This window comes from Cajanus cajan, chromosome 1 (assembly GCF_000230855.2).
Source record: "Cajanus cajan strain Asha chromosome 1, NIPB_CcT2T_4, whole genome shotgun sequence".
In the NCBI taxonomy this organism is placed as follows: Eukaryota; Viridiplantae; Streptophyta; class Magnoliopsida; order Fabales; family Fabaceae; genus Cajanus; species Cajanus cajan.
In genome coordinates, this window is record NC_138517.1 from 82,478,690 (window position 1) to 82,550,778 (window position 72,089).

The window sequence follows — 72,089 nt, forward strand, 5'->3', positions numbered from 1 at the left end:
CATGTAAACATAAGTTAGATGATTTAAGAAATGAAGTTTAGTGAGAAATAATTTGAGAAAGGTCATGGAAAGAGAGTTATGAGATTGGTTTGTGTGTGCGTACCAATCTCAGCCTCATTTATGGGCATTGCTCGCGGAGAGACTACAGGCACCTTGTCACAGGTCCCAGCCATGCATGGGAAACTAATTAACGCCACCAAAGGGAATTTATGTGAAACTAGGTAGGACCACAATTATATCAAATCACTAATTTTAACAACCCTTCAACTAATTCTTTTCCCCCCTACCCTCTATCGTCTATATCTATGTAGCCTCTTAATTAATTTCTTCCAAAACCTTCAATACTTTCACTTTAGCTAGCTACTCTATTAGTATTCATTTATCCTATGTTTATACGTCTAGGAATTAAGACAAAAGGTTTAATTATTTTACCTATTTACACAAAAGCTTTTTATTTTTTTATTTTTTTAAATGTCTCCAGGGCAAAATTATTTCCCAAAACGTCTTACTTTTTGAACTGGTTAAGAAATTAGTTTTAGATTAATTGGTTTCTCTATATGAACACCCACGCAAACATACATAAACTAAAATTGTATTAGGGATAAGAATTAACTTTCCGTCACATTTATCCTTTTCTCAAATCACGTTGAGAAATTAGTTTTTTCCAAAACAGACTTTTCAATGTGTTCTTTTATCCCTTTTTTTCATTTGGGGTTTTCAGAAAAATTACATCAAAATTTTAAACAGTTAATTTTGGAAAATCAACTTATTGAAACGGTTTAAAATTAAAATGTATTACAAAGTCAATTTCCACAAAATCGGTTTTTAATGCTACCATTTTATAGCAAGTTTTAGAAAATAATTTATATTTTGAGAAAAAAAAATATAGTAATGGTTATAAACAGCCACAGGAAGTTCCCAATGAGTTTCGGGTCCAAATACCCCTATGCCAGGTCCAAATAGTATGGTCTAGATCAAATCATAATAATAACTTCTTGGTGTGTGTATCCAAGAACCTGGACAAGAAAAAACATATTATGAAATCCTTTCCCACATCTTAGTGACAATAAGTAAAGAGTAATGATACATGAAGATCAGCATAAATAATTCTCACTTCTTATTTTTTTTATTATGCCATACCAGCTCTTTTATTATTATTATTTTTCTATATTACATGTATTTATTTTTGGAGACAACCTTGTTGAAATATTTAACAGAATTGTATGTTTAAGTGAGCTGAAAATCAAGTTGGACTAGACATCTAGATATATAAATAAGAGAGGTGATTTTCCTAAAATAATCGGGTTGGATTAATTTTATGGATATTTTATTTAAAATTGTGAGGAGAGAAAAGAGAAAATAAAGGAGGAAAAAATGAAGAAGCATGGGTGTGTTTTTGTACAAGGAAAGGGAAATGGTGCGTGAATGATGTATATAGTTTCATGCGAGGTTCCTTTTTATGGATTTACGCCGAAAGACTGTTTCTTTTTTAACCAACTCCACTTACAGGTATCTCTGCCTTTGAATGTGGAAGAAAGTGTTGTGACCTGTTTCATATTCACGAATCCAGGCTTTGCACATATAAAGGCTTTGAGAAACCAAACCCAATTTGCTTCCAATTTAAGTTGCATTGCTTCAATGCCAAATCAAATGCACAACACACCACACCACACACTTTGTATTTGAATTTGAAATGCAAATGCATGTGGTTGGCAGTGAGTTGAATCATAAATATAAGCTAAACTCAACATCTTGTCTCACTGACCTAGCTTGTGATAATTCAAAATATGCCTTTCTCCATTTCCTCAGAATTTAATGTGCCCACTTCCCATTCGTTGTTGGGTTGTTGGAAAATTTAATGCCACTATATTTAAGGCTCTGCATTTGTGTCTCTGCCTTGGTCCCTCCTGTCTCATCCATTAAATTTTAAGAATCTCACAGGACACCCTAGTTACTCCAACCAAACATACATGCCTCCTTCTTCACTTCCCCTCACGTTAACTTAACCCTTTCCTTCTTCTTTCTCTTCATTTGCATGTTGAAGTTACCATGTAAGCTTCTCTTCTCACATACACATATATATGTTGCATTAACCTCTGCTTCTTTTCTTTTCTTTCTTCACTAAGTGCAGGAACTTGATGCCTACCTCTATCTACAATATTGATGCTGCTTCTAATAACTTCAAACATGTAATTAAGGGCATGAGATATTGGTACGGTTCAATCAGAAGGTAGTGCTTTATGATTCTAAAGCTCTCTTGTTTGATTGAGCCGTGCCAATATCACATATGTCACTTTGATCATCGCTTGTAGCAACACGCAGCACATTCAAGGTTGTTTCGCTGCTTTTCATTTACAACTTGCCTATTTCTAGTATTCATCTCTAATCTCAATAACTTTGATAACAATCACTCATATTATTACTATATTAGGATAAGCTAACATACAGTTTCGTAAGTACGTTCTTTTAGTGTTTTCTTTGGCAATATGATTAATAAAAATTTGTATCAAAAACTAATATATATATATATAAATTAAGGTGAAAGTTGAATTCTGATTTAAAAACGATACTAAAAACACTATATGTAAGTTTTGTCCTTGATATTAAAGGTCAATACGAGGTGAAATTATAATTTTGGTTGAATAAGAATATAAAGTAGTGTGGCTAAGTTTTATTCTTTCATTTTTGTGTATGCCGTAGCTACGGTATACCAATATATACTTGAGGTTTTGCTTTTGCAGATGTGTAAGGATCTTTGTTCAGGTAGCAAGCAACCATCGTTGGAACATTATGAAAGTTATTTTCCTCATGTCCCAGAAGTGATGATCAATTTGTTGCAGATGAATTTGGTAAGGTAGCTGGAAATCAGTTTTAATTTTTATCTTTTTTGAGTGGTAGGGACTTAATTAACGTGACCAAGATAAATCTTTCACGTTTAGTTTGCTTCTATTTAAAGCTTCATCTATTTTTTGACAATCTAGAATTATAGTAGGTGTCTAGGTGACAAGATCCGACCTTTCTCTTGCTTTTATTATTAAAGCACTTTCCAGGTAATGCATATTTATGGAAATATTTCTCTATCAGAAGCCGCCTTAATTGTAATTATTGCAATTTGGTGGTCCAAACTATCTCAAGCCACTTCGATAGATCAATCTATAATTCATTTATTCATCTTCTTTCTTACTATTATAATTATTCTTCACTCATGCCTTAGTAGAACACTAATTTCAATAAAAATCGCTAACAACACTTTTCTTTAACTCTTTCCTATATAGTACTATTTTCTAGTATTAATTTAAATTCATGAGTTTTCTTGGTTTCATTTGCTTGTGGATTCGTAGAAAAAGAAACTAGACTCGCATTTAGTGAGAACCATGTAAATTTTACTCAACAAGAGTGTGTAAAGAAAAAAGTATTAGTGTGTAACTAATATTTGTTAACTTCCATATGCTAATGACCGTGTACAAATTCCTTGAGCATCTCCTTTTAACTTTTTACACACTTTAAGTGTGGTCCCACCATTATATATAACTTACTACTTTTTTTTTTTTTTTTTTTTTTTTACAACTTGAGCAATTTTTTATGGGTTAAAGATACCCCTTAATCTCATCAAACTATAATTTTTATTCGATTAAGTTATTTTTTTAATTCATCAATGCTCTCTCGCATTTCATGTAGCGAATATAACAAGAAATAAAGATAAAATTTGTAATTCTATAAAAAAGATAAAATTATTAAAAAATGATTAATGTATTTTCGATTTTATGATAACAAAAAAATGAAATAAATTTAAACTAACAATTATATTGAAAAGGATGAAGTATTATTTTAAAAATAAATAATATATATTATTGATGTAAATATTTTTTATATTGTTATCTAATCACAAAATTTTATGCACAGTAATTTTATTGAATTTTACAATAAATATCTTAAAAATTATAAAAAATGATTTTTGCTTAGTTGATAAAATAAAAACTTTTAAAATAGCAATACATGCCTATTAAATTTTTATTTTAATGTTTTTCATTGACATTTTTTGATGTTGTTAGTCAGCTCTAATTGATACAAAAAAGAAAATAATAAGGAAGCGTCATTCAATTTGAGATAACATTCTCTATACAAAATTTTAAAATTAAGAAATAAAAGTAAAATAAAGATAACACTTGTTTTATCAAACCAAACATTTCCTACCCGTCTATTTATTATGGTGTTTTTTAGGTATAAGAAATAAGATGTTCTTGTGATTGGAAATAATTCTAGGGGGCAATAGTTTAGTAGCTAGCTTAATTCCAATTCTGTTTTTTTTTCTTCTTCTTCTTTTTCTTTCCAATTATTCAGATTGAATGTGCGTTGGATATTCCTTATGTTTGTGTTCATTCATCATCTAGGAGGAGATTGCTAGCCTAAGGTTCCATCTTGGACTGTTTGTGTGATGATAAAAATGTTGATATTTTTTTATAACCTCTCTTGATTTTGTCATTAGGTCTAAATATATAGTACCCAAAAAAAAAAAAACTCTAAACGCTATTACTAAAAGGATATGTCACAAAAGGACTAGAGCTCTTTTTTGCACTGTCCTTTGAGGCTGTTCAATTAATGTGAATATCTTAGTTCCTTAAATAGGCATGCAGCAACTTGGAGAAAAGAAGAGCAATGAAGCAGAGGAAAATTTTGTGCACATTTGAGCTTTGTTTCAGACCTCATCTTCAACTATTTATTTCTTTGATGTTATTTGAGAGCATATAAATGTTCAAACCTGTCTTTCATTTCTTGCCAACGCCTTTGTGGGAGTGCTAGAGAGTTACTTGAGACTTGTAATGTAAGTATGTAACTAGCTACTGAATTCAAACACTTGTAATCTAACCGTTCTGTAAAACATCATTGTTTTGAAGTTTTATGGTATGTTTCATTATGGTGAGAATAAATTAATTAACTTTTTACCGTCAAGTTAATGTAATAAATAACTGCTTACTCCTTTTCATGATATTATCATGCTTTTGTGGTTCAGATATACTCAATTTTCACCGATATCCAAACAAATTATTATATATTGTTTAAGTCAAATGTTAACAACACATTTTTAACAGTTTTTATTATTAGTTAAAATTTATTAAATTTTGTAAGCCTTATTATTTATTTATATAATAATAAAGAGTGTGTTAAAATAACTTATTATAATGTATATCTCAACTTGCTAGCATTCCTTTTTCACTAAAATATATATTTAGTTCTTATAATATAATGGTATTTGGCTTTTAATCTTTATATTTATTTTACATGATTTTCATAAAATTCTTATTTTTCGATTTGAACCTTATTATTTCGTTTTAACCCTTTAAATTTATCTATTTTTTATATTTATTTTAGTCTAATAACATTTAAATCATTTTAAACTTTTCCTTACTAAAAAATTTGACAAGAACCAAGAGCAAATTATTCATAAAATACAAATATATATATAGAGAGAGAGAGAGGGGGGAAGGATTTACTTATTCTAAAAATAAGTTTACCTACATTTTTGTTCTATATCAAATTTAAATAATATAACCGTTGAATTAAATTTTTTAATGCAGAAATCAACTTTGTAAATTTTTCAAAAATTTAAAAACTATTTGATACTCTATTTATTAATTCAAATTAATGTAGAACATATTTTTATGATTATTTGTGTATTTAAATTAATGAAATGTAATATCAAATAATTTTTAAATTTTAAAAAAATTTAGACTTAATATATGCATTAAAAACTATTAATTTAATGGTTGAATTGTTAAAATTTGACATAAAACATGAATTATTAAGTGAAGTAAGTCTAAGCAAACTTACTCTTAAAGTAAGTAAATCCCTCTTCACACACATACAGTGGAGAAAAGATAGACACTAGAAGAGGGTTGAATAGTATGTATCAAAAACATGTACTTTTCTTAGAGAAGTAGTAATGCTAATCAGATGGAGTGCAAAGAAAATTCAAATAGAACATTAGATATTTTTATATTGGTTCATTTCAATCACCAAGATTACGTCCAATTTTCAATCCAATCAGATTGAGTTCCACTATCTTTAAATAAAGATACAAGTATTTTTTTCAACAAGTCACTTCTAGTCTAACCTTAAGTATTCTTTTACTTTCTTATTCAAATAACTACCCAAGTATTCTTTTCACAATTGTAACGATCTGACAGGTTATCGCACTACTACTAAAACAAAATCGACTTTAAGTGGAAACGAAAACATGTATAGAGAAAATGTATGGAGTAATACACAACATATGAAGTCTAATACACATTCTATATACATTAATACTAAACCCTAAAACCTAAATCCTAAACTATCAAATACCACAACCTTTCAATACTAGGTTAGGAATTTTAACTCTTGATTTCGTACTTTACTCAATGAGTCATTCAACTAAGATATAATTCAACTACTTCCATATCAAAAACATATGGACCCTAGAGGGAAAAAACTTTTAAAACAGCTTAATTCACCTTTAGCATATATGTATCTCAACTTAGACATGTATCTTAATCACATATCCACAACTTTACCACTTTATACAACATGCAACTTTACAACTTTTCACTTTCATCAAATTAATCAATAATATACAACTCAACATCAATAGTATTCATCATCAATTATTATCATTTAACATCATCAAAATATAAAAAAAATTCATTATATAACAACTTAGGACATCATCATATATTACCATATGCTACAAGAAAATTTACACATATCATTTTTAACATGTAATCATCAATTAGCATACAACGACAACTTTCACATAACGCAACGCAATTGGAGTTCCACTAATCCAATCACACTCATCTTTATCTCATATGAAAGTTAAAAAGGTTATTTACAATTCTTATTAAGACTTTAAGTTCTAATTCCATCATATACTATACTAAAAATCACAACAACAAAAAACTATAATAGTTTGCCTAAATGTTGACAGCTTGACTTTTACTTACTAAAAAGGACATAATTAGAGTTATAGACCTTCTTTTTAAGTGATTTCAAAACACTTGGAAAGTTAACATCTAAGGCTACAACTTTTATGAAGACAACAAAGTCTAATTCAGAAAGGACTAAACCGCTCAACTGTTTCAAAATCGCTCAGCGAATTCCTTCAAAAAATAAACCTGATTCTGATCTACAATTTTACTCAACCGTTTCATGATAAAGACCATATCTATTTTTCATGATTTTGGGATTTACAAACCTCTCCATTCCTTCCCAAGCTTCCTACAAGTTCCAATCTCAAATCTAAACCATAAAAACTCATCTAAACAACCAGAATACATCAATTTCCAACAACAAAACCACTCATAACAAGAATTTGGATACAAAATCAAGGTTTTCCCCCAAAACCCTCAAACACCACAAAATCTCCAAGAAACTAAGAACACCAAGTCTTCTTACTATTTAGTTTAACATTCAAACAATTATGCATCAATGAACATTCATACCACGCATGCAATATGATAATCCACACAATCATCCACCAAGATCAAGTCATAGCTTCCATTACCTCTTAGGAGAAGCAAAATCAATCAAGAAGGAAAGAGGGAAGAAGAAGCTCCACACGAATCCGAGCTCGACTACGTAACCCAGTTTGAGGAAGAACTCTCATAACTACTCACCAACTACACAAAGAAAGGGAAGAAAAATAAGATCTTAGGAATAAGGAGTAAAGAGTTAGTTTCTCTCACTCTAACTTCACCATTTCAAGAACAAGCTCATGAAATCCCCTCCCAAGCTTGAGTGTTACAATAATAAGTCTTTTTAAGCTTATCAATCAAGTATTATTTTACAGACAAGACTTTCCAAACTCAATCTTACAACAATGCTTATGAAGGTTACAAAGATATTGTTTCGTCTCACTTAGACATTATACAACCAATGCAATGTAATAAGCCTTGTACAAGAAAAAATGAAGTTTATACATACGTATAATTTACATAATGTGCCTTTTATTCTTTCTGAACTTCAAATCTTCTTATATATTAACTTTGGAGAAGATAATCGTCGCAACACTTTGAGTCTAACTCACAAGTTTGTTTCGTCTGTCTTAACATCTTTCCTTGTAATGAGAGATAATCGTTGACTTATTTAATGCAAAAAATTAAATGCATTTCACTAAATGTGACCTCTTATTTGATCAAGAAGGTTACTTATCATTTTTCATACCACACGGAGTTTGTAGAAATAATGTTAGTATAGAGCAGCAACAACAATACCTTTATGTATTTTTTCCCATGATTTTAGGGATCTTCATCCTTGGTTTTGAAGGAAAGTATGAATTTGTTCTCTTTAACAGATTTATGATTTCCAATATATCTTTCTAGTTCGATGTGTTAAGGAATAAAATATTTAAATAAAAAATTTTGTTAGTCTTAATAAATAATGAATATTTAATGTATATAAGACAAATTGTATGCTTCGTCTAATTTATATCATCTTATGGATAATTTGCATCTTACACTTCATCTGATAATTATTTTTGAAGATATTTTCTCTTGTAAAAATGTTGTTAGTTAACATTAAAATTTTAAATCTTAAGAGATTCAAGATCGTCTTTTGACTTAACACACACACACACACATATATATATATATATATTATATATATAATTACCTCATTTCACAAAAAAAAATGTTTTTATAGACTATAATACAACATTATCGATTAGAACATTTTTATTATTCTAATAATACTTGTGTGTTTTATTCCTTTAGTATTATAATTGTATAATTTTGGTCTCTACAGTTTCATCAAATAATTTTAGTTTATCAAATATTGCAAATTTTCCAATTTTGGCTCCCTAAATTTTAATTAAGTAATTTTAATTATAAATCTTATTACCTCCATTCTGTCCCTTGTTTTGAGATCCCCAAATGGCATTGCAGTTTCTGCCCACCATATTCATCTACAATAATATTATTCCTTTGATTTTGATAGGGTGTAATCCTCATCTTCTATATCTCTTCCTCTTTGTCTCTCTTTCTCTCACATTACAAATGCATAATAAAATAGTAATCATCTAAGAAAGATTGATAAGCTAGATAGTAGCTACCTTTATGTTTCAGTGGTTTATGTATGCCTCCTTCTTTGTACCTTTATTGCATTAGAATATACACTTGTTGGAATATTTATAGGCAACTTGTTCACAAATCTGCAGAAAGAAGCTAAAAGGCAAGATACTTTTGTATATAGGTGGTGATTGCTGCTTCTTGAGACCGAGGACAATAATATGTGGCATATATCAGGATCATCAATTGACTAGTGACCAAGATGTCTTGTGGGGTGCTACAATCATAGTTAGGTTCATATTTTGTCACGATCAAAATGTTGAATCAGTGACTCGTATTAATTGTGTTCTGTATCATAGCTATCATTGATATGTAAAATCCTTCTAATGCAATGTTCCAAAGAGGTCAACTCAACTCCTATACATAATAGAGTCAAGCCAAGTGGACAATAATACTTTGAGACTTTTTGATTTTTTGGCTAACTTGTGTTTAGTTAATTTTGGTTCTCATAAGAATTGATTTCAACTGTCGTATAGCAGAAGCAACTTTCGCCGTGAAGACTTATGATTAAATGATGTTTTATTTTATAAACGGCTATATATATCCAATTTTTGCATTATGGAAGAGGGGTTAACTATTTTTGTGCACCTATGTATCTTCAAGTGATAAATGTAAATTGTAACAAAAAAGAAGTTATAAATGTAAATATCTCCTTAACAATTGAAATGTAAACCTTCATCCTTTTTTTGTATCAACACCAGAAATTGGCTAATCTAGTTAAAGTTATTTTCTGCTACGATACATGTAATGGCAACAGTATAAATAGCCTTACACTCAACACATTTTTTTTATCAATAATATTCATTTTCCCTCTCAACTCATACTAGAAATTAGTTAATCTAGTTATGGTTATTCTCTCAACTCGTACTAGAAATTAGTTAATCTAGTTATGGTTATTTTCTATTTAGATACATGTAAATGTAATGATAGTGGCATACATAGCCTTGTACTCAATACATTTGATCAACAATATTCATTTTTCCTCTCGACTCATTATGGTTTTTCTCTTGCCTTTCACTTTCTCTTATCCATCATTGAAGCTTTTTCTTTTGCTCCAATGGCAGAGACTGGAATCATACTTCAGGATGAATCTCAAAATCCTTTTTATCTCAGTGAAAAATTCCAATTATTACTCACGGAGTCCTTTGATGAAACGTGCTCTTTTATCTAAAGAACAGACTCAAGTTCATTGATGGTTCTCTTGATCCAATCCAAATTTTAGTGCTTAGGAAAATTGTAATGTCATTAATTATTTCATGGATCACACGAACCCTGATTCCTCAAATTTATTGTCAATTTCTTGAACTTAAATTGGCTCAAAAAAGAGCAAAGATTTCTTAAGAAAAAATGAAAACTTTGATTTTCTTTAAGCCAATTTAAGTTCAATCGGTAAACCTAAAAAGTGAAAGCTCTTTTTTCCTATTTATAATAAGAGTTAATCACTTATACACTGTCATGTCACTGTTAAAAGTAAATGTTATAGTGACATGACACAATTAAAAAATATAATTAGTTATCAATGTAAAAAAATTTTACACTAACAGTGTATAAGTGATTAATTCTTATAATAATACTCGGATACTTAAACATGCTTAAACCCTTAAATTTAAAGAAGAATACATTTTTCTTTTCTCTCTTTTCCCATATGCAATCTCGATCATGTAATTAAATCATGAATTTTTTTAATGGAATGTCAATTGTCAGGGGAGCAATAAAAATGCCAATTTTCTTAAAGCGCGAATCTTGGTTATAAGAATATCACCAGGTTGCTTGAATTCTCACTGGACTAACTCCCTCATATTATATCTTCCATGAATAGTGGGACGGTTTTCCAATGGAGACAAATCTACATGGAAGCTAATCAATTTGCAGATATGTTATGACAAAGTTTGGCCTTTTTCGGATATTCCTCTTAGAATTTTTTTTATGTTCCTTCATTTTTTCTTTCTTTATACTTTTTAGCTGAAGCTATAGCTTTCCTTGCGGTTTTCAGTTGGGCTTAGGCCCCTTGTATCCAAGAAAAAAATCTTGAACCCGAGAATGACTTGCATGGCATTATGCTCTTTTAACTTACAGTTTATACTTCATTCCATATTGGTGGTGGCCCATGATTTTAATAAAAAAGAATGTTACACTTCATCATTTTAAAAAGAAAAACTATTGAATCTCAGTTTTGCTTATCCAAACCATTCACCACTTTGTGAAGAGTAATCTCTACCAAATAAATAAATAAAATTAGTTGATTATTCAATTATATATATATATATATATATATATATATATATATATATATTTATATAATATACTTTTTTTATCTACAAAACTTGAATATAAAATCTTGTTCAAGAAAACTAAATCCAAATACTCGACTAACTACTTGTTGGTGACAATGTATTTGAATAAAAATAAAAATATTAAAAAGGAAGGGATTATATTTGAGAAAAAAGAAAACGATTGCATGGGACCCGAATCTATCAATATAGATGATTTGATTGTGGTATGGCAAAATTTGAAGCTTATAGGATGACATGACATGGATGATGACTTGAGTGACTACTTCTCTATGAAGCCAGTTTTGGTCAAAACAGCATTCCTCACCTTGCTGAGATCTCTCCCTTTCAGTGTCCTCCCCATCCCTTCACACACAGAGAAAGATGAAATCTGGCTCCTTGCAAGCTTCCTAGCAATCCATTCATGTGGAGGAATCATTTCATCATCATCATCATCATCACCCTTGTTGCTTACACCAACATCACCCCTTGACCCCTTTTTGCAACTCTTTCCATAAATTTTTGACCAATCAGGGACATCCATAGGGGCTGAGGACCCTTTAACCAAAGGAGCAGTAGTATTAGCCCTTGGAATCTTTCTTAGAGCAACAGGTAGGTGACATGCAGAAGAAGAATCACAAGACTCCTTGAATGCCCTTGTGGTTTTTTGGCCATAATCATCTCTCCCATTGGCTACACTCCTCACATCTTCTTCATCAAAATCTTTGTTCAAAAAAACTCCTTGATCTGCCATAATTGTTTGTGAGAAGATTGAGTAATGAGCTGTGATGCTCTAAGATTTCCTATTTCAGTATATATAGACAAAGATAAGTGAGACTTTTTTCACCTAATGAGAAAAAATGGACTTTTTCCTCGTCTTGGGAATCAAAAGGCAGAAAGGTGTAAGGGAATAACATCAGGAATCTACTTGCTTTTGTTTCAATAGCCTCCAAAAGGAACTAGGACTTTTTAACAAAGAAAAACTCACAAATGGTAACTGTGATTAACCCTTGTTAAATACCAACCGGTACAAAGGAAGAAGCCTTGAAAATCCGAGTCCATGCACACAGAATTGTACGTGCTTTTATTCAAATTATTTGTAGAGACACGGGGTGGCAGAAAAAGCCAACTATGTGTACATTATGTACACATCCAAGTGTGTATTATTGTTTGGCTCAGAAAAGAACACGATGATGCTATACATATAATAAAAGATAATGATGGGTCTTGGGCGTGAATCTCAGTTGACATAAATAATAGCATCATTACATGGAAATAATCAAAGTAAGGTGGTTAATTGCAAGAGTCCAAAAGGGCACAGAGGAAGGACAAGGATGAAGTGGGCGAGGGGAAGTTCCATCATAGCATTTCCAATTAAGAAGAGAAAACAAACACAGACCTTATGCTAATAAAAGTCTCTATCTCTCTCTTTGTTTAAATTTTCAATATCCTTTCGTAAAAGCTGCATGTGTATGTCGATTTGGAGAGGTGGTAAGGGACTATTGGCTTACCAATCCTCAACCTTATCCTCAACTCTGTAACAACACTCATTCACACAGAACCAAAATCCGTATCCTGTACCAATGCCTTCTTTCTCTTCTAGGAGAGCCTGCTTACAAACATTGGGCATTAGGAGACTGGTTCATAATTCAATACCATATACTCACAATTTTATTCTATAAATTCATTTCAAAACTAATCAAATTCTTATTTTAACATTTTAAATAAAATCAATTCAAGTTTCACTTTTTTTTTATTATTTATAACATGCCAACAATGTTAAAATTTAAAATTTTGTTCATATTACTTAAACTATCTAACATTAGGTTGTCAACTTATATACACTATTGTATTGACATGAAATCTCACATATTAGTGAATTTATACTTCAAATTTTATTTTTTAGACAAATTTTAAAGTGAAAAATTAAATCCCTAAATGTAAAAAAATAAAATATAAGTTAAATTACATATTGTAATGGTGTATTTGAAAGTTGAAAAAGCAATTGAAAATCCTTCTAGTTGAATTTGCGCTCATGATGACATGATGTGCCTGTTTATGCCAATCTTCTTAGTTAACCCCACATCGATTGTTTCTACTTTCTAGTATTATGTTGCTTCAATGCCCACCCAAGTTAAGGCAACTTTGGCTGTAACGTCGTAAGTTAGGTGGAATCTGAAAAAGGAGGCATGAGCTTTTAGATACATTAAATTTGTTATTTTTAATTCTCATGAATTTTACAATTTTAAAATCATTTTTATTATTACTTATATTAATAATACGATATGGAACATGTATATCGCATTCTATTAAAATTATTTGGGTTCAAATCCCCCAAAGAAGCAGTATGATGTGCAAAAGGTGAATCGTGGAGAATATTTTGTTAGAAAAGATAATCCACTTATAAATATCACGCCTTCAAATGACCGAAAATAATCCTTGCAAGTTGCAACCATGTGTATTAAAAAAATAATTTTTTATTTAAAAATATATGTCATATTATTAATAAAAATAATTTATAATTTTTAATATTTATAAAAATTAAAAGACTAAAATTAGATAAATTATAGTTAATTTTGTTTATATTAAAATAATAGTTGATCAACAAAAATCAAGGAAAGATTAATTTTTAATTGTTTGAGACATTTCAAGGTAAGGACACATTGCACTTTATCGGTTAATGTTGTGACAAATTGCATATAAATTTCAATGGTTTCCCGTTCAATAAATAAAATCATCATCAATCTTTTTATCATCTTGGTCGAAGATGATTATAATCATTTATTCAACTTTTTAATAATAATACAATGTCCAATAATTTTTTCCATCTACCTCGGCCGAAGATCGAAGTACGGGTCACTACTAAAAGACATTAAAAAGATTGGTTGACTCTTTTTTGTATTCTTGATTTCCAATTCTGTAATGCACAAATAAGAACTTGCATATGTCAATGTATTCTGCAATGCATTTCACAACTTGTGTCTTAGCATAGCATATACTAAAACCATGTAAAGTTTACCTACATTATTGCATGCTAACAAAATAATGAACCATTTGAGTTTTGTCTCTACAAACTGATGTCACCTTGCAGTTGTTTTTCACTATGATTCGCTATATGCAACTAATTATTCTAAGACTATAGGTTGTCACTAAATCTGTATAAAAAGGAATAAATCATAATTTGTGCATCATATTCATTTTGCTTTGCGTGCTGCATGGTAAAGCTCCAAATAGTCAAGGGCAGGCCGGTTCCAAGACCAATCTTGCTCCATCACGCTTTTGCATAAAGCGTTAAACCAATCACGCCCATTATACCATGCTGATATTGCCCTGAAAAATGTCATAAAATTAAATTGATTTTTGCAATAAGACATATACTTTAGACACACAGTTACCCTTGTGTGTGTGGCAACAACATCGAAAAATGCAAGGAAAAACGGCTTCTGGTTTTTTCAGTCCGACTTTCAACCCTTTTTTCCCCATGAAAATTCCAATGTAACAAATTTAGCATTCATAGGATTTTCTATTCCAAATATACAATGCCGGTAAACTCCTAAAACTTTTTCACAATATTACAATATTAGGGAAATGAAAATACTCTTTCCACTAAATACCAATCATACCTATGCATGCAACAGATTAAGATGCCAACCCCTAAGTATGGTCTCTAAGTAGGTTGAGTTTTGACAAAAATATGATTTTTATAGGACTTTTAGCCTACTGGTCATTCTTCGAGACTTTAAATCTTCCCACGGATCACTACTAAAAATAGCTTAATTTCTGTACTCATGCTGGCTGTTACATTTTTGTTTTGCGTGGTTTTCCAAATGATCTCTTCATCTAGTCAATAAGAGAGTAATCTACCAAGTATGGTCTAGTGTCTAAAAAGAACAACTTTCTCAAGTCTCAATTGTATTTTTTCCACACAAATTTCAGGATTGAAACCAAAATCACATGGTAAAGGGATCTGAGCCACTTTCACTCAAATTGACATATTGTAAATCTGTAATATATTTTTTGGAGTTGTTATTGGCAAATTGGGTTTTCATGATATAACCACCATCAGATGGCACATAACTCACCTATTGAGTGCATAATCAACACCTCCAGTATCAGCTCCATCAAAACTAAATCCATTTGTCTCAAGACCTTGCGCTTGTGCTCTATCCTTATCATTATCAACGTCAAATACTGTATCGTAAAGTCCTGAAAAATTATGTTAAGATGAATGTCAACTGCACCAAAACAAAGTTGAATGAACAAAAGAAATTGAGAAGATAAAAAATATTCCGTATATAAGTGTAAATATGTTAATAGTCAATGTATTATACACGGTATGAATGTTTACCAGCCATTTAAATGAATTATAATGTTGACAAAATATAAAGCATGTACAGACCTCCAGTTTTTCGAACAACAGGTATTGAACCATATCTCATTGCTGTGAGTTGAGTAAGTCCACATGGCTCAAAGATTGAAGGAACTAGAATGAAATCAGCACCAGCATATATCTAGAACAAAAGAAATCTAAATGAGTCAGTAGCGCCCCATATAATAGGTAAAATGATACTACAGGTTTTTCAGTTTCATAAGTTACCAAGTGTGAAAGAGGCTCGTCATATGAAAGGCAAAGTCTAGCACGATCATTATGAGAGGAATGCAATTCATTGGCCAAATTCACAAAATCATTTTGGATACGAGGATCTGGAGCTGAACCGAGTAATACAACCTGCATATCTTTTTACAGTCAAGACTTGTCTACATGAATGCAACATTTGTAAACAAGCTCTAAATTAAACAAGAAAATCTACTAACAAAGTCAAAGGCCATACTTTGACATTACCCTTGGCTTATAATAAAAATTATTGGGACCTATATAAAAATTTCATTCAAGAAGGGTATTATAGGGTTGAAGAGGGTTCCAAGTTTAAGATATCATACATCCTGTACAGTTATTTTTGCCAAACCACTCAACTGGAAACCTGAAACTGTTAACTGGAGGCTAAAAACTGGCCACCTATCTCTAACACAAGGGTGATGAGGATTGAGATCTAACAACTTAATCAAAGAAAATTTAATACCACATCAGTTGTCAGGTAGCCACTTGGCCTAAAATCTTGAAATACGAAATATCTATCAAGTATGACCACAAAATGATTTTGTAATGATAAAAAAAAATACAGTTAAAATGATTATAATCTTACTATCTTATAATGCTATTATGCAGGCAACTATGCCATTGATGGTGCACACCTTGATGTAAAATAGAATACCTGTCCACCACGTTCAAGGGTGTGCCATATGGCATGTTTGATGAGATGGATTCCTTTTTGATGAGTCAATCGAGTAATAATTCCCACTAAAGGAAGATCAACTTTTCTTAAACCAAGCTTTTGTTGCAAGGCTTCCTTGGAAGCTTTTTTTCCTTCAACAACATTTTCTGATGTGTATGATACCTGGAATAATGTGACATAGGAACTAGTCATAATTTAATTAGTAGAAACTAAATTAAATAACTTCTACATAATAAGTACAGGCATGGTTATAAGAGGGTGGAGAGATATGCTAATGACTCATTGTAATCGCTAATGAACTCAACTGAATAAAAAAATCCATGAGTCCATTTGCATTTAAGAAGCCTTAGTCAAAACTTTTCTATGTTAAATTCAGTTGTTGGGGCAATGTATGCAGTTTTGCACTGTTGCAACTGCAACAGTCGAGCAAGAAGCAATATTCCAGTGGATACGTTTGGCATATTGATGATCCATCCCAAACACACAACGTTACAAATAAAGATGAGGCAAGTATGTTCATCTAATCAGTTGCATTGTTTTAATGGCACTGGTAAGAAACCATATAGGATGGAGCTAGTCAATACAGTTATCCAAAGGAAGTAAAAAGGTGAAGATAAACATGGTTCATCAGCATTTTTCTAGCTCAAGTTTCTAAACTTAGTTTGCAGACATAGTTTATAAGGAGACACAATGTTGGGACTTAACTTTGATAACTACATGCCATTATAGGTATGTAAGAAAAGAATAGAAAGATCTGTGTATATGTCTACTTACAGGAATGAAGTTATCATTATATGGGTCCCATATATCTGGGTCGATTCCATTTATTATACCATGAAACTTGTGAAGATGAGGAGCCACTGCAGGATTACCAGCAACCTCTCTTGAATATGTGGGGGAGACCTGCCAAATATGCATGATCAAAATGTAAAAATAACAATCAACTTCTCCATTTCAGATTACTGATTCAGTTTAACCTCCAAAATTGTATCTGATGTTACAATTTTATGAAATTCATATTATAGTGGAAATATTTAAACAGATGGACAGCGAGAGAGCCAATCAAATTCTTGCCAAGAAATACTATAAGTGCACATTCACAAATTGTTTTGCTGTCATAACATACATAAAGCTTTTTCTCTCTATTGAATCTATCTAGTAATTTTATAAGCTAAAGATTATTAAAATAAAAATAAAAAATCAGCATATAGTCCTCTCCATGATCCCAGAGGAAAGCTTATGTCCATTTGTGGCAATATAGTCAGCAAGTTCAGAGAGTGAGGTACATAAGTTTATTCAACAAGTTCTATAGTCAGAGTCCGAGAGTTGAATCCATTTGATTGGAATTGGATAGAATCCAAATTATTGACATCTTATTGGTTATAATTTACAAAAAAAACACTTATGAGTTCAGACAGAATGGCAGTGACTCTTCAACACATATTAAAGCTCATGCGCAAGAATCTAAAAATTAGGTAGATGGCTTTTACCAAGTGAGATGAAAGAAAAGACAGCAGCCAAAGATTTTATTAAGGAAGCACACAAATTACAAGGTAGAGGATGAGAAATCTGCAATCCAATTCCAAAATAGAGTGAAGTTGATCGATTATTTAGGATCTCAAAGCTATTAGAACTCTATTTTTGCCTTGTTTGATTGCACAGATTGCTAAAATTAATTGTCCAACTAAATTCCTGATAGACCCTTAATACATTTTTAGTTAAAAAAAAATTAAAAAATTTAAAAAATGACCTGGATAAGAGTGGAATTCTGAGGGTATTGTTGGAAATTACATAATTTAGGATTGACCAAGTCTTATTAAGGACTATTCTACCCATATTCTTAGTCAATCAATCTTGGGCGTGAAATTTACAAGACTAGAGATAATTGCAACCCTAACATCAAGATCAGTTTTGACTTTTGATACCAGAACAGAAATACATTGGGCCTAATTAAACTCCAAAAGCTAGCCCAAACGGGGAGGATTGCCCAAGTAGCTATATTCTTAATAAATATTGGATATCTTAACAATTTGTTTATATGTTCAATTCAAATTTCTAATTCCATTAGGTTTTTTTGCTCATTTTAGGATGATACCCTACCTCTAATTCTGTACTTTATTAGCTCTGAATGTTATTCCTCAACTATTGCAAGGTAAATGAAAAGATTTTCAAAAAGAACAAAGCAAACATTAAGACTAAATTATTTTGTTATAAGAAATTTAAAAAATCATAAAAGAAACTCAATAAGACAGAGAAAAAATAATGAAGAGAATGGAAGAATAAGAAGTCCTCAAAATTTTAAAAAAAATTATATATATATATGAATCAGAAAATTACAAAGAAAAAAAAAAAGAAAACCAATTGAGCAAAGCAGCCCAATCCTTCAACATAGACAAACTTCATTTAAAAAAGACAAGTGCTTTGTTCCAAAATATTACTAATTATTATCAACAACGAAAATTTTCACCACTAATGTTCGAGAGAGAGAGAGAGAGAAAAAAAAAACACTTGTTGAAAATCATTTACGTACTACTTTCATCTAACAACTTAGCTTTTGGAACAGTTAGTTAATGATAAATAAATTAATCAAATGCTGAGTGAAAGTTAGAGAAACTGACAAACTTAGGGCGTAATCAGCACTTACAGTTGTAGCCTTGTCTGCATATTGCATAGCTTTTCCAATGAAATGGGCTCCAAATTCAAGGTTATGAATTGTGAAGACAACTTTTGCTTTACTTAGACCATAACTTGTATAGGTGTCTTTAAATAGCCAAGCAACTGGAGCACTTGACCAATCATGGCAGTGGATTATATCCTGCCCATTGATTAGAGGAAATTAAAATACATCCTTGGTGAAAATGTTTTATGCTCCAAAAGTGTGTGATAATATACATTGTTAAACCTGAGATCACATGCTTTATATAAATGGTATGCTAGTTAAATCTGAAAGAGAAATACCTACCTAAAGTAGGAAAAAGCTAATCACTTGAAAAGGTGCTGATAATATTTTTGGTTGTTTTATGAATTATGAATAGGAACTTTGGTTACAATTACACATATGCATGCAACTACACATGTTATAGTTTCTGACCACTCTCAAATGAAAAATTGCATTCACATCATGTTTTTGGGTTTAGCAGGATGAGAAAATGTTGAGTTACCTTACCACATAGAATATTTGCATTCACATCATGATTTTCACTCTTACATCAGGGAAATAAATGTTAATTGAAAGTTATTAAACTGACATCTTTTAATAATAAATAAATAAAATGAACAGCTTGGACACAAATAAAATTATATCTTACAGGATGAAATCCACTTTGGAGTAGAAACTCAAGAGCAGCATGACAAAAAAAACCAAATCTCTCTGCATCATTCCCACGACCATATACACAGCCAACCTGAAAGAATCTGCATCATAGAATATTTGCAAAGCTTAGTTCAATTTATAAAGCATTTGAAAATTTTCAAGTCAGCTTAATGACCATTTTCATAAAGAGTAAAAATGCAGTTACCCAAAAATAAAGAAAGAAAGAAATTGCACGACTGATTAAAAAAGATACACTACAGATATGGGAAATAATGTCTGCAGATGATCAAAATGAATATATGGTTTAACATTCAATGCCAAACACAATATAGGTTAACAATTATCAATTCAAACTTTTGGGTTTACATAATTAATAAATGTAATTTATGCAACTGGAAAGATCAATTGATTGGTTTAACACACTTGACTCTTTTGTTTTGTCCAGGCTTATTTCACATATAATATTCACTTTTTTTGTAAATACAGAAACCATTTTCTGTTCTCACTTTTTTGTAGAAGTGGTGACAGATTTTATCTGATTAGCCATGATTTGAATTCATCATATACATTTCACAGAGATATAATTTTCAAATATCTGAAAGAGTACCTGCAGTTGACATTCAAATATAGTTTGGGACTTCAGGTTAATATCAAAAAGAGTAAAACATGGACTGTTTAAATTTATCCTAATATTGTACAAATTTGGGTTTAATAGTGGGTTAAGAGTCTAACTTAACACTACAAAATCAGTTTATAAGGAGAAAATTACTTCCTACTTATATACACTTTTATAGTTTTATCTGCAATCAATGTGGGATCTCCAAAAGAGCTCATAAACTTTTCTCAACCTAACCTTCATGCTGCTCAGAAATATTTTAGCCTCATATTGGTAGTGGTACTAAGTGACCAAGTGCTCCTTAAATATGTTCAAAGCATAGCCAGCAAGTTGCATATGTGCCTGACTACCACCCTTTCTACTCATTACCTAAAATGCTGGTACCTCAACCTTACTTCGGGTAATGATCAATCTATATCTACTGATAGGGTCCAGACTCCAGAGAGTAGTTTGTTAGAATAATAGCTGTTAATTTGAATAGGTCTATTGGGCATTTATTAGGATAAGGATTTACTTTAAATAGCAGAGTGTAGAAAATGGGGAGGGTTATCATTTTGGGAATCTGAGCATTAGCTTTTTAGTAGAAATGGAAACCCTCAGAAGGAGAAACTTCTACTTAGGTTCATTGTTTGTAATTCAATAAAAACTGCCAAAGCATTCTTTCTCCTTTTCTACCTATCTATTTCTCTTTTCTCTCTGGAAACTAAAGACTTTTAACATCTACACGTAGAAAAATGTGTCCAAAAGAATTTGAGCCCTAAAAATATTGCAATCAAGCAATTTTTTATTATAATATTCTTAAAGTTCAATGATGCGACTACAGCAACCATAAATTTTTGCATGTTATCTCAACATGGATTTTGCTCTAACCTAGAAAGTTGGTCTGGAAAAGACTATTTTTCAAAATAAAACATGAGGCTCAGACGTAAGAATCACTTAACTGACATACATTGGAGAAAATTACGCAGAATCAAAGCACTAACCCATTTTGAGGCTCCAAAAAGTAGACAGAGAGGCCCTCAACTTTTCCATGCCATACTTTTATTTCAGTCCCACCCCAAAAATAGTTTCTCTGACATTGCAAGTCCTTTATCTGCATTAGAAGTCATTCATTTAGAAGCTAATAATAACACTAACTAAAACACAAATAAAATATGCATTTTCCAACAAAATGTCAAGGAAAGTGCGCAACAACAGCTATTTATGTCTTCTAAGGGAGATACTGATGGAGATGCTCAACAGCCAAATGTGAAGAAATTCTCTCAACAAGCCATTTCCAAGCAGAAGCCACTCAGACAATACTTGAATCCCCCACCCCCCTCTATCGATTATTAATCAGTTTTCATATTGAATATCAAACTGTATCACTCCCAATTCACAATGATAATTACAACCCCATGTGTATTAAATAGGGAGTTGTGGACAGATCCGAAAACTTATGAATTAAGGAGTATAATTAAGATGTAATACAAGTACCAAATCAAATAGGAGAGAGAAAAAGACTTACATTGCTAAGGTTCAAACAGTCATATTTTGGAAGAATAATGTCCACATTGTGATTTAAATCCTGAACAGCCCGAGATAGACTGGTAACAACATCACCAAGGCCTCCAACCTGCCAAAAATGAATACCATCAAAAACAAAAATGGGTTAAATTAATTTACAAATATCCTTTTGATAACATAGTAACAATCTTTTTGTCAATAAAATTTGCAATAACAACTGATGAATGGAAACAATTACCCTACAGGAGCAACCTAGCTACATCAGGGAACCTTCTCCTAATGTTACTCATCTTTATCACTAATTAAAGAGGAGAAATGAATTTTTTGACTCAAGATGTTCAACAATCCTCTCTTCATCCACAAATAAAATAATACACTTATTAGGGTTATAGTTTATATTATTTCTTTATTGCACAAAGATGCAAAGGAAAACGTTATTTATCAGAGAAGCTTGATTATTAACAAGACCTCCCTATGACATTGACACTAAGAGTCTAAGACAATACAGATTACAACAATGGAAAGTCTAATGAGAGAGAAAAGAACTGACTGCCATATCAGTTAAAATGAATGAGACCATGAGAGTATGATGTAATCCAGGTACCTCTTTCTATAACCTGTAACGAGCATAAGGCTAAGGAGGGGAACCATCCCTCAAAAGCCGGCCCAAGAGGTTGGAGAACCTCCCGCCTTATAAGGCCTCCCTGGTAAGGAGACCTCCCCGATGTGGGACTTGTTACATTACCACCCCCTTCGAAAGCCAGCGTCCTCGATGGCTGCACTCCACGGTACTTCACTCATCGGCACTTCACTCGGCCCTTGCCGGTCAGAACCCTCCGATGGTCAGAACCCTCCGTGGGTAGCCCTTCTCGATTTGGCTGGCTCTCAACGAGAGCACCATTGTAACGAGCATAAGGCTAAGGAGGGGAACCATCCCTCAAAAGCCGGCCCAAGAGGTTGGAGAACCTCCCGCCTTATAAGGCCTCCCTGGTAAGGAGACCTCCCCGATGTGGGACTTGTTACATAACCCTGGTTTGAATTATATAGAACAAGAACAACAACCAGGAAGACTAGAAGAATGTTTTGTAGTATATCCCAAAAATACACTTCTTATTAAATCATAAATTTTTATTGTGTTCTCTTAAGAAATATTTCTAACATCCCATATATTTAAGGGCATGTTGAATGCTATCCTTAAACTTGCCAAAGTTCAGATAACATATAAGAGTTAAATGATAGTTTTTCCCTTCCCCGTGAAAATGAATATGCTAATTTTTTAACCCTACAAATTTTCAATTTTCATAGAAACATATTGAAAGTGTAAAAAAATTGCAACTGATCTGTTGATTTATTTTATGAAAAGACCAGCAAATGTAGCTGTCTGGTGCAACAGCTTATACCATGTTGGGAATGAATCCTCTGACTTTATCATGTGGAAATTGTGTGTATCTCTTTCATCATAAATATCCACAAATATTGATAAGATTTGACCTATCACAAAATTTCCATGACAGTCATGTGAGGACTTGTTCGAGCCATAAATAACACACCACATGACAAATAGTAAAATTTCTTCGTTGTAATTTCCTACAATTTAAGCCATGGTAATAAAACAAGTTTGCACAGAGACATGTCAATGAACTTAAAGATAAGATATATGCAATAGGCTATCTCACTTTTGCAATTGGGGCCATCTCCACAGCAATATGGATGATATGCAAAGGTGGTTCCTTTACAATACCTCCAAAAACCGGTATGTGATAATCCATGCCAAATTTGTTATCAAAAACTCCACCATGTTCACTCTCAGAGAATACAAAATCCATCATGTATGCATCCAGTGGAACCTTAACTGCAGAAACACAAAGTCATTAAACTTCTTCAGGACCAAATGTCTTTTTTTCCTAGAGAGAACAAAGTGATTATACTTTGAATGAAAATGCAATACGCCAAATTTAAAAAAGTATAATAAAATTGTCCATCTTGCAACACTATTTATAATTATACAAGACCTGTGAACATGGAATATGAATACAACCATTAGTGATAAAGATAAGAAACTCCTTGCAACTTTCTTTATAATATTTGTGACAACTAAAACTCAACCATCATATCAAAGACCAACCAACAGCTTAGGATACACTAAGGGTAACGGCATATGAAAAACATTTTAAACATGCAAACATCCACAAAAAATTCTGAATCATTATATTATCTCTATCTACGCGGTAGCATATCAAAAAATTTCTGCACAAATCCATATGCAATCCAAAGGCTTGTCTCCTTGCAACTTTCTTTATAATATTATCTCCTTGCAACTTTCTTTATAATATTTGTGACAACTAAAACTCAACCATCATATCAAAGACCAACCAACAGCTTAGGATACACTAAGGGTAACGGCATATGAAAAACATTTTAAACATGCAAACATCCACAAAAAATTTCTGAATCATTATATTATCTCTATCTACACGGTAGCATATCAAAAAATTTCTGCACAAATCCATATGCAATCCAAAGGCTTGTCTCCTGTAGTGTTCTTAAAATAGCATTATATGTACACAACATAAATGGATAGCACAATAGTTCATTCATAATGACCAGTAATCTGCTAACCAGAATAGCACATCATATATGTTGAAACATAAAAAATGTGGTAACATAATGTATTTGGAGGACAGATCATATTCAGAAATAACATTCTCTAACCAAAATCTAAATCCAAAAAGAGAATTAAAAAATCAAAATTTAGCGACCAAAAGACATTAAAATCCTGGATATTACTAACTATGGAATACTATGGTCTAATAATCTTTCAATTGTAATGTGTAAACTATGGGAGAGACTCACTGGAGGCTTTGACATGAGTGCCATTCTCTGCAGGTAGCATTCTCTGAGGTGGCAATGGACCATTACGGTGCGACCAACGATTAAATGAACATCTAAACCAAACCTCTGGTTTTCCATTCAGATTTGTATTGGAGGGGTTATAAAATATTGTCACTGTGCTTCCTGCTCGAACATCGAGAGGGTCAGTGAATACAATGTGCTTTTGAGAAAGCAAAAATCTTTTCAAAGTTCTTTCCTTTGTTTCGGCTTTCAACCGTGCTATTTTTTCAACCTGCAAAAAGGATAGGAACAAATCAACAAGATGAGTATCCATTAGTTTGAATATCTGTTAAAGAAAAAAATGCTTTTAAGTAGTATTTAAGCAAACAGTCATAGGGATCCATCTAGAACTACACTCTCAACAAAGGTGAACTTATCCTCATACACTAGATTACATTATGAGAATACACTATTTTTGGGTATATATTTACATGAAGTGGCACAAGAAAGAAAACAGACAACTGAAAAGTTTATTTATATGATTGGCAAGAATCTTAAGTTGTGCCTGAATGTTAGCATTTGGAAGCCATCTCAAGCAAGAACTAACCTTTGCCCGTATAGCTTCCTCTCTTAACCTCCTCTCCTCCTGAAATTGTCTGTATAGCAGCTGCTCTTCCTCGACCCAAAACTGTTCATCAGGTATAGCCTTAGGGACAATGGCATGGAAATCTTGTTTACAATTGTTATCATACACCACTGCCTTCTGAGGTGGACCATCAGCAAAGACCCAATCAAGGACAAGAGCTTGGTCAGGTACAACAACTGCAAAATATATAAAAATTGATCAACAAAAGGTGTTGCATACTTCAAGCTAATCCTAAAGAAAAGACCAAGTTTTTTGAAGTATTCTGAACCAGTATTCTTTTGCTGATATCAAGCTTTCATTGATCTAAAACAGTTTAAAGAGTTGATGGCATGAGCCTAAGGGTTGTTTGGATAAACTTCTCCTGAAGTACTTTGATGAGAAAAAAAAATTAAAAATGAAATAAGTTTCTCTATAAGTTAAAATTAGCTTATGCATAAGTTAATTCGTAAAAGCTCTCTCTTATTAGCTTCTTCAAAATTTATTTTTAATTCTTGCATAAGCTAGTTTTAACTAGTAGAGAAGCTTATTTCTATTTTCCTTCTTAATTTTTTATCCTAAAAGTGTTTCAGAAGAACCCTAAACCCTATTATAGAAGTAAACATCTAATACTTCCAATAAGAAATTTATATCTCTCTATTTATCTGTCTACCTATGAAATTTCAGCCGAATGTATGTTGACATAGAAGAAATCCAAAGCACCAAGTTAGAATTTAGATATGGTTGTGTAACTTATAAAGTTTAAGATTCAAAATTCTCATAAAAGATTTTAAACAAAATAATGGACATACACACAAATATCAGGTCCCTTAAATGCAACCTTTTCATGTTTGAATTAAATGATGGGCATGAGCATATGACAGATCTATAAAATGAATTAACTTCAATACTGGTTTTTCTTATGGACAGAAAAGATACTTCAGAATCTCATCTGCAAAGTCAAAACATTCACCTAAAGCATTACAATCATGTATCAGTATATACCACAACATATAGCATGAGTCCTTCATATAGAAAATATACCTAATATAAATAGAGAGAAGCCAAACTCACACCCTCAAGCATGTTACATCATGGCGGAGATGCAATAGGTGAATGTTAAAACTCCATCCCCATGCATGTCACATCATAGCATGCATGCGCACACACACACATATATACAAGAAGGGATCCACTTATTCCAAAAATAAGTTTTGGTATACATATTTCATTCAATAATTCATATTTTACATTAAATTTTAATGATCTAATGTTAAATTAAAAGTTCTTAAAAACATAGATCAATTCTGTAAATTTTAAAAAAAATTAAAACTTATTTGATACTTTGTTTCATTAATTGAAATTAACGGGTAATCATAAAAGCATTTTATATATTGATTTGAATCTATATAACAAAGTATCATATATTTTCAATTTTTTTTTAAAAAAAATGTAGACTTGATCTATATAGAAAGAACTTTTAATTTAACGGTTGGATTGTTAAAATTTAATATAGAACATGAGTTATTTGGTGGAGTAAGTCTACTGATACTTACTCTTGAAGTAAGTAAATCATTTCTCTCTCTCTCTCTATTCATACTTTTTAAATTCTAGTAAAAGATTAATTTCAAGGAAATGAATTAATAACAAAGACAAGGAATCTATATGTAAAAGAGCATACCATCGGCATACCACCATTCACCTCCTTTTAAAACAGACTTGACAAGCCTTTCAACAATTGACAATCCATACTTCCAATTATTATGCCCACCATGAATCCATATTTCATCAGCATGTGCAAGAGGACCTGAGCTTCTGTTATAATATAATCTGATCAAGTCCTTGCCTCTAAATTCACTTGGTTCAATATACCAAACATTATCAATTGATTTCACAGCATTTTTCATCAATTGTGGCAACGTTTCCCGCATTCTTTCAACCTCCACCCTCGCCCGTGACCTGTCCTCTTCCTTTGCAGCTCTGTCTGCCTCCGTTCTCCTTTGCTCTTCAGCTTGTCTTTCCCTTTCAGCTTGCTCCCAAGCAAGTTTTTCTAATTCCTTACGTTTCTCCTCAAGCAAGAATTCTTCAAATTCTATTGCATCCATTCCTCCATGTACGTTTATGCAGAAGTCTTTTTGGTCATTATTGTCATAGACGTTTTGTCCATTGAAGAACACAAAGTCTACCTTATAGGCTTCTCTTGGAACATATAATTGGCAAGACCACCAATCACCCTTGAAACTAGTCTTATTCAACCTAACTGTAAAAGATTTCCACTTCCAATCATTGAATGCCCCCATGATCAGAATGTCTGGTTCCTCACTTAGTGTTGAAAGGTTCTTGTTAAGGAAAATTTCTATATCTTGATCGGGTTTAACCACAGGAGGATATACAAACAGCTTAGTCCCTTCAAACAGATTTTCCTCTGCAATCCTCTCTATCTCCTGCCTGCGCTGATTTGCTTCCAACTCCAACAGCCGAGCAGCCTCCTCATTTATTCTATCATCATCAGCAGTGGTTGATTCCTCAACAGCTTCCTCAGCTATTTCACCATCAATATCAGTATCTGTTTCTTTAACTCTTTCATCAATTTCTGCACGGTCTAATAACCCTTCTTCCGAATCTTGAACAACCCCAACACCTCCATTTGAAGGAATCTCATTCCGTAGCTCAAGAATTTCAACATCCTCATCAATTATAGAAATGTTACCTCCATTGTTCCCAACAACACCCACTGTCTCATCTAACAATGATAATTCCCCCAAACCCCCAACAATTTCATCAGTTCTATCTACAACCTCTTGGGAAAATCCAACTTCCCCTTCTGTATCATCATCAATATTCACATCAACTGTTTGTTTTTTATCAACCCCTGAAACCTCACTGACTACAGGAGTTAACTCTCCCTTCTTCACTCTTGCATTCTTTTTACTCCTGCTCTGGTTTCCTGGGACAAAACCCTTCGCAGCAGTGCCCTTGGACCTTGCAACTGACACCTTCTTCGGTTGTCTCCTCCGAGAAAAATCTACCAAAATATAAAAAAAAAACCCATTTATTGAAAAGCAAATTCATAAATTCGAACAAACAATCTTAACATGAACAACAAATCAACAGAAAGCAAATAAGGTAACTAACAGTAACAAACCTGCACTTGCAGAGACAAAGGAAGCACCCCAACCTGCTTTACACGGTGAACACTGAAACCCCAAATAAAAAAAATCAACAAATTAGACATATTCTGATTTTCACCACCATATTAATCCATTTAGAGAGAGAAAAGGCAAGTGAAACATAAAACATAAATAAAGTGAGTAAAATGAAAAAACAGCTTAGTAATTACTATGTAACCAGTTGCAAAGGTTACTGAACGACGAGGTAACGGGTTGAGTTTGAAACAAGCGCCTCTACAAGGGAACGCCGTTTTGCAGTTTAGTTGCAAAGACATCTCCACAGCCACTTCCTTCGAGCAACAACAACGTTTCTCCCTATTCCCCTTTTATACGCGGCGAGGTTTAACCATTTGATGAATGCTCAATAATTGAATGTTCCTCTGAATCTGTGCGCCAAATAATGGAAAAATAAAATACTATTACATAAAATAAGAAAGAAAAAAGAAAAAACAGTGAAGATGATGATGATGATGAAGCATGCACTTGCAGTTGTGCGGCGGTGGAAATGTGTGCGAAGAGATTTTGATTTGAGCATCAAAGTCTGCGTCTGAGCCACACATATGACATATGTCAAGTGGAGCAATTTGTTGTTGTGTTACTCTTTTTGCTCTGAGCAATGCACATTCATTCGTTCAATTCATGGAGTAACGACAGTTCCAGAACGCATCCAACGGCCTACAATTACTTATATTTGAGTGGTTATTGTATGATCGAATGTTGGTGTCCAATGCTTCGTGTCTTTTGTCACCTACGTTAACTATCAAACTACTGCTGCCAACTCAAAACTATTTCTCTTTCCACATATTATACCATCTCCGTTAATCATAAATCTCATCAAAAAACAAAAATAACAAAACCTTGGTTATATTCTTAATTTTTTTTTTTCATCTCATTTAAAAATTGTTTTTAAATTTATAATCATCCATTGTTATATTTAAGAACATTTTCTAAAGATGACCTAAGTGTTTGTTAATAATGAGAAATTAAAATACTTTGGACTTAAATACATTTTTAATTATTTAAATTTAAAGAAAATTTATTTTTAGCTTCTCAAATTTAAAATTAATTTTTTAATTTTATAATTTCAAAAAATCTTATTTAATTTTTATATTTAAATTTTATTAAAGAATTATTCAAATATTATTACATAAAATTTATCTTTTAGTGTCTCTATTAAACTTTTAGATATATAATTTGATTTAAGGGACTAAAATAAAATTTTTAAAAATTATAAAAATTAAAAATAAATTTATTTTAAGTTTGAAGGATTAAAAATATATTTAAGTCAAAATTTTATTATAATCATTAAATTGATATTAATAGTCTAAATTGTGTATTTTATTATAGGTTTTTGAAATTTTTAATTAAAAATTAAGTGAAACTTTTAAGAAATCGTATGAAATCTTTAATTAAATATGTAATATTAACGGTTGGTTTTAATTTAATAATAATTGAACTAAATAATTTCATTTCTCCTCATAATAATAATAATTTATACCTATATATAAAAGTGATTTTGTATTTTTATGTATATAATATTTTAAATTATTTTATTTTTAAATTTTTAAATAATAAAAATTACTTATTCTTATAAATATAAGACTTAAAATATTAATATTTGAGGGTTAAATATAATATCAATTGATTCAATAAATATTTATAATTCTTGAACATTTTTAAATAAATATAGATACATAAAATGTTTTGACCCATTCATAATAATAATAATAAATGTTTGCACGTTGAAACTCAGAATTTACGAGTGAAAATTTTTAGTCATGTGAAAAATGAAAAGATGAAATTATATAACCATCATTATATTAAAATGGGGACGAAATTTAGAAGCACTTACGTTTTTTTTTTGTTACTTTTAATTTACTTTTTCGACCAATTACGGTGAGAAATGGAAACGTAATTTTTTCTTTTAGAATTTAAGTTTCGTCTCATTAACCTACATAAATTTTTAATGTAGGTTTTTATTGTAGATTATCGACATAAAATTATGCTTTAATTAGAAAACAATAAAATACCTAATAAATTGCATTCATGTTTTGTCTAAAAATTGATAGTTTATATCATGTATTTAATTATAATTTTCTTCGTTTTAAATTCAAGATTACATATAATTTGTAATTAAATACCAAAAAAAACATACACGATCTGAAATATCAATGTTAATGTAATAATTATAATTAAAAAGTCTCATCTCTCAGCAAAAGCATGAATTCTCACGTTTTCTATATAATTTTATTTTTATATATTAGTTGGCTATCATATTTTTTTGTTAATTAAATAGACAAAAGATTTGGTTCCAAGTAACACAGTCGAAGGTATGATTGATATATAGTGTTTAGCTGTTCCTGTTCGACTTTTGATAGGATGCAAGGGTGAGATGCAAGAAACCAATGAGCATGCGCCACGTGACATCTCATATCAGAACGTGCGCACAATCTTGGAGTGGAGGTTTCTGCTAAATTCTTCATTTGGATCATTAATTTAATCCATGGAACGTTCTAATCACGATCACAGACCTATTTCAAGAGGAACCAAAGAAAAACGTGAAATGGTTTCCCCGTTTTGCTTTCGGTGTTTGAATCTGAAGAAAGGAAAAACTCACATGTTCGCAAACTATTTTCTCTCGTGACTCGTGAGATAGGATTACTTTTGTTATATCAAATATTTACACTAAACAATGTTCAATCTATTTACTCAGTCTTAGGACATCTCAAATTAAGTAACTCCAATAATATCTCATTATTTTACTTTTACATCTTAGGGTATTATTATTATTATTACACTTCTCCATAATGTCATGATTTTTATTATTTTAAGAAATTTAATTAATTTTTATTCAAATTTAACGATTTAAAAAGTTTTTAGATAAACTCCATAACTTATCGGTACCACACACTTTCATAAATAAATAAATAAATAAAATACAACTAAATAATGATTGTTGATTTCTGTGACTGAGATCCGCTATAATTGAAGAACATCAGAATCTTCTACCAATATGCTCTTCTGTTTTCATGATGAGTTGCTCTCTAATGGTGTAAAACTGCTACTTGAATTGTTTTTTCAACCACTGATTCACTTGCTCTTGCAACCTTAAAAACACAGGGAAGGAAAAAAACATGAAAAATGACAAATACGTGGAAAATGACACCCAAGTTATTCTAAGAAATATATAGCTTATTTTTATTTTTTAATAATTAAGGAATATTCCACGCATAACTATTACTACTTTTCTTTAAATTTTAACCTCACAAAATATTAACGTACAATTTGCTTTATTCATTAAAAAAAACGTACAATTTGATTTATAAAAAACAATCAACACTGGAATCTAAATTTATCCTGAATTTAATATTTTTTTACCACAAAATCATGAATAATTGATGATATAATGTGGTCAAATCCAAAAGCAATTAAGAAGAACAGGTTAAGTTTGAAAAAAAAAAACCTAAACTTTTATTGAATTTTGAATAATTAATTTAGTAGCTTATTTTATGTTCTATATGTTTATTTTTTCTTATAAATGTTTCATTTATTTTGATATTGTATTTTGGTCAAGTGGTATAAGATATTTTGTTCTTGTATTATTCTTTTTAAGGTATACTTAGTTATTTAAGAAGAGATGTAACTAACTAAAATCATTATGAACTTATCATACTTAGATGATTTAAACATTTTCTTGGCCCATTGGATTGGACGTTCACTTGCAAATGCAAGTGATTTGGACATCCAAACCAAGCTAGCATAGTCATTCAAGTTGCAAATTAAGTTAGATAATTTTGATAGTAATATCTCAATAACTTGTTAAAAATAATCATTAATTTGGTAGTTATAATGATTAGAATAGTTAATCAGAATTAACTTAAGCTAACCTAGACTATTTTTAAACTATGATTAACTTAACTTATTCCATAAACTTCTAGACAATTAATTAGGATTGGTTAGCTTAAGTATAAAATAACTAACCATAGTTACATTTAGAAATAATTAGTCTAGTTTGCACTGGGGGTTACCACACATATACACATGTCTCCACAAGGGATCCCAATCCATCATGACAGCGGGACACGCCTCCTAACCCTCCATGTTACTGGGAAGCCTCTCTTCCACATGGACTCACCATTAGAAAGACTTTCGACACAAGGGATCCCAAACTTGGATCCACCTGCCATCATACTCGTCGAGCCGTCACCTAATCAGACCATCAGCTCTGATACCACTTATTGTGCATCGGGGGTTACCACACATATACACATGTCTCCACATTTGTGAGATATTTTCCGTTTTAGGCCTATACTTTTGGACATCACTCAAAAGGCCTCTTAACCAATGAAGACAAGTGTGTGTATATAAATCCATGTCCATTCTCTTATTTGAACGATGTGAGACTTTGCTTGCATCCCAATACCTACATATAATTTGCAAATTACTTTGAGATAAATAAGTAGATACCTTTAAATTTTTCTCTCTTAAAATCTTGCTTCCTTCCTTGGATAAATTCCTCCTTTTCTATTAAGGAGTTCCTCCTTAGGACAAGATCCTTACCTCGTGCTTATCTTTCTTTCAAGGAAATTGGTGCACCGTTTCCTTGCTTCTCCCACTAATTTATGATTTTTTAAAGTTTATTCCATCCATAGAGAAAGATTGGACACAACATAGAGACCAGGGGAGGGACTCATTAATTACTCTCCAATAGTTTTCATCATATTAAAAATTATGAATAATGCATTTAATTAAAAAATGAAATATCCTTTTAACAGCCAGCAACTTAGTCATAACGTGTAATGATTATATTATAGATTAACCAGTCAGGTGATCATGACCGGACACGACTAATCAAATAATTGGTTGAAAAAATGGACACCACATATCATTTTATTAGTATATTTACCAATTGGATTTGGTGAATTTGGATTTAATACGGTTCTTTTACTGGCAATGCAAGTCAACAGAAAATCTTGTGTTTTCGTAGCCACTAACGTCTGGTGATCGTTAATCATCATATGATTGAGATCTGCAACCTGATTTAAATTGGTTGTCCTTACTCCTTAAAGGGGTGTTCTATTTTGAATGAAATTTGGAAATGTGTATTAAACCAACATCTAAAAGAAATGGACTATTGGGTATATTTTCATTTTGAACCCAAACATATCAAAGAAAGCAAATGCTCAACCCTTTGAAGCCTGTATCTTACGAGAGTCATATTCATGTTGTCTTATGGACATGTACGTGGATCTATAATTTATATTTACATGCACTACTACATTTAATATAATTGATACTAGTAACTTTCCTCACTTGCTTTTGCTCAAATTGATATACAAAACCCTCCCAGACTCGTTGGATTAAAGAATAGGTTCCTGAAAACCAAAAAAACTATCGAGGTTCAGTTCAGTATTGTGGGAAAGAATGACAAACATATCCAATGCCAAATCCCGGGTAAAATGAGATTCCTTATCATGGCGTCTGTTAGTTTTCATCAATGTGATACACTTTTTGCATGTATAGATACTTCATATTTATGACGTTGTGTCATTCTGCTTAGTACTTAGTTTCAGAATACAATGATATAATATTTTAAAAACACATTCTTAGTTACAATGATATAATATTTTAAAAACACATTCTTAGTTTCAGGATACAATGATATAATATTTTAAAAACACATTCAACAGCTATCAATCGAGGACCACCCTGGTCTATACGCCACCTTATACAAACCCGTTATAAAATATGCATTAAACACCATCACCAAACCACATTAAAGTGGAAAATGCATTATGCGAAACACACCGCTTCACAAGTGCAGCCACTACATCAAATCAACAGAGAGAAAAACTCCCTGAATTTTTATATTATAGATCTATATTTAATTCATTACATTACATACACAATTATTTAGAAGGTAAAAAAAAGGTGTGCGGTCCATATTAAACTGCAATTTCCTATTGCATTGAGATTTGAGACAACATAACCTTAAAAATAACACATGAGAAAACAAAAAGGGGCACTCGAAGTGGAAGTCGACACCCATGATAAGAAGAAAGAGGAAATAAAGGGAACTATTGCAAGGCATTGGCACCAGCAACAATCTCGAGAATTTCCCCAGTGATCTTGGCCTGGCGCTCCCTATTGTAAACAGTGGACAAGTTCTTCTTCAACTCAGTGGCATTATCCGTTGCATTGCTCATAGCACTCATCCTGGCTGCAAGCTCACTGGCCAAAGACTCCTGCAACGCCCTAAGAATCTGGCTGTTCAAATACAAGGGCAACAAGGCATCAAGAATCTGCACAGGGTCCTGCTCAAACTGCAAAATGGCTTCAAAATCTGCGGTTTTAGTCCTCACAACATCCCTCTCCACAGTCAACTTTCCCTCCTTTGTAGTCAACCTAAAAAACTCATCTTCAGCGGCATCAATGCAAACCCCATTCACGTCACAAATCTCTCCCTTCGGGGAGAGTGGCAGCAACGTGTGAATCACGGGATCGGATTTCACCAAAGACACAAACTTAGTGTACAAAAGCTCAACTTTGTCAACCTCCTCGCTAACGAAGAGTGAGAAAACATCATCGGCGATGGCTTGAGCTTCCTTGGCGGTGGGAAGAGTGCCACCCTCGAGGAACCTATCGACGGGGATATAAGGCCTGCGAATGAAGTAAGAGTTACCCTTTTTGCCGACGCTGATGACGGTGTATTCAAGGCCAAGCTTTTTCAACTCAGCGATTCTTGCCTCGGCTTTTTTGATGATGTTGTTGTTGAAGCCGCCGCAGAGGCCGCGGTCGCCGGTGCAGACGACGAGAGCGACCTTTTTGACGGGCCTGATTTTGGTGAGGGGAATGTCGATGTCTTCGGTTTGGAGCTGTTCGTTGATGTTGTAGAGGACTTCAACGAGGGTCTCCGAGAAGGGTCGTGCGTTCACCACCGCTTCTTGGGCTCTTCGGACTTTGGCGGCAGCCACCAGCTTCATGGCCTCGGTGATCTTCTGCGTGTTCTTGACGGATTCGATGCGGGTTCGGAGCTCGCGGAGGCCGCACTGGATTGGGGCGGCGGAGGAGGAGCGGGGAGGGGCGGTGGAGGGGTTTTGTGATGGCAGCTGAAAAGGGTTGAGGACGGAGCGGAAGGAGAGGCTGGAGCCGTCGGAAAGGGAGGGTTTTGAGGAGACCAACATTGTGAGATTGGAGCAAGACATGGTGTGTGTGTGTGTGGGTTTGGTTGCTTATTTTTTTGTGAGGGTCTCAACTCTTAACTCTTATCCTTTCCTCGTGTAAATGTGTTGAGATTCTGTATTGGCATGGGAGGAACAAGTGGAAATGAGTGGAGGTGGTGAGAGCAAGTGGATGAGGTTTTCAGATAACGATTTTGAGCGTTGCTCAAGGATTGCTGATGTGGCTTCCTGTCTCACCTGTATGCGCCTCTTCGTGTGCTTACATTCCTTCTCTAATTTTTAACTCACAATCTCACTTCCTTTCTATTTTTTTCTTTCTTAGTTACTTAATTATTATTAGGCTTAATTGTATTTTTATTCCTTAAATATTATTATATAATTTTGATCATCAAGATTTTAATTGAGTAATTTTAATCTTTAAAAAATTGTAATTGTGTGATTTTAATCCCTTAATTTTTAATCGAATAATTTTAGTCCATTAACTATTATAATTGTGCGATTTTAGTTTTTTTCATTAAAAATTTAGTAATTTTAGAATATATATATATATATATATATATATAATATTTTAAAATTTTACAATTGTTTGCTTATTTAAATAAACATATATTATAATTTTTGTTAATATATCAAATGATATATATTTATTATTATTAAATAAATAAAATTTATATATTATTAGTATTTTAATATTACTGATAAATTAATATCAATAATATTTTTAGTATATTTATAGATAAAATAATAATTTGATAAATATGAATTAGTATATATTAATATAAATTTAAAAAAATAAATATATAATAAAAGATATGTATATTTATAATTAATATACTTATATTTTTGTAAAAGTATATTAATATATAATAAATTATATTTATCAAAATATTAGTTTATCTATAAATATACTAATAATATCATTGATATTAATTTATCAGTAATATTATAAAAATAATAATATATAAATTTTATTTATTTATTATAAATATATATCATTTGATGCATTGAAGAAAATTATAATATGCGTTAACTTGAATAGACAAATAATTGTATAATTTTAAAACATTATATATATATATATATATATATATTAAAATTATTAAATTTTTAATAAGAGAGACTAAAATCGTACAATTATGATATTTGAGAGACTAAAGTTGTTCAATTAAAAAATGAATGACCAAAATCCCACAATTATAATCTTTTAGGGACTAAAATTACCCGATTAAAACTCTGGGGATCAAAATTGCCCAATTACAATACTTAAAAGATCAAAAATGCAATTAAGCCTTATTATTAAGACCATTTTCAAATTTAAATTAAAAATAGTAATTGGCTCCCTGAATTTAAATATATTTCACTTCCAAAAAATATTTTTTATTTTAAAAATAAATTAATTTAATTGACTCAAAAACTTTGAGGAAAAAAATATGCACAATCAAAATTAAAAAAAGATCAAAAAATACAATTAAGATTGTATGTATTTTTATACTGTAATGGGCAAAAGTAAATTAATAAATCAATGTGGGGTACAATTGCTCCAACAACGTTACTTCTTAAGAGAACAAATTAATGACATGTTATTTTTTCCAAAAAAAAAAAAAAAAGAAGAAGAAGAAAGACGAGTGGGCAATTGAGAATTGAGAAGATAGAATTTCAACCTGCTTCAATAATAAAAACGCATAAATAGATAATTAAACGCTACATGCGGAACCGACGTATAGCTGATTCCATTGATAAATCCCAAGACTCGTTTTTAATTCGTGGTATGTTTAATTGTTTTCGTTCATAAAAACCACCATGCATTTCACTATTTCTGATTTGCTCAGTAAAAGGGGATTCGTTTTTAAGCTTTGCTACCAATATAAAATATCTAGACTAATGCAATTTGCATAGATGTTAAAAACTTGTACTCATATACATACTGTTATGATTGCGACTGGTTAAGACTTTGGAATAAGTTGTTTTAAACGAACTTGATAAAATTTAAAATAACGAGTAATATTTACTTTCAACAACAGTAATGCCAGAAAGGCGTGCAGGCAAAAGCAAGTCTGGGATGGCTTGCCCACGTGTTCTTGGCACTTTCTTAAACATTACTTGTTGGCACATAAGAATTAGTGAAGAATATATAGTAAGCTCTATACAATTCATCAATTCCACCATGAACTAGAGACAATGGACACCCGCAATAGAAAATTTTTTTACATGATCTCCAACGATCATGAACTTGCGAGTAATGTACATGATTTCCGATGTCAAGGCCAATTTTTCCCATGACCACTCGACATATTTACAGAGACATCATCACTTCAACCATTGCGCGTAATACCTATTTAATATCTTAATTCTTGGTGGAGCAACTAGAAAACATGAAAGATCCCCCATTAAAAGACCTGGGGGGGAGGGTTGTACCACGGTACCACCCAAGCTTTGGTTAACTGCCATCCAGCAATAGAAATAATAGTAGATGCCGAAGCTACCAACACCCCCCACGAATAACAAAAACAAGCTCAGTTAGTTCAGATGGCATCAATCAAAACAATCTTCAACATTACCGTCATGGTTTGAAGTTTGAACCTGCAGAAGTCTATTATTTGCACTTCATTTGCCAGAGCACTTCAATCAACCATCTTCATGTTACCATCATCATGCCTTGATCTTTCAATAGTCAATTCTGTTTGAACTCCATCAATCAACCATTTTCATGATTAACTTCACGGCTTGAACTCTCAACAGTCAATCCTATATTTAAATTTGCATTCACTTTGCCAGAACGCTTCCTGGATTTTCGTGGAGTGGTAGACACATGACGACCTATGTTTGGCAGTTGTACCATGTCTATGGTATGTCTCTCATCTTTGACAGCTTTACCAACTGAAAAGTTTCGGGAAGCAGAAGCTTCACCAATCGTACTCCGTTGAAGTGTGGCCTTACAAAGTACAGGATTATCTGCCGAACATGAGTCTAAACTTAGCCAAGAAGAACAACTTCTGTCGTCCTGTCCCTCACTAGTCAAAGTAATATTTTGTATAGTATTATTTGTAAGGAGGCCACCATCAACTTGAGTATCAGAATTGGCCCTAGGTTCACGTGGTTTTTTCATATCAGCCATACACTTTACAACATTTTCTTCGGAAGAAATTGGGACCTCCTAAGAAAACAAAGTAAAAAGAAAGGTTACAAGTGAAGAAAAATAAAAAAAAAATAACTGAGAATATGCATTTGCCTCGCACAAGAATAATGGGGTATTGAATCTAACTCCGGCATGATACAGGACTACAATGACTAACCAATAACTAACTAGTGTAAAGGTTCTACCATTCTAAAAACACTGGCTCATAAATAGTCATGAACCAAGAATCAACAAAAACAAATAGGTAAGAGATTGATGAAAAACACATCTATCGATGCACAAGGGAAAAGCCAAAACTGAGAAGTTTTCATTCGGCAGGGAGGAAAAATTACGTCAAACCAATGAATCAACTAGCTATTTAGAGTTTAGTTATGGCTCGGCCAATAGAGCTGAGAGCCTGACATGGATAATGTGATCTCAAATTTCCCTGATTAAGAAAAGGATCATGTTGCCACCGACTGACTGATAGTCTGACATAATGAATTACCATCCATAAGAGACAAACATGAAACAGATTCAAATTTAGATAGACGTGAATAGATCAGTCTGGAAATAGCAGTATGCTCTCTCGGTGCGTGTTTGCTTTAGATTTAGAAACGTGATTTTTCACACTCTCTCCACGTTTACAAGCCAATTTACGTAGAAGCTACAATTTTTTGCTTCTCACAAACGTGAATTTTCACGTCCAAAAGCTAAAGCAAACACGCACTCAATGCAGGGCTCAAACAAAAAGTTTAGTAAAGTACTTTTTATGTTAAAGTTTAACCAATAAGAAAAAAAAGTTTAATAGTAAAGCTAAGAAACAAGGATAACATTGGTAAATTCAACATGAATTTTGGAAAACAAAAATATTCAGGCCTATTGTTGTTTTCACTTTTTTAATTACAAAAATGCTACCTTGTTTTCCTTTTATTTTTTTACTTTCAATGATTTGTGTAAGGGAATAATTATTTTTGTAATTAAAAATGAAAACAAAAAATATTTTCACAAACCAAACAAGTTTTTCAGTTTCTCGTTTCATTTGGAAGACTGAGGTGGGGGGAGGGAGGGACTATATAATAGGAGATACATGTTATTTCTCCTTATTAAAAAAAATTGTAAAATGTATAAATACACAGACACATAAATGAAAACTAAAAGCAAACTGAAAAGATAAGCCAAATACCTTATTTTGAACCTCAAGTGCTTGTTCACAGCCAGAACCATCCTCTCCTTCAGAATCAGTCATCTCCTCACACTCAAACTCTACATGTTCTTCAATATCTTCCTCAGAATCACTTAACTCTTCCTGCTCCATCACTATCCCAGGATGAGACTGATCACCAATATCATCTACATCATATCTGGCAATGTTATCATTAGGAACAACCAAAGGGGCACTTGAAGCAAGCTCGCAAGTGCTAGCTGGAAGATTTTCAACACCCTTCTGACAATAAGGAACACTATCCTCTTGAGGTTTCATTGCTGTTCCACTAATTGCTACAGTTTTCTTGGACCCTACTAGATCATGTGCCTTTGGCTGTCTACTTTTCACACATTTTTCCCTTCCAGATACAGAACTTAGGTGAATCTCCAAGTCAAGTTCATTACATTTGTCATTAAGGCCAGAAGATGTATTTGCCATAGCCGGCACACCACTATTAACCTGTGACTCAGGAGGAATAGCATCAAAATTGGTTGGTGATTGTGGCATATCATCAGATTTTTGCAGAAGTGGATGAAAATCAATGCCTCCAGATCTTGAAGTGGAATCCTTTGACTTTATGGACTGGTTAGCACAATCAATGGGGCTTTGTTGCTGGGAGCTATGGAAGAGACTCAGATTTAATTGGGGTTGGTTTCCTGAGAAGAAGCTGAAGGAACTAGAAGAACCGGAACTAAATTTCAATGGATAATAAGGCACATTGCCATCTTCAGTGACCTGGAACAATAGAGGATGCATCTGGAGATCAGTACAAGTGCCTTTTTCTGCCACAATAGATATGCCTTCAACAGTTTCAGATCTTTCTAAGTGAGAACCAGTGACACTGTCTTTCAATGCAGGGCTTGCACCTTTAACAAGATGAACATTTTCATATTTCTCACCATGAGGTGCAGAATTATCTTTTCTACAAGCAGCTACACTACCTCCAGGAGGATAAACCTTGGATGTTCCACACTGGAACCCTTTAAAAGCAGTTTGAGAAACTACACGAACAGAAGGGGGAAGATTTACAGGAGGCAAATCTGGTGCTAATTTCACCAAGTGGGCATTATGTGCCTTCCGAGACCGATAGGGCCGACAATAATATTTGGAGCCAGAAGTCACATCAAAAACTGGTTTTTTAGGATTAATACCACTAGGAGCACCATTCATTCCATTTCTCAAATCAGATGTAGTAAACTGAGGAAGCTTAGATACAGATGGAAATGCAGACTGATTACCACTCTGATGTTGAACTCTTCCACTTGAACCATAATCATGAGTACCCCTATAAAATTGAATATCTTGAGGAAAAGCATTGTGAGCCATGTTTCCTTCTCCAGATGTAGTGGAAATACGTTCTGAATAATTAAGAGTAGATGTGTCTGGCCTCCAATCTGCCAAAAATGCCTGGTGGACATATGGTACCTCTGAATAATCCATGCACTCTGAACCAGCAATGTCAGCATCACATTCCTACAATAAATTCCAAAAAAGCAAAAAAGTAAATCCAAAATCTGTGAATTCTGATCCTCAATAACCCATAGAAAAGCCGGGAAAAGCTAAGCTCTCAGACTTAGCCAAAGGCCAATAACACACTGATATGATAGATGAACTGGCAGGGTATAGGTGAGATGTTTCATACATGTCAAACACACAATAAAGAAAATAAGAAATGTTAGAAACATGTATCAGTATATTTATAAGCAAACCCTCAATTTCCAATGATTTATAACTTATTATTCACATGTGAACCAAGATTTCACAAAAGTAAATTAAAAACTGTATATTGTGCATCTGTATGTTACTCATACTAAGCCATTCAGGTAGTTAACAAAAGCAACATCAGATGACTATAATGGCATCTCAAACATGTGCAAGACAAGGGAGATAAAATTCAACACAGGCTTCTAAGCTTCAGACAGTAACAAACCTCTTTATCAGATATAGCTTGCCAGCTTTCTAATGCAGCAGCCTTCAACTTTCTTCTTTTTGACTCATACAATCTCCGCTTCTCCCTTTTTGATGCATCTATCTTGTATGACTTTTGAGTGCCCAGAGCAATGCGCCACTGGCGTGGAAGTAAGGATGGATCTCTATGTGGAACAATATATTGCCATACAGACATCCAATCAAATTTATAAATCTTAAGTCCCTGTATATTTTTGGTCATACATCAGCAGGTCATAATGCTATCTAGCAGCAAATTTTTTAATCCAAAATGCAGTTGAAATGTTGAGTACATTACCTCTTGAACGCACGCTATCTCCTCTGCAGTCAATGGGGAGGTTTTCATTCTTCGAACTGCCTGTATAGAGAAATCAAGCAAATAAAATATCAAACATTACTTATTATTAAATTACTGAGTTTATTATGGTTCCAACTTCCATATAAGCTATAAGCCTATAAATACAGAACAATGATATACATATAGAGGCTATAAAGTAGAATCATCTGAGATATGCCGAGAAAGCATGTTAATTACCCATAGAAAAGTCATCTTGCCACTAAGATAAGGATCTAAATAAAAAATAATGGGGAGCGGTGATGTTGCTGTGATTAAATATCCAATTTCTTACAAAGTTGAAACACAATATTATTGTTGTAGAATGAGCCAAATAGAAGTTGCATGTCTTCCTTTTGAGAGTCAGCAAAAGATGAATAAAGAATTGGTTATAATTTCTGATTTGGCCAATTAGTTAGACGAGGTAATGAATATATAGGGAGAGGACATGGCTAGGGTGAATTCATTTAGTATCGTTTTCGGTTAAAACCTTAGATGTTGGGCAGAGAGACAATCATCATCTCTCTTCTCTAAGGAGCAATGGCTCTGGGGTTACGAGGGGCTTTTCTTCTGTAAAACATTCAATTTTCCAATCAATCATACAATTTTTGCTTGTCTTTAATTTGGGTTCCTATCATAAACTAATAACATGGTTTGGTTTTGGTTTTTATATAAATCCAAATCATGCACACCCCTATTCAGCAATGATCCCACATGCCAAGATAAAACAGTTGAAAGATTAGAACTTAGAATACAGTAGAAGATAAAATAAAGGGCTTTCAAATTTGATGAATTTAGCCACAAACTTTGTCATTTTTTTTAGGCAAGCAGGTTTTGGATTATCTTGGTCTTGATGATATCAAATCTGACTCTGTCTCGTGCATTTTTTTCCTTTGGTAAACAAAATTTTTGGGTGAGAAGAGGCACTTCCATTTCCAAGGCTAGGCAAACAAACCACCTCGATGAGGATTTATGTTGGAATTACAAATTGCATACCTACAAGGAATTCCTAGATTCAAACTCCAGTCAAGCAGCTGTCATAAATGAAAGGTTGTCTAGGTGAGCCAACCCCGTTGGCTGCCTCATGCATATCTTACCTGTAAAACTATAGAAAAACTATTCTCCTAGGGTAACCTTTTGTTTTGTCCTAAAAACACAATATCCTATGTTTAGGAGTATACATGTTACAGTTTCTCAGTTGTCTTTATAGTTAAAAAAAAAGAGCAAAGGGAATTGACACACAATACAAGACCAGGGTAAAATAATAAAATTAAAATAAAACTAGAATAAAAAGTTATAAAGCAGTGCCACAAATATTTTCAATTTATAAGTTCATAATCAGAGGGTAAGAGAGAAAGGATGAGACTAGAATCAATGTACTTAATATTATTTGATTTATAAAATTTGTTCTCTCAGCAATTAAACACAGAAGGAAGATAAAAATGACATTTCATTATATAGGATTAAGTATATCGATTTACCTTAATTGGATTCTCTGATGCTTTTGAAGAGCAACGGTTTTTCTGCCTGACAAAAATCTGTAACAGAGTATTCCATTTCATATTAGATAGGCAACAGACTTTACCACCACATTGGAATTTCTGAACTAAATTATTCAAATAAACATTACATTTCAATACTAGCTAAAAGAAGATATGCAATGCATCGTCATGATGACACTTCAATACCATGGACAACCCCACCCAAGCACAGAAATACTAAACATAGGGTCTTCAGAAGTTCAACCTAATAGCACAATGTTAAGAGATAAAGGAAAGTATATCCAGGACATTATTTTGACAACTAAGAATGAATTGCCCAACTGATGAGTAAAATAGTATACTACGCCACCTATAACAATCATTAAAATAAAACCAACTTTCCAAAGCTGTAAAGACTGTCTTAATGTGTTTACTGATGAATTATATTGTTTTATCTTTGAAACATGCTAGTTAGAGTAAAAATAAATAGTTACAAATAGACAGACACTAACTCATATTGCTCTATATAGTTTTGCAGACTCTTAATTTCAGTATTTCTTCCGCCAAGTGATGTGAGGCATACAGACAGAAAATTGCAAGTGGCAACAAAGGTAAGCTTAAACTGCATTTGTCAAGAGGATCTCCATCCAAGTACTTCTCAAGAAATATATTAATCAAACCAATAAATTACGTCCAATCCATTTAGTCATACAACTTTGTACGATAACCATTAAAAGAAACAACAACCGTGATTCAAGCCTGAAGATTATATTGGACTCTTTCTCCATAAAATACAAGAATGCTCCCATATTAGGGAAACTATCTAAAGGAAGGTATACTATCAAAATCTTAGCATGCATGTATCTGTCAAAAAAAAACAGTCCATTCACCGTATCACAAACAAGAACATAATAGTAACCAAAAAATGAAGATGCTTCAACAATCAAAATACAACCCCCTAACCCCCAAAAAATAGTCCTCAGAAGAAATCTGTAATCTGTAGTAGTAGATACCTGGTGCTTAGACTTGCAGGGAAGAAAACGTTGTTGAATCGCTTTCCAATCCGTATTATATTCCATTATTCCTAAGGCTAGTAATCTGCAATAAAATTAAAAGAGATGTGAACTTCGTAAGCTTGTCAGCAACAATGAAGTTAAAAGTAGTAAAAAGTCCAAAAAATGCAGACCATCAAAGTCAACTATGAATTAAAATAATTTGATGTAGTAATGAATAAAAAAACGTTCTTAGTTCCAACAAATAAAACAAAACAAAGAAAAGAGACAGATAGCCAAACACCAAAAGAACATAACAATGTCATATCATCTTTGATCTTACTGAGACAAGAATAGGTGATTCTGTATATCATTATACACTAAATAAATAAAACTTACGTCATGATAAAAGGAAAGTGTAGAAGGGTACAAAGAAAGAGAAATAAGATAAATATGCTTGAGCATACTCTCTTGCATACTTACACATAATTCAAACATAGGACCCATAAATAACAAAGAAAAAACATGTAGAGCATCAAATTCAAGGGAACACAAAAATAAGATCTTCATCTACAGAAAAATAAAATATTGAAATAAATATCTTCACCGGGGACACATCAAAAGGTTTTTTATTAGCTTCACTTGTAAAAAAATCTTATTCATATCCACAACCAACTAAAACAAAACTTCAGGCCTAACAGGAATTTTTTAAATTACTAAAACAAGCATAGTATAATAATCTGTTGTATTTTCATTTGAGAGAAGATGTGTAGTAGAGTCTTTCTAACTTTATCATTCAAGCTTCATGTCCTCAGACACACCAATACAACAATCATGTTGAATTTATTAGAGGGGAAGAGAGGGAGAAACACAGCAAAATGTTTTAATGGGGAGTCAAAATGAGAATGGTTTCTTATAATTTAGTAGAATATATAACATAGGTCATAGAAGACAAGACATTCATATATATAGGTTCTTAATAGACTTAGTGGAGACAATTTCCTGGGCCACAGTTATTTGAGTGCAACTTCCTAAACACTAATACACGAGTACTGGATATTTTATCATGTGATACATGAACATACTACTCCTCAGGGCATTAACTAATATTGTTTCCAACAAACTGCATCAATTAATTTAACCTTGATATTAACACTCAGCATTAAAATTTAAACAAACAAAAGTATTACATCTTAGTGTTGGGCCTTGTTGAAAAAATATTGATCATTTGAGACTTTATGCCTCCAGGCTTAAACTCATGCAGATTTAAGAAGCAACATTAATTGTAGTACAAGGATCATGGACCAAGAGGACAAAACCTATACTCAGAACAACATTACATTTGTTGTTGAGATCTCACATCAACAACAAATATGGCCGACATAATTCTTAAAATACTAGAGCAGTCCTCACCTTACAAGTTACAAGCTGATTTTGAGGCTAAATCAGGCCTTAAATCTAAATTCTAAGCATAGTAGTCAATCCCGGATAGCGGCGCGGAGCGGTCGACCCTAAAACTGGGATAGCGGGATGACGCGGAGCGGGATAACCGCTATTTTAATATTAATTTATATATATTAAATAATTAATAATATATATATAAAAGCTAAAAAACAAAAAAATAACTCTAAATTCATACATTAAACCTTTTTAATAATTAAAAGTTCATAGTACTCAAACAATACATAATATAAAATGTCTCCAAAACAAAGTAGAAAAGAAATTTTAAAAAATTGTTGAATTATATTTAATCAGAAAACAAATCTGATAAATTAAATTTAATCAAAAATTAAAAATACAATTTTCTGAAATTAAAAATAAAATTTTCTGAATTAAATTTAATCAGAAATTAAAAATAAAATCAGCTGAATTAAATTTAATCAGAAATTAAAAATAAAATTTACTGAATTAAATTTAATTAGAAATTAAAAATAAAATTTGCTGAATTAAATTTAATCAGAAACTAAAAATAAAATTTGTTGAATTAAATTTAATCAGAATTTAAAAATAAAATTTGTTGAATTAAATTTAATCAGAAATTTTAATAAATAAAAAAATTAATAAAAAATTAAAAAACAAATTATGTTGCAATGTACATAAAGGAGAGAATACTCGAAGGAGAAGACGAACTAAGCGAGGCGCGTCGGAGCTTGCGGCCACGTCGGAGCTGGAGGCGCGTCGGACTGGGAGGCGCGTTGGAGTTGGAGGTGTGTCGGAGCTGAAGGCGCGTCGGCGACGGAGGTGCGTCGGAGCCGGAGTTCGTCGGAGCTGCACGCACGATCGCCAGAGAAGAAGAAACAATCTGAGAGGGAGAGACGAGAGAGGGCTGCGACAATTGAAATCGCGAGAGGGAAAGGGAGACTTAGGGCAAAAAAAGCCCCATTGAAAAGACTGACTTACCCTTAATGAAGGGTAAGTCAAAATTGCGCCCGCGATTCCGCGATTTGTGCCGCTCCGCTCCGCCTCCGACGCGGCCGCTCCGGCCACTACACAAATCCGCCACGCGACAGCAGCGAGATTGCGGGGTGAGGCCGCTCCGGCCGCTATTGACTACTATGATTCTAAGATGGTATTAAAATCTTAAATCCGTTATAAGGCCACCTGTATTTGTTTACACTATAGATGTCTATTATTAGGCATGAGAGGGGCATTGTTATTGGGCCACCAGCATTTATCCACACTCCAAATGTCCAATCTTAGGTGTGAGGGGGTGTGTCGAAATCTCCTATCAACTAAAGATAAGGCTAATGTAGTCCTTATGAGGCTTTAATAGTCATTCTTATCTTACAAGCCAATTTTATAGGGCTAAGTTAGGTCAGAAGCTCAAATTCTAAAGTTTGTCAAGTTAATTATGTGAGGTTAAGTTGGGCCCAAAATCCAGATACTAAGATGATATCAAAACCTATCCTATATTTGTTATAGAGTCACTCGTATTTATCCATGTTTCTTCCTAGGAATGAGGGGGCATTGTTATTATGCCACTCACATTTGCCTGCACTCCAAATATCCATTCTTGAACATGAAGGAGTGTTGACAATGTAGTCTTTATAAGGCTATATCAACTAGAGATATATAAACAATGTAGTCTTTATAAGGCTTGAGTAGTCTTCAGTTTACAAGTCAATTTTGTAGGAGCTCAAATTCTAAGATTTGCCAATGACACATCCACATTTAAGAAGCATAACATGGGTCACAAAAAATGTTAAACACTTAAACATAGTAAAATTGTACATAAAAGTTCAATATAATGGATGATAATGATAAGTTGAGATTTTAGACATCCAAGCTACCTATATATTTGCATACACAAACACATGTCAATATAATGGATGATAATGATAAGTAAACAGAATAAAGATCAAGCTGTTCATAGTAAATCATTTAACACAGTTGGTTAGTAAAAAGAGGAGGCATGCAACTTACTCATCCTCTGAATCGGTGAAAAGTATCCTGTTTACAACTGCTGCTGGGGGTGGCTTGTGTGGGAATAATGCTGGATTGAACAAGACTAAAAATCTTTGAGCTAACTTTGCAACTTCCTTCGGCACCAGAGCAATTGACTGCTTCTTCGTACTTTCAACAAGCATGGCAGCCAATGTTTTCTTAGGTTTTTGTTTACCAGGTGATGTTGAGGCTGCATTAACTGCTCTAGAGATGGTTCCACTTGAACTTTCTCCATTGGCTTCAGCCATTGATGAAGAAAAAGGAAAGAGAGGTTCCTTTTCAACAGGTGAATCACAACCAGATGCAATGTATCTCTTTCGAAACTCTTGGGCAGCTGCAAATGGAATTTCAACCAATGCCTGAGTATGCATAAATCATTCTTACAAAGCAGCATAGAATGGAGAAGCAGGAAGAAAAGTTAAAATCTTTAATATAACCTACCAGAAGAAACGTCGTCTACATATCTTCTTACTAAATTAAGAGGAGAAACATCCAAAATAGACTGTACAGGGCTTCTAACAAAAGGAACCCAGAAAGAACTCTCAGTAGCTTGCAAACAACTTCTTTGCCTATTCAAACTTTCAAGGGAGCTCCGATTGAATTGAGAAAAACACATATTTTGTACATCTTGTGGTGGAGCATATTCTTTGTTGCACTGGGCCTGGACAAGTTTTGAGCCCCCATTGGACACAGATGAGTGAGAAAAAGATGGACTAAAGCAAACACTGGGATATGGCACCCGTTTCAAGGATAATATTTCATCACGTTTGTGGAGCATCTCAGAAAGCAAGCCTTGAACTTGAGAAGCAACCTGTTTTTGGGAGGGTTCAAGAACCGATAGAGAAAATACCTGAATAAGAAGTTGTACATGCTCATGTATCAAACAGTGCAATTGGCCAATCTGCTGGGCAGTAAACCCATTGACAAGACCATTTCCTGAAGCAGAAGATTGAAAGCTTAGAGTAGCCTCAGGAATCAAACCTTTCCCAGAAGGTAGGGGTCCGTTAAGCCAATTTGGCAAAATGGGGCGCAGTGGCTTCTTGACTTCTCCTATTGTTTTCTTCTCACATAGGGTGGAGACCTTTTGGCGCTTATTTTGCCTAGTCTCAGGCCGTCGTCCAGCTCCATCATACTCTTTTCGAGTTCTTACAGATGCATTGTCATCAGCATCACTTTCCAATAACTCTTCAAGTTCTATCTCAAAGTCTACATCGTTATCCTCATCGTCATCAAGATTTTCATTTTCTTGATTTGAAAGACCATCACCATCCCCACTCTGTAAAACAGCTGCTAAAAACCTTTTATACTCTTCTTCATCATCAGCATTTTGAAGATCATCATCATCATCGGTCTCTTGAAGAAAAGTCTCAAGCTCATCAAGTGTAAAACTTGCAAGTGAATAACGAGCTCTAGTACGCATACAGATAGCATCCTCATTATCTATGTCTATTACTGGACTCCGGGATTTTGTTTTGTTACTTAGTTCTCCTGTCCTAGAACCATTACCGTTAGTTGCTCTAGTTAGGTCATTGTGCTTCTCTTGATTAATCTCTGACTGAGAGATCATACCTGAATATTGTAAAATAATCTCTTCCTCACCATGTTCAGTATCAACAACAGTACAGATTGGTTCCTTAGTAGCTATTTTTGATAAGTCTGAATCCACGGATGGCCCACTAGTGACAACATTACCATCCAAACCATCAACTTCAGAGCTCAAACTTGAAGATGCTTCTTGTGAAGGAGTATCCTTTAGAAAAGGGTTAAAATCTTCATCTTCCTCCTCCTCCCCTTCCTCCCCTTCTTCTTTGTCCTCCTCAGGTTTCAAACTCCTTTCATGGTTTTCAGAAGAAGAAAGTGCATTCTGATTCATGGCTAGGCCAACTTTCACTGATGGTGAATTTGAACTTAAAGGCATCTAAAACAAACAATATATGACTACAGTTTATTCTTGAGAGCCTCGGAGACATTCAGAAGTATGTGTAAGAGGCAATATCCATAAGATGGAAGTTGTAATGACGAGAGACCCTGAAGAAAGCAAAGCAGTAGTAAATACAAAACATAAGAGGCAATATCCAGTGCATATGCATACATCTTCCAACTCCCATCACATCTAAGATGAATGTGACAAAAATTGATTTTAAATCAAATATGGGTTTTATTGAAATATCAAATGAAACCACGTGACTAAAATAATAATTGACAAAAATTATAAGATGAATATAATCTTTATTCTTATCAGCGTCCAATCAAGCATATAAAAAAATAAAACTAAACTAGGGAGAGAGGACAAAACAATCCCAATAATTTACATACCACAATTGATCTTTTATGTGTTTATCACATTCTATGAGAAAATTTGAGATTGACAAAGTATACTAACAACAATACACCAAACCACTTATCCGAATATAACAAGTTACAAAATTGCATAACTGCGTACACGGTATACACAGATTTTGATGACTTACTAAATATAGTCGATGCACGCACTTAAATCTCCAGCACCCTCCCCTCGTTCCTTTAGAGGAAAGAATACACGGTTACCCTTTCTTCCGGTGAGAAATTAAGCATGATATAAAACCCCTAATAAATAACGGCACTCACAAACAGGAAGCTTAACAATGATAATTTGAGGAAATAACCCTTGATCTTCTTCTAATCACAAACACTTCAAAGCCTAACAATGCCGACAAGCTAGAACTCTCAATACCCAGCGAGACATCATCAACGCAACCTGAACCCCAATTTTGGAAAACCGGAATCTCATAAGTAACAATATGATGTTGCATCCAAAAGCAAATCCCCAAATCCAAGCAACACTCGAATTGTGATTGATCGATAATGATTTAATTGCGATAAGTAATAATCAAAAATAAGCAACGAGAGAAGTTGCATTGCGACTTAGTGGATTGAAAACCTGGCATTGAGCCATGAACCCTAACAACCTAAAGCAATACGTACCTACCCGAAATAAATAACTAAATAAATAACCAAATTAGAGGTGAGGAACGCACGTGTAGAGGCGAAGAGTTTGCGTTGGTGGTTGGATTGGTGAAGAATTTGTGATGCAAAATGAGTGTGTGTGGAGGAAGAGGTCGAAACGAAACTTACATGTACGACGGTGTCTTTTTTGGTTTCTGCGTTTACGGTTTTGTTCAGTCCCTCTCGAATGGGAAATTTTCCTTCCTGGGTTGAGAGGTTTCTTTTCTTTTCTTTCCCCTCTGAGTTGTGAGTTGTGAGTTGTGAGTTGTGAGCTTCAGCCTTCACGAATAAAACGCATAGCTTGTCAATTTCCTTTCTCCCTCCTTGTTATGTTTGCTGAATTCTTCCTTTAATTATTACTATTGTTTTTAACCTTTAAAAATAAAAACTATAATTGATTTTACTTTTAATTTTAAAAATACTTTTATATTAGTATTTTACTCAGTCATCATAAATATTTATTTTATATAATTATTATACTTTAAAATATATAAATATATTATAATTAAAATTTATACTTAATAGATATTTTTAAAATGTAAATTATATTTTAAATTTATAATAAAAAAATTATATTGTAATACTAGTGTGTATTTAATTATTGATAATTTTTATAAAAAAATATATTGAAGTTTAATATAAAATTAAAAAGATAAAAGATAAAACAAAAGATATGAGAAATTGAAAAAAAAAATCTCTAGAAATATACTCGTTAAATAATCAAATTAAAATGTTTTCATAAAAAAAAAATAGTGCTAAATACTCTATAACGATAAAACTATTTTAATATAAATATATTTTGACAAAATAACTATTAATATATATATATATATAAGAATATATTGCTTATTTTGTTGAATTGTAATATTTGATTTTCATTATATTCGATATATAATTTTGCTCTTTATGTAATTTTGGTTCAATCATCAAATCTTTATAGGTTGATTATTGAGATTGTAATATTAATTGTGATCAAATATTAAAAAGATAATATGATAATTAATAGGTTAATTATATTTTTATTTTTTATCTTATTTTTTATATTTATTTTAGTCTTTTTATTTGTTAAAATATTTATTTTGATCATTTATTCTTTTATTAATATTAATTTAGTCTTTTTTAAATAATAATAAATTTTTATTTTGTGACATAATTTTGAATTAATTTTTGACTAATTTGATACGTGAAAATTATAACAATAAATTCAACTGTAAAATTCAATAAAATCTATAATATGATAAAAATTGTGTGAAAAATATATCTTATACGCAACTAGAAAATAGTATGGCATAATAGTTTTTGAATTTTTTTTTAACTTATTTTTATGCAATTTTTATCATGTTTATAATACTTTTTTATTTGAACTTTAGTTACATTCATCAGTTTTAATATAAATGAATTTAATGAAATGAATTTCAAATCTTAAATTAATAAAAAAAATCCAAAATTATGTTTCAAAATTAACCAAATTGGTCCAAATTTATGATATAAAAAATCATTGTAACGACTTGTCATGGTCACTTTACTTTGTAAAATCACCAACTAGTAATAGAGTTACTCACATGCTTAAGATTTTATACTCATTATACATGGATATGTATACTATGATATGTATATAAATATAAGTATAACTAAAAACAACTTTATAAATATATACAATATATGTATAGTCATCCAGTATAAAATAATACAAAATTCTAAGTATCGGTCAAACACTATTATACAAACTATAAAAAATAGCTTAAGACAATATTGCACCACCAAAATGGTCCTACAACATTTCCATGAAGTCCGTTTTAGCTATCTCTATCCTATTCCTATGAAAAATTATGATCATCACAATCTAAATTATATGAAAAACACATAAAGGTAAGTTAGATTTAAAAAAACATATTAGTATAGGAAAGAACATTTATATTACTCACCAACATGTAAAACCAACCGAAACACCTTGTGGTTTACAACGTTCACTAGATAACACAACACCAATATGTTTGGAAACTACACACCTAGACATATCAAACAATAATATACTCATCCAATACATATGAACACACTAATCAATAACACAACATGTGCATACACCTCAACTAATGTATCATCATGCATTTACCTATTTTTTTTTTTTTTTAATTTTACATCTCCAAGATCCAGTTTAGCACTTCCTTCTTTTTTGCACACCTTCTTTTTTCTCCTTTTAATTTTCACATGCATTTCTTTGTTTTTTCCTTGTTCTCCACTTATTTTAATAAACAATTTTAATTCTTATAGTTTTCATATTACTTTCTATTTCCTCTCTTTTAAATATTAAATTTTCACATGCACCGAGACATAGAATTGATGTGCGAAACATTAAACATGTGCAACTTCTTCAATAGTTCGAAGGTATTTAACACATTTTTTCTTTGAACATTTCCTCTTCTCCTTTCATAGTGCGAGAAAACATAGTATTAAATTAAGTGTTTTGGAAACCACTTTTTGAAAACATTAATTTTAATATTCCAAAAAGTATTTTTGAAATAGTGAAATTAGTGCTCAAAAAAGTATTCTCTAAAATTATGTTTTTTCATACTTTTAGAAAGTATTTTTTGAAACACTAAACTTACTATTATGGAGAAAAACTTTTTGAAATTATATAAAATAACACACTTTAAAAAAAAATCAAAACACTAATATTTATATAATTTTGAAATTATTTTTTTAATGGTAAATTTAGTATTTCATAAAATATATAAAAAAAACACAAATACTTTTCAGAACACTAATTTGACTATTCTAAAAAGTATTTTTCAAAAGACTAAATAATACTAAATTTAATTTAGAGATTTTTGAAAGTGTGAAAATGAAAAAAGTGTTTGCGTGTCTAATTTGGCACCTTTGACATTGTCGAGGAAGTTGTGCCTACAATACCGTCACACACCAATTTTACAAACCGGATGTTTATGAAAATTAAAAGAGGGGAAGAGAGAAGAAAGTGATGTGAAAGAAAAAAAAACTAAAAATACTTATTAAAATAAGTGGGAAGTGGGAGGAAGGCAATGAGTATATGTAAAAACTGAAAAAAGAGAAAGAGATGTGTGAAAAAAAATAATATTTAATATAAAATTAAAAAATTAGAAGAAAAAAAATTAATGATATTTTAGAATGGAAATATGGCTTAGCGCAAAAGGATTTTGAATCCTATTACATCGATTGATTCCTCCGCAGCCTTTTTAATATTTTTTTTATAACTTAAGTAAATATTCTATCTGTTTTTTTTTTATTATTAAGAGAAGATATAAAAAAAAACGATAATAAAATTTAGACTTGGGATATTATATTTTATCTTGACCCACCAATAAAATAAATGTGTTTATTTTGTTGGCAACGCGTGTTTCCTAGACAACTATAATCGTAATAAACCTTTGGTTAGATAAATTTAATGAAATTTTTTTTAGATATTTAATTTTATTTATGTACAACAAATAATTATTTTTTATAAGGTAAATCAACTCAAAAAGAAAAACAATTATTGATAAATAATTATAATTTTAAATTTTCAACTTTATAAAAATAACATTTTTCAGAAAGAACAAAAAAAGTTTGCTAGTATAAGTGATTGTCTCAAACAACAGAAATGTGAAATTTCAACGTCCCAAACATGTTATTAAAGGAAAAAGTGTCTGAGAGGAAGCACTGAGATGAATGTTTGCTTTACCATTTCTAATCAGAATCTGAACACCATGTAAATATTTTATGATCATGATTGGTAAGACATATAAGGAAGTGATAAGCTCATTTGATTAATTGATAGAGTATGTTTGATAAAAACAAATTTACTAGTCAAAAGATTTTAAGCTTGTTAAAATTAACAAGTTATAATTTATGAGTTAAAAGATTATAAATTTATAAATTAATTGATTGAATTAAAAGTGTGTAATAAAATTAATTAATAAGTTAGTTGATTAATATAAAATGACATATATCTATTTATTTGATAATAAAAGTAAAAAATAACATGCAGACAAAATGATTTATAAATCAAAAGGAGTAAAAATGATTTCAAGTTAATTATTGGAAATAAAAAAAATTAAAAAAAAATTAACAGTTTCTAAGTTATAAGTTAATTCAATTAGTTTATGTAAACAAATTATAAGTTCTTAAAATAAGTTATAATATCAAACAAAATTATTTTTTTAAAACTAAATATCACATGAATTTGAGTTTTTAAAATTTTTATGAAAAAGAAGATAAAATTTACATAATTTTTTAAATAAAAATGTATAGCATTTCATAATTAAAAAAATAAAACAATAAATATTATCTTAAACTAAATAATATATTTTCTCAGTGTTTTCTCTAGTCAACGTAAGCCTCCCTTTTGTTGACAATGATTCAAAGAATAATGAATATGGAGAAAAAAGGGGGAAAACTTACATAAAATATCACACTAGCTAGTGACAACATGATATATTATTATTATTTTTTTGCTAAAGTAGTGTTTGAGTAAATCTCTAAATTAGTTTTTGATATTGTATGTGTATGAGGTTTTAAAATCCTCTATTAATTTTTTTTACTACGTAACATATCACCTGGTTTAATTTTTTTTGTGCAAAAAGTAATGGACAAAAATAATAATAAAGTAACAAAAAAATAGAATTTAAAACTTTTTTTTTTATAAAAATTATCAATAAAACAAGATTTACCAGACATTATAGACTGAAATGTCTGTTATATTATATATAATTTTAGAGTCTAAATTAAATATTTATTCATAAATTTAATGAGCACACTTTTTTTTCTTCTTTTCTGGTTTATAATAAAGATTACTAAAATGAATTTTATCCCTCCCAACAATTTTTTCTCATGGTACATGACTAGAAATCGAACCTTAACAACATACGAAAAATCTTACTACAATCAATTATGTTGAAATTTATTGATTTGAATGAGATAGAAAACATGCAAAATTCACCCAAAAAAAAAAAACATGTAAATCATACCTAATGAACATCAATCTTGGTTTGCAAAGTTAGATTTCTCTTATAAAAGCACTCTCTAAAACCCAACTAATATAATGTTCATATGCATAATAATTAATGTGTTGTTGAAAGCATGTCCGACCTTAGAAGTTATAAGTGCAGAGTACTTATCCTTTTGTTCCACTAGTCAAGTCTTAGCCATTAGAGCAATTCTAATGGAAGTTGCTTGTCCTATGAAGTAATTAAAGTCCCGTTTCTTGTCATTGGAGGACTCTGATGTGGTAACATGAGTTACTTGAAGAAGAGAGAGAGTTGTTTCATCAAACAACAGTTCCTTACCAGATTTCAAGCAGATCTTATTGAACATATTTGAGAATGTTTCGGAAATAATAATTATGAAAATTAATTTCGTATAATGTCTATGTATTTACTATTGTTTTATTTTATTTTTAATATCTACTTATTGTGTATTTTTTCTCGTAACTTATTTTCTTTCATTGTAGTACAATTATCATTTTTAATAAAAATTTAAAATTGATTCATAAATGATTAGAAAAAAATTTTAAAAGTTAAATTTCTTAAAGTTTCTTACTATTAGAGTAAATTTGAGTTTGAATCGCTTAATACTAACATGGCACACTAGGAACCACTTTTTTCATTTTTCAATGCATGATGCAACTTAAATGAGTTGTTTCCATTGGAGATGCACTTAGGTGCTTACAAGAATCGATGGTTGCAACATCCATGTGGCCCAACATCCCAATCCACCTAATTTTTATTTATTAAATTTAGTATGTTATAAATTAGTTTTTTTTTTTAAAATAATTACTTTTTTGACAAGTAATTGGAAGAAAAATAATTTCTTAAAAATGATGAGTCCGAAATTAATAATGAAAAAGCATAATCTGTGGTCCAAAAGCTAGGGGGCTTGTGAGCCCAACATAAAATGCTGTCTTGGTTCCTTTTCATGAAAAAGAGGCACAACACAAGCATGAGGCTCGTAATGTTGTTCACTCGGACTCTTGGCCCTAAGTGCACTTGTTCAATGTTGTAGGCATCATCCATCACTTTTTCATTGAAAGGCATTTGGGTCTCTCTCATTGAGAGGACCCTTTTGTCTCAGTCCACAGATTTTTGTTCATCAAATAAGATATTTGGATTAATGGATTTGATGTTTGGGGGAGGATTGTCATTTGTCAACTAAATGTTATTTGAATACATATTATCATGGACTGACGTCATTGTTAATTTTAGATATAAGGCCAGATTTAGGCTAATTATTATTGCACTCGTTGAACTCTAGCATTGATTGGCTTCATCTATTTATTTATTTTTTTAAGGATTTTATTTAAACTAGTGGAAAGATAACGTTGCAACCTGAGTATGTTTTTTTTTAATTGAATTTTATATGTAGTTAATATATGAGAAGGAATCCACTTATTTTAAGAAATGTTTGGTAAGAGAGAATTTTTTTTACACACTAAGAATTATGATTCTTGGAAATTATAAATCTCAAGAATCATGATTCCTAAAAATAATTAAAATTTATTTAGTTACTTAAATATTTCTAAGAATATTCGTACAAAATTCTTGATAGTTAAATATTTTCATATTTAGTTACTATAGTATATTCCTTAGTATATAAATATTTTTACAAAAATATTATTTATTAAAGTAATCTTACTATATATATTTTATTTATTCAAATCTTATTTCAAATATGATATTAAACTATTTTAAAAAATTGAAAATTTATAGTTAAAATTATTTAAATACAAAATTCAACAAAAGAAATAAACAAAGAAAAATGCACCAACTTGGGATAACGTAAGTAGTGAGAGACTCACATCGCTTAACCAAGTGGATATGATTCGAATTCTAACTTTTGCGAATGCATAAAACTTTATCTAGGAGGGGATGTCCACCTATTTGGTGTCTGTCAAACCTTGAGAGAGATTGTCCATGTGTTTGACGGGCTTAACGTCATTGAGGTATAAAACTTTCGAACTCGCTCATGCTTGATGCTATTCAACCTTCACCTAGTATAAATGAGGTAGAGAGTCTCTATAACACTCATGCCTAGCATGGCTAAATCCATGTTGGACCTCATTTCATGTAGAGGACATCTACCTCACTCTTAGCCAACGTCACTAAACTGAAATCTAGTGTCTCTAGGTAGGGTGCTTTTGTCTTGATCATGTTAGGCCCCATTCAACTTGGGTTCGATGCCACTAAGTTAGAGGTTTTACCCCTTACCCATGTCTAGCGCCATTCAACTCACACTTGATGTGATTAAGTTAGGGGGTTTCCCTCTACTCATACTTGGCGCCACCAATCATGCGCTTGACGTTAGTGAAGTAAAGAGTCTCTAACGTATGTCATCTCATGCTCGATGCCTTAAAGCTGTGTCCGATGAGATGGTGAAATCTACACTTGGCAAAATCACAAAATTGCTCAATCCACTTGAAACTTAGACTATTCCAAGCATGTAACATGTAATAACATATATAGGCACTTCAAACAACTTATATCCAACTAGAATTACAACATGCAACATCATATTCTCAAAATCACCAAGTTCTTCTATTTGAAAAACCAAGAACTCGAAGGCTTAATTAATAACCAACTTCAAAATCATGCAATTCAACAACACGATTGCAATCATTCAACAACAATTTCATGCACTACAACTCAAAAATCAACAACAACTAGGTTTATCTTTCTTTGCCTTGGAATCTAAGAGAAATGAAGAAGAAGATGACTTTGAGCTAACACTGAAACTCTGCACCAACTCAAATTTTCAACTTTGCATGCCTTGAATCAACAATCAACAATAATAACTCTCAGGGGAAGAAACTTACAAACACTCAAAGGTTAGTAGAAGAAATGATTTCTCAACAGCCCTAAAAACACCTTTCTCTAGTTTATCTCTTAAGGTTTCTTTTTAAGAATGAACTTATGAAACTAAAGTTTTAAAGAGAACCTTATGTACCTCTCCCCTATGATCAAATTGGACATCTACCTAAGAAAACTCCTGAATGCATAAAACTCACGAAAATTCCCAAATTCTTAGAGTTTCTCAACAATTAAATCCCAAAATCATCACAACAAACAATTCAACATAATGAATAATAATTAATAAAAATGTATAGTGTTAAAATTTTGAAATTGGACTTTTTATATGCAAATAGTGGGAGATTTATTATATACAATTAAAACATAACTTTTATATAATTTATAATGTTATTGTTAGGGACAAAATAGTAAAAAAAAATATGGAGACAAAGGATGAATGTTTTCGTTATAATTAAGCTATAGTCATAGTTTGCCTAAAATAAAGAATGGTTTAAACGGTAATTAATGATAAATTAATCAAATAAAAAGAGAAAAACAAAAGACAATATCCAATTTATTATACTTATAAGTTATAAATAATAGATATAGGTTACATTTATTATCTTTTAATCCGAACATTGATAAAGTAATTTTTAACATTTGTTTTTAAAATAATAATTATATTCTTTTTAAATAATAATTCTAAAATAGGTAAATTTATAGATTTTATTTTGGGAAGATGAGTTATATATATTTTAGAAGAAGTAAGCTTATTTCAATTCATTGATGCTAGTATTATAAATGCAAGTTGCAACACACTTGAATAAATGATTGTTAATTGGCATAAAAATTAGATGCCTTAACTAAAAAATGGGCGACTTAATTTACTTGCTCCTGACAAAAGTTACCATTAAGTTTGAATTAAAAATTTAAAAAAAATCTCTACATTTGCCAAAAAAAAATGCAATTTAGAATTGCCTTGTGTGTTGCGTGAAAAAGCATGCTTGGCCCATTTATATACTAATTGTCTAGATCAATTTTACATTGTAATATATTTTTCAAATAATTATGTATAATAATTTTTTTGACTTTTATAATTCATTATTAAGGGTGTATTAATTTTGTCAATAATTAATTTTTGTTATACAATGTAACTAATTATCTTTCATGAAATTTTTTCTCTCTACCACAACTGATATTTACTAAATATAAATATTTAACTAATGTATTGTAAGCCTGTTTAAAGTATTTTTAAAACCACAATATGAAAATAATGATAAGATATATTTTTTTAGATATGGAAAACATACTAGAAAAAATAACCTAGTAGTTGCTCAAGTTCATGGCATTCAAAAATATAACTTAAAACTTTATAATATCGTCATTCTCGTCTTATACCCATTGAATCCATATGTATGAGTTTTGAGATATCTCAAATTATCACTAAAAATCTTAGTTTTTGGCATTAAGTGAGCATTAAATGAGGGAATCATGAGCCAATTATATGTTTCTTCATATATATAGTCGAGGACCAACATATCTATGCTGGGTTTGAACCGATATATGTGATGGACAAGTATCATCACAATCAAATCTTGTTGAACATCAAGGTTTCTATGAGATGATTGTGTTGTTGGAATCTCATTTTAAAGTTTTGCATAAATAACATATTTGTCTATTAGTCTCAAGTGTGTGTAGCAGCACATGAAGAATGTATCAAAATCTTCTCTTAACATATTTCTAGGAGGTTACATTGACCAAAATAAATATTCATTTTTGATGATTGCTAATATGATATCACCTTAATTTTAGTTGGAGTACATTAACAATCTACATCATAACTTTTGAAACAAAAAACCAATTAACTTTTTTTTTAATAAACTTACTTGATGAATATTATAGTAATTTTTTATTTATTTATTTTTGAATAAAAAACTTATTTATCTCAACTGGTCTACTCATTCTCTCACTTACTCCGTTCATCTCTCTCTCTTCTCTCATTTTTCAAAAGTGACTAATCTTTTTCTATTGGACAATTAATCTACCATCATCTTCCACCTCCAACTTCCATGTAAATCTCAAATTTGTAAATTTTCTCGACTAGAACCACTTATTTGGCAATTATTGCACTCATGTCACAATTCCTTTCGTTAAACTAAATTTGATAAAAACAAAAAATTGTGGTAATACAAACTCTAAACAATAATCCAACAATAATTACAATGATTACCATTATAATCACTAAAAACAAGAAGAAAGGAGTATGAAAAAATGATTTAATGAATAAGAAAACTTAATTTTTTTTATTACTTGTTAATTACCAACACAAACTCATGTTGACTTGAATGGTGTATGCTATAGTTTCTTTCATTTTTTTCATATATTTTGTTTCTTTTGGATGGTGATATAGTATTTAGTCGCTCTTAAAATCACATATTAGAAACATGTCAAATGTTTTAAAAATAAGAAAAATGAATGTTTATTATCTAAGAAAATAAAATATAGAAATTTAGATGAAATGATCCAGATTGTGCATGACTCTAGGTGATGGAGAGGATAAAGAATAAGTTGATAGAAGAGAGAAATAAGTAGGTGACAGAGAAAAGAAAGAATGAGTGAACAAGAGAGATAAATGAATTTTATTTTAAAAAAATACTAAATTACTATAATATTTCTCAATAAAAGTTATTAAGATAAAATAATTAATCCAAATTTTTTGATGTAAATTATTAATACACTCTAACTAAAATTAAAGTGAAAGTATATTAATAATTTCCTTCGTATTTTTACCGCTTCGTGACGAAGTATCATGTACAAGAATTATTATCGCTAAAAAAAACTCTTACTATATTAATATATTACTAAATAACTCCTTCCACTATAATAAAACAATAATATTATTTTCTCTGAATTTAATTATTTTTGATGCTAAATAATTGGAATAAGTGAAAGCTTGGTTTCCAGTTATCCAACTCAATTGGAAGTTTGGAACAAATTACCTTATTGTTTACGGTGGAATCTGTTTACGGATTTTTTTTATCTGAACTAGCACGACAAACATTTCAATTTAGGTACATTTTGAAGTTTTAAGGAGCGAGAAAAAATGGAGCAGAGATTAATAGTTACTTGTTTTCAAATATTCATCAATAATTAACAAGAAATGATTTTCATGCATATAAATACGTAAATACACAGAGTGCACAATAGATATATTAACAATACAAATCATGGTTCACTTCGTATAATGATCAAATTACAATTAAAATGTTGAAGCATACTGATCAAAGTACAATCACACAACTATGCTACGTGATTAAAAGAAGAAAACTACACTAATCCTAATCCTAGAAGAAGAAAAGAAAATGTGGTTAAGAAATCAGTACCCAGCAATCGCGTGCACGGAAGTCATATGCGCAAGCAGAGAGTGCTTACAAAGTGCAAGTACGAAATTTCTGACCTTTATGAAGATACATAACTCTTGTATTTATAGAGTCAATCAAGAGCGGTTAGTTTCGTGCATGTAAGCCATTATAGGAAAACCGCTATCCACTATGCTTATTACGTGACTTTAAATCGTAACTTCTCATAACCATTCATCTCATGTTTCAACTTTCTCGATTCGACCCTTAATAATCACTTTAGTGCACTTTAACTGTCAGGAACCTCCATTAACTTCTTTTTCCATTTTTTTTTCGAGCTCTATTCGACTATATATATCCCAAGCACAAACAAATAAAATTCGTGATAAGTTCTCAATAGGTGTTGATTTTTATCTTTATTTCGAGCAGCTTCGTAATTGTGGCCTTCGACTCGAGTAGACCTAACACTTATGAATAGGATATTTGTAACCTTGTACACAAAATTAACTTGATTTTACAGTTAAGTTATCCAACACAATGGTACAAAATAAAATAAATCTCCCTTGCTCATGTTGCATCTAATAATTTCCTGAGATACTATTGCATAGATGTAAATTATATATTTTAATATAAAATTTTGTTTCATTATAGATAGACGACAAGATATATAAAAGATTAGTATGATCAAATTTCTATATTAAAACCCAAATTCGAAACATAGGAAGCAATTCAAAATTTTATGGGACTGTGACAGAAAGTGAGAGTGAGAGAAAGGAAGACTTTTCATTTTTTTTTTATATTTGGAAGTAATATGTTTTTTCCATTTCAGTGCATGTTTAGAGTTATACATTTGAAGCCATTAGATTTGCGTCAATTTTGGGTATCATTTTTCTTTATTTGCCCAATTTCATTAGAAAATGTAAATGTGACGCGAAACCAAACAACACGGTTAATAAGTAAGTGTTATTGATTACCATCCGTCCCATTTATATTCGTCAAGTATTATTTATTTTGTAACAAAAGAGAAGTCAAATAGGAGTATTCTTTATTTTAAACATTAACTTTGGTGATTTTAACTTCCGTGAGTTAGGATTTTTTTTTTGGAGTGAAGAATTTGTTGGTGAAATTATTGAAAAAAAATTAGTTAATCATTTTTTTTAGATCAATCACCTTTTTTCATCTACAAAGCTTAAACATAAAAACCTTTATTTTTTAAAAAATTTGCCGACGATAATTATAAGTCATGAGACTGAAATCTGAATACACAATTTTCATTACGATACGAAACATATACTATCACATAAAAGAAATAAAAAAAAACGAAAGTGGATGGTATTATTATCTTCCCCTTATCAAATCGGGTCCTTATTTCAAAAAGACAAGTGCAAGAACTTATTTGATTCTCGGTATTTGCACAAGAACCAACCAATCAAAGTACCCTTCAAACACAACACTTTTATATGAAAACGGTATTGCTTGTCTCATTATCCGCAAACCGTAATAATACCATTATTTAGTAGTAACATTTTATTTAGTTCCCACAAAACCAATGATTAAACAAACCATGAATCGCTTTCAATACGCCATGGCCGTAGCCTGGTGGATTAACAGGGTACAGTATCTCTTTCCTCTTCCATATTCATCCCCACATCATGATGATGATATTTTACATGAGAATTATGAAAACTTAGAATAAAGTGAACCAGAGTTCACAAATCCCAATTTCAATTACTACATGCTAACTAATTATTACGGCTGAGGCTCACTGGCCACTGAGTAGGACTCTCTTCACCCGAATCCACCCAGCCGAATCATCGCCCAGAAAAACCAAAACAATTGTTTTCATCTACCCATCACTTAAAGAACCTGATTAACAACAACAATGATAATAATAATAAAATTTGTCTCAAGTCTCAAACACACTTTCTATCGGTTTTTGAACACATTATTTATTATCAAATAAAATTTATTAAAAATTATAAAAATTGTTAACGATATTGGCTAACAATTATATAATTTTTAATAAAAATATAATTAATAATAAAGCATGTTAAAAAGTGTAATAAGAGGAAGAGAAGTTGACTTGTGATTAGCCATCGAAGCCAGTCTGGTTCCAGACGGCGTCACGAACCCGGCTCATGTCACGACCCTTCAAAGTGCGGCCCACACCTTCGAACACCGAGTTCGCAACCAACTTCTGGCTACGCGCCAAATACTCGTGCGGTGGCACCATCTCTGACTCCTCTTCCTCCTCGTCGTTCAGCGACTCAACTGAGTCCACTCGGAGTATCTTGCTCCAGTCCGGCACCTTCACCGGCGCCGAAGTCGCCACGTGCCGCCCGCGCGCCGTCGTCGCCGCCTCCTCACGCGCGCGGAACTGGTGCACGATCCTCCGCGACGCGCCGCTTCCCGCCTCTTCGAACGCCAGCGACAGCCCGCCCACGCGCCGGTGCTCCTCCGTGTCCGGCGGAATTCGCCGCCGGACGCTTCCGCCTGCGTGCGGCTCCCAGTCGCGGTCGCCGGTGTCGTCGCTTGTGGACCAGACGTCCTCCTCCCGGAGCTCCGACGGATCGGCGGCGGCGGAGGCTTGGGTGTGGGAGTAGGCGTAGGTTCCCAAGAAACGCTCGCTGCGGCTGGTCGTTAACTTTCGACCTTTGGCCATGTGCGGCGGCGGAATTGGGTTGCGCCGCCGCCGGAGAATGGATTGCGAAGTGGCAAAGGAAAAGAATTGGGAAGTAGTTGACAGTGTTATGAGTCCATTGGTGTATGGTTGAGGTGGGGGTCACATAGGTGCCACTTCCTCTGTATATATAACGTTTGTGATTTCATTTGAATTTGAGTTTGAGGTTCATTTTGTCCGAATTTACTCTGATGTTACGGTGAAGTGGAATTTAACGAATGACCAGTGACGACGACGACATGACACAGTTAATTCAATTGTAACATTGAAGAAAAATTAATAATAAGAAGAAAAAAAAGTTGTGCATGGCATGGCACGCGACTGTGGTAGAGCGTGGGGCAACTCGCGAAGCCAATTTTTGTTGGAGTGGGAAACTAGAGACTAGAAAGAATGCCCCAGCGTGCGCCAGAATTAAAGTTTCTATATTCGGAAGCTCGGCCATCTCTGGTTGGAACATATGAAAAAGGTTTTTGCCATTTTTTCATTGCGGTCAAAACACACACAAGAAAAATAAACATGCAGAATATTCATGGCTTTTTAGTGCTCATATTCAATTTATTATAATTTTTATATTATTAATCTATACTTTTATTTCTTCAATTTCACCAACTCAACTAAGATCATCTAATTGGAAGTTACTGATACTAATTCTGCAGTTGATGTCAGAACAATATTAAACTCTACATTTGTAATATCTCTCATTACTTTAATTTTATTTATCATTTTCTCTGTTTTCACACTCACAGCAACAAATAAAATGACACACTCAGCTCTTTCCCTCAATAACTCTTCAGTTTGGCTAATTGATGCTAACAATTCATCCTTTATATAGGGAAATACCAACTCCCTTTAAATATAATATATAAGAGTGTGATTGACAAATAGTTAAGTCATTCTTGTAATTATGTTGATCTCTATTATCGAAAACAAATCAAACTCACGCGATAGTTCTTACTGAATAACTTTATCATGCATCTCACACACATATCTAATGGCATAGACACTCTTCGCACCAGATAAAGCATAGTTGTAGGCTTAATTGACCTAGGTGCACTCTCAACATGAACAGGCCTCGCCTAACAATCTTTAGAAATGTGGCTCAACCTATCACACTTGTAGCAAACATTCTCAACCTATCCATCCTGAGTATTAACAATTTGAGGTATCCTAATGATAGTACACCCTATTGTTGCTAACATAGGACCTTTTTAATTGGCCTCCCTTTTTGGTCCCTCCTAAATCTTGGTAGCCTTACCACCACCACCACCCTCCAATCTCTCAATAATTTTTGTCTTCTAAGCCAAAGCAGGAAACTCTATGATCAACATAGGGATCACCACACACTTTAGCTCATGCCTTAAACTATTATCAAACCTTTTACACCTCCAAGCCTCAAATATGGTCTAAAAGTAGAAATAATTTAGATGAAAACTTTTTCCTTCAATATTCAATCTAATTTCAATCACATATATGCTCACATTTGGTGAAAATGACAACAAATAGTTCATCAAATCAATAATTCAATTCATCATAACTTTCTATACCTCAATTATAAGTAACAAAAAATGAAAGAGAGGTATAGACAAAGAGGATGAATTGACTTATTGATTCAATTCTATCTCGTTTATAATAACAGAACAGAAGCAACGGAAAAAAAATGTTTTATTTACTCTTTTCCCCATAATCAAAGAAATAATGAAAGAAATGAAAAGTTCTAATACAATGAACAAAAGATTCAAATTTTAGTTTTATATTTATAATACGAAAAAATAGGTTATACAACATTTCATAATATAAATCAATACTACTATTTAATCTCATATAATATATATATATATATATATATATATATATGATAAGTTTTAAAATTTTATAAACTACCTTAACTTTGTATTTGGACGATAAATTTTAAGATATTAATTTATTATTTTGGTAAATTTAAAATTTATTGTGCTGAGTTTTTTTTATAAGAAATTAAAGAAAAACTAAAATTATAGTAATTTGTAAAGATATTTTGATTACTTAACATTATAAATTTTAATTTTTTTAAAATAATTAAAATTTAAAATTCTTCATATTTATATTGTTTCTTTTATCTCATTTATATATCCCGTTCTTTCTCTCATCTTTGTCTATCCTTATTTTCTTTTTCCTTCTTGTCTTTCTCTCATTCTTATCAATTTTTTCTCTCTCTATTAATATATTAATAGTTAAAGTTGACAAATAAGTTTGACTTGTCGAATTAACCAAAACCTGTTCGATAAATTATAAATTATAAGAATTGAATTATAAATTTTAAGATCAAAATAATTTTGAACTCTTTTAGTCATGTTGAACAAAATCTATGTCTTAAATGGATTTGGGTTGAACTAACCCCTAAATTCATGGATTGTCTGCTTAATATTTAAGAGACAAAAAAAAAACTCGCAAAAATAATAAAAAAATGTCAAACTAATTTGTTTAACATTTTTCTTCATGCAAGTGGTTTAGTTAATCTTTGAAAATGTTGAAAAATTAATTAATAGACTTAAGCTTTCACACTTAAAAATCAAGGTTTAAATAGACAAAAAAAAAACTAACAAAAATAATAAAAAATGTCAAACTAATTTGTTAACATTTTTCTTCATGCAAGTGGTTTAGTTAATCTTTGAAAATGTTAAAAAATTAATTAATAGACTTAAGCTTTCACACTTAAAAATCAAGGTTTAAATAAATTTATTTATTATTTAAACAACTTAAATTAAGGATTATCTAGTGTACTGAAGAATAGTCTAGTGAAATCAATAATTACAGTACTTTTATTCTTATTAGTTTACAAAGAAATTATGCAGTTTCTTTAAATTGAAAAACAAAAATCTTTAGAACTCTTCTATTTTTATTTTAAGTTTTGCCCAAAAAATCTAAACAATTTGAAAAACCATTTTAATTTAAATAAAGATAATATTAAATTGGGATTAATTTTCAGTACATGAAATCTCTTAAGAAAATCAATATTTAATCTCACAAACTTTACTATTTGTGTAATTTGATATGCTTGCCAAAATCTTAATAAAAAATAATGTTATTGTTTGTAACAAACTTGAAAATTACATGGACAAATGAATGGAGTTATACGCTACAAATACAAAGAAGAATAAAAGAAAGTAGTGCATTTGAGATAAGATTATTGACTTTGATTGAAGTATGGAGAAACAATGACTAAAATGCACTCCACGTGGATTGAGACTCAAAATTATTTGAAGGTGATGTAGTTGTTTAGCATAATTGATGAACCATAAAGAAGTTCAATAGTAATGATATGTAATAAATATTTAATTATTGGTTGTATTTATATATAGAGAATAATTTAAATTAGGTTGAATTCCCTGGCAATGGAGTTAATGTATTTCAAAGGCAATATTATCTTATTTTAGTTTAACAAAGTGATAACTTACTAGGGACTTTGTCATAATTCTACATTTAAATGTGTATTCTTAGGATTTTACATCCAAATCTAACTTCAGATAACTTATGAGTGAACTTATGTAACATTTTGAATGGAGGTATCCCACTATATGTCACTTATATAATATAGGATACATGTGGAGCGAGAAATCTCACAAAACACACTAATTTATATATAAAAAGTGTATATGAGAATATTATTTTTAATGTGAGAATAAAAATAATAGATATTAACTGTTAAATCTTATCATAAATTTGAAAATATTAGCTTTAAAATACATTAACATGAACTTATATAAGCGCATCTCCAATTGAAGCAACTCATTTGAGTTGCTTCATACATTGAAAAATGAAATAAGTAGTCTCCAGTGTGTTATGTTAACATTAAGCAACTCAAACACAAATTTACTCCAATGGTAAGAAATTTTAAGAAATTCAACTTTTAGCATTTTTTTTATAATCATTTATGAACCAAATTTAAATTTTTATTAAAAAGAATAATTGCACTACAATGAAAAAAATTAATTACCAGAAAAAATACACAATAAGTAGATATTAAAAATAAAATAAAGCAATAGTAAATACATAAACATTATATGAAATTAATTTTCATTATTATTATTTCTGAAACGTTCTCAAATATGTTCAATAAAATCTGCTTGAAATCAGGTAAGGAACGGTTGTTTGAGGAAGCAACTTTCTCTCTTCTTCAAGCAACTCATGTTAGAGTCTTCCAATGGCAAAAAATTGAGACTTGAGTTACTTCATGGGACAAGCAACTCTCATTAGAGTTACTCTAAATAGAATTTCAACGTTGAGATATTACATTGATATTAATATTATTGAAACTAGATGGATTTGTAAGGTAACATGAAAGTAATGAAACCAAGTAATACTGTTTTTTTTTTATATATAAATAATTTATACATCGAAAGTGTACTTTTTATTTACACGGCAAACAACAATTGTCACATATGATATAATAAACTTTTAAAACTTATTAAAAAAAATCAAAAGACATATATTATGATTTATAATTAGTTAATAATGTAAAAATATTTTATATAATCAATATCTATTATGTTGTATATAATGTTTGGTAAGATACTTGATCAACTTATAAGTTTTTTATTAGTTTATAAGTTAGTTTTGATTAAAATAAGTTTTTTTTTGTATGAAAGGTTATTTTAGGAGTCTATAATTTTTTTTATAAATTAATTGAATTCATTTATAACTTATAAAATTTATAAAATTTCTTTTTATTTTATATTTATTAATTTACTTGAATTTATTATTATTATTATTATCTTATCTTTTTTAATTTAAAAATCATTTTTCTGCATGTCATTCTCTTACCCTCTTTATTAAATAAATAATTATATTATTTTTTATTAATCAATTATTTTATTAACTAATTTTATCAAATACTTTTAATTTAATCAATTAATTTATAAATTTTTAGATTTTCAATTTTTAGCTTGTAGCTCTCAACCAGAAAAAAGTTTGTAAACTAGTTTTATGAATACATTAAATTAAATATAAAGCAAAACCAAAGACAATAAATTGTCTTTTCTCTCTCCTATTTTTTTAATTTTAAGTTTTAAGCACACTCAAATATTACATTCAATATTTTTATTTGACATATTTTGAATGAGATTTAACAACATATTTTGTGTGTTACTATATTCTACACTCACACTTTTTAATAATATATCAACATATATTATATTTATTGTATGGATAAAAATAGTTTTTAATGACACATATTATATCACTATAAGATGTGTATCACTATATGACAATTTTTTTATAATGAAAATTTTTTATCTACTTTAATTATTTCAATATACTCATTAAATTAATATAATTATGTCGCTATAAAGATAAAATTATAAATTTAAATTAAAAAAAATAGAGAACGAAATTAAATATATTAAATTGTTAATATTCTTTTTTTTGATAATCAAATAACGTTTTATTTAAGAAACAAGAAACTGATAATACAAGGAAACTTTCACCATTACAAATTACAAAAAACTTGAAAAATAATGGTATGGCTCATTAAACCAAATTACAAATGGAATGCTTCCATGATTTATTCTTGCGGTCAACCACTTCCATGCTCTATATTTAGCAGATTCAACTACTTCAAGCACATCACACACTCCATTATTGAAGTTGTTAATATTCTTGCCTTTTATTTTAATAAAATTATAAATAAGAGATAACACCTTTAAAATTATCTAATAAAAAATTAATGATATACCCACAACTTTCAAATTAAATATTATTATTTATTTAGTGATTAGTGATTTGAATCAAAATTTTAATCCAAATTAAGAGTCAAAGTGATATCAAAGAAATTTTATTTTTATCACCAAAGTATCTATTTGAATATATATATTTATTAAATGATTTGAGGGAGAATATCATCGCCTTTAAATAAAATAGCCAAACACTTGTACCAAAGAAAAAAATAATATTTCATGCATATGGGAAGCTAGTTAAGGATTTTTGGGAGACAATCAAATACGATTTCATGGCTTACATTCATGAATTTCATGCATATGGGAAGCTAGTTAAGGGTTCTAACAGTTCCTTTGTGGTCCTTGTGCCTAAAATAGATAACCTCCAAAAAGTGGAAGAATATCGACCTATCTCTCTTATTGGGTGCATGTATAAGGTGTTGGCAAAGTTATTAGCAAATAGATTGAGGACAGTTATTGGATCAGTAATATCTGAGTGCCAATCTGCTTTTGTGAAGGGAAGATTATTTTTTGATGGTGTTGTGGTGGCAAATGAAATTTTAGAGGAAACAAAGAGGAAAAAACAAGCATGTTTATTTTTCAAGGTTGACTTTGAGAAGGCGTATGATTCTGTTAGCTGAGATTTTCTTCTATTTGTGATGGAGCGAATGAGATTCCCTAGTAAATGGAGGAGGTGGATAGCAGAATGTTTATCTACTGCTCGGGTTTCAGTTCTTGTTAATGGTAGTCCCTCTAGTGAATTTGGGGTTGGCAGAGGACTACGACAAGGAGATCCTTTAGCACCTTTTTTATTTTTAATTGTTGCAGAGGGTTTGAATTCTTTGATGACTAAAGAAATTCATATGCAAGTTTTTAAAGGCTATTCTGCTGGTCGAGATGGTATTCCGATTTATCTCTTACAATATGCAGATGATACTATTTTTGTGGGAGAGGCCTCTTGGAAAAATGTTTGGGCCATTAAATCTATTTTACAATTGTTTGAGTTAGTAGCTGGGTTGAAAGTAAATTTTCACAAAAGTAAGCTTTTGGGAGCTAACATTGATTCAGAGATACTAGGCCGAATGGCTACTTTTTTGAATTGCAAAGTTGGTCATTTTTCGTGTTCTTATTTGGGTTTGTTTATTGGGGCCAAC

General features: G+C 31.3%; 5 protein-coding genes across 11 annotated transcripts; all 5 read right to left on the reverse strand.

Annotated features, from left to right (window-relative positions):
* Nucleotides 1-11,432: 11,432 nt before the first annotated feature.
* LOC109803847 (protein S40-4) lies at nt 11,433-14,164 on the reverse strand. Its single transcript, XM_020365519.3, has 2 exons — nt 12,219-14,164; nt 11,433-12,118 (listed from the first exon to the last, which is right to left on the reverse strand). Exons 1-2 carry the CDS (start codon nt 12,286-12,288, stop codon nt 11,655-11,657), a joined length of 534 nt encoding a protein of 177 aa, XP_020221108.1. The 5' UTR covers nt 12,289-14,164; the 3' UTR covers nt 11,433-11,654.
* Nucleotides 14,165-14,314: 150 nt separating this feature from the next.
* Nucleotides 14,315-29,195, reverse strand: LOC109803119 (starch synthase 3, chloroplastic/amyloplastic). The gene is made up of 16 exons (XM_020364569.3): nt 28,895-29,195; nt 28,700-28,751; nt 27,236-28,579; nt 25,540-25,754; nt 24,954-25,224; nt 23,777-23,952; nt 22,102-22,209; nt 21,578-21,687; nt 19,974-20,079; nt 19,310-19,480; nt 17,440-17,568; nt 16,645-16,827; nt 15,969-16,100; nt 15,771-15,882; nt 15,454-15,577; nt 14,315-14,701 (listed from the first exon to the last, which is right to left on the reverse strand). The coding sequence occupies exons 1-16, from the start codon at nt 28,997-28,999 to the stop codon at nt 14,566-14,568; spliced, it is 3,474 nt and encodes a 1,157-aa protein (XP_020220158.1). The 5' UTR covers nt 29,000-29,195; the 3' UTR covers nt 14,315-14,565.
* A 5,361-nt stretch (nt 29,196-34,556) lies between these two features.
* ATPC1 (ATPase, F1 complex, gamma subunit protein) lies at nt 34,557-36,048 on the reverse strand. Its single transcript, XM_020365162.3, has one exon. It carries the CDS (start codon nt 35,927-35,929, stop codon nt 34,802-34,804), a length of 1,128 nt encoding a protein of 375 aa, XP_020220751.1. The 5' UTR covers nt 35,930-36,048; the 3' UTR covers nt 34,557-34,801.
* A 1,818-nt stretch (nt 36,049-37,866) lies between these two features.
* On the reverse strand, nt 37,867-51,730 carry DUO3 (Homeodomain-like superfamily protein). 7 transcript variants are annotated; one of them, XM_083064863.1, is made up of 11 exons: nt 51,540-51,728; nt 51,033-51,162; nt 50,897-50,946; nt 48,867-50,453; nt 48,405-48,759; nt 45,003-45,087; nt 43,990-44,046; nt 42,473-42,532; nt 42,158-42,379; nt 40,207-41,700; nt 37,867-39,059 (listed from the first exon to the last, which is right to left on the reverse strand). In XM_083064863.1, the coding sequence occupies exons 4-11, from the start codon at nt 50,341-50,343 to the stop codon at nt 38,601-38,603; spliced, it is 4,209 nt and encodes a 1,402-aa protein (XP_082920989.1). In that variant the 5' UTR covers nt 50,344-50,453; nt 50,897-50,946; nt 51,033-51,162; nt 51,540-51,728; the 3' UTR covers nt 37,867-38,600. The 7 variants fall into 7 exon arrangements, with proteins under 7 accessions (XP_082920989.1, XP_020220325.1, XP_020220324.1 ...); XM_020364736.3 differs by having other exon boundaries at nt 51,443-51,728; XM_020364735.3 differs by having other exon boundaries at nt 50,897-51,162.
* Nucleotides 51,731-64,041: 12,311 nt separating this feature from the next.
* LOC109804167 (senescence regulator (Protein of unknown function, DUF584)) lies at nt 64,042-65,406 on the reverse strand. Its single transcript, XM_020365955.3, has one exon. The coding sequence runs from the start codon at nt 65,225-65,227 to the stop codon at nt 64,655-64,657; it is 573 nt and encodes a 190-aa protein (XP_020221544.1). The 5' UTR covers nt 65,228-65,406; the 3' UTR covers nt 64,042-64,654.
* Nucleotides 65,407-72,089: the final 6,683 nt, after the last annotated feature.

Bases quoted from the DNA above. Each gene is read 5' to 3' on its own strand.
- LOC109803847 (XM_020365519.3), bottom strand. From the start codon at position 12,288: ATGTTATTCCCTTACACCTTTCTGCCTTTTGATTCCCAAGACGAGGAA. The intron at 12,119-12,218 runs GTGAAAAAAGTC...CAATTATGGCAG, and splicing joins AGTCCATTTTTTCTCATTAG to ATCAAGGAGTTTTTTTGAAC.
- LOC109803119 (XM_020364569.3), bottom strand. From the start codon at position 28,999: ATGTCTTTGCAACTAAACTGCAAAACGGCGTTCCCTTGTAGAGGCGCT. The intron at 23,953-24,953 runs GTGAGTCTCTCC...GTGTTTCTGCAG, and splicing joins CACTCATGTCAAAGCCTCCA to TTAAGGTTCCACTGGATGCA. The intron at 15,883-15,968 runs GTAACTTATGAA...CTTTTGTTCTAG, and splicing joins ACGAGCCTCTTTCACACTTG to ATATATGCTGGTGCTGATTT.
- ATPC1 (XM_020365162.3), bottom strand. From the start codon at position 35,929: ATGTCTTGCTCCAATCTCACAATGTTGGTCTCCTCAAAACCCTCCCTT.
- DUO3 (XM_083064863.1), bottom strand. From the start codon at position 50,343: ATGCCTTTAAGTTCAAATTCACCATCAGTGAAAGTTGGCCTAGCCATG. The intron at 48,760-48,866 runs GTAGGTTATATT...TTCCATTTGCAG, and splicing joins TGTAGACGACGTTTCTTCTG to CTGCCCAAGAGTTTCGAAAG. The intron at 45,088-48,404 runs GTAAGTTGCATG...ATTTTATTGCAG, and splicing joins TTCACCGATTCAGAGGATGA to ATTACTAGCCTTAGGAATAA.
- LOC109804167 (XM_020365955.3), bottom strand. From the start codon at position 65,227: ATGGCCAAAGGTCGAAAGTTAACGACCAGCCGCAGCGAGCGTTTCTTG.